Source organism: Neltuma alba, unplaced genomic scaffold, assembly GCF_004799145.2.
Source record: "Neltuma alba isolate B1F8T4 unplaced genomic scaffold, ASM479914v2 tig00011588_pilon, whole genome shotgun sequence".
Classification (NCBI taxonomy): Eukaryota; Viridiplantae; Streptophyta; class Magnoliopsida; order Fabales; family Fabaceae; genus Neltuma; species Neltuma alba.
In genome coordinates, this window is record NW_021636241.1 from 208,433 (window position 1) to 280,521 (window position 72,089).

A 72,089-nucleotide genomic window follows, 5' to 3' on the forward strand; every position below is an offset into this window, starting at 1 on the left:
TTATTAGTCTACCTAAAATCCAGTTTGAACATGACATTATCTATGATGCAACTTGTTAGAAGGGCAAACAAACAAAGTCCTCGTTCAATCAAAGAAGACAGTCTCAACTGAGAGACCACTCTAAATGCTTCACATGGATTTGGTTGGTCCATTAAGAGTCAAAAGTTTCGATGGAAACTTATATACTCTTGTGATAGTTGATGACTATTCAAGATTTACCTAGACTTTGTTTCTTTCCTCCAAAAACGAGACATTTAGTACATTCATTGTTTTTGCTAAAAAGGTCCAAAATGAGAAAGGTGTTTCTATTGTGTCAATTAGGACTGATCATGGAGGAGAATTTGAAAACGATGAATTCGTGGACTATTATGACGAACATGGGATTGACCACAACTTCTTAGCACCAAGAACTCCTCAACAGAATGGAGTTGTGGAAAGAAAGAACAGAGTGCTCACGGAGATGGCCAGAGCAATACTAAATGAAAAAAGAATCTCTCAAGTGTTCTAAGCAGAAGAACGCTGCTTAGGAAGACTTCTTACGAGCTGTACAAGGGAAGAAAGCCTAACTTAGCCTATTTGAAGGTTTTTGGAAGCAAATGTTATATCTACAACAACAACAAAGAAAATCTCGTCTAAAACTGATAAAGGTTTATTTCTGGGTTATTCTAATTGTAGTAAAGTTTACAGTGTTTTTAATAAAAGAACTTTTACTATTGAAAAATTAATTCATGTAATGTTTGCCGAAACTAAGTTGATTTTAAAATCTCTAGATGATGATGCTGAGATTGTTCAAAACTTTAAAAAAGATCATCCTTCTGTAAAAAATAATGAAAATAAAGATGATTCAATTGAAATGTTGTCTCAAAATAATTTAGATCAACCTAAGGCTTGGAGACATAACAAAGATCATCCTCTAGAACAAGTCATTGGTGAAGTTAATGAAGGGGGAAAAACCTAGAGACAAGTGTTCAATAAAGAATGTTTCTTTGCATTTATCTCAAACATTGAACCAACCAATGTGGACGAAGCTTTATATGATGAATTCTAGACAGCAGTAATGCAGGAAGAGCTGAACTAATTTGAGAGGAATCAAGTTTAGGACTTGGTACCCAGACCTAATAACTATCCAGTCATAAGCACCAAATGGGGTATTTAAGAATAAGCTCGATGAATCCACACAACTCATAAGAAACAAAGCCAAATTAGTGGCAAAAGGCTATAATCAAGAAGAAGGTATTGCTTATATGCTCCAATGGCTAGATTGGAAGTCATATGAGTACTCCTAGCCTTTGCCTGTATGAAGGATTTTAAATTGTATTAAATGGATGTCAAATGCCTCTTTAAACTTACATTATGGAAGAAGTTTTTATTAAACAATCTCTTAGTTTTGAGGACCCAAATCTTCCTGATCATGTTTATAAATTAAAAAAGGCTTTATATGGTTTGAAACAAGCACCTAGAGCTTGGTATGAACAGCTTAGTACTTTTCTAATAGAAAATGGTTTTGAGAAAGGCAAGGTTGATGCAACACTCTTTATCAAAAGGAACAAGAAAGAATTATTAAGTGTTTGAATTTATGTAGATGATATTATATTCGATGCTACTAACAAAGGTCTTGGCCAAGAGTTTGCTAAGTTAATACAAGGTGAATTTGAGATGTCAATGATGGGAGAATTGAATTTCTTCCTGGGGTTGCAAATCAAACAGAAGAAGAATGGGATATTCATATCTCAAACAAAATACCTCAAAGAACTACTGAAGAAATATGGTTTGGAGCAAGCTAAGAGCATAAATACACCTATGAGCTAGTAGACCAGACATTTCTTGAACTCATATTGCAGCTTCCCTATCTGGTCTAGCCCGGGTTGCCATGAGTTACGTCATCATCTTTTAGTGTTCCCCTAGACAATTTACTAGGGCCTCTAATGGATTCATAAAGGATCTAACCTGCTCCTCTTGTTTTGTTCTCATCTGAATATTAGTATTGAATCATCTTGATGTCTTCCTTTGCATTAAAAGAAATACAGAGATCACATGTTTACATTATATACCTTTGCATTTATTATTATTATAGCATAACAATCATAAGCGTTTCACCTTTATATCAGAATAAATAGCCAATACTTAGTACTATTGGTGCCTTAAATAAATTTCTGATTGTCCTTTAAAAAATTGAATTAATCTCTTTTCCCCTTGCTTTACCTTTATCGAGATTTCATTATTCTGTTAGCATATCGAAACATAAGCTACTATTCCTCTTACCTATTTGGCTCTACTAATGCCATCTCTTTTCGAGGAAAATCTCTTGACTTTACTCATCTTATTCAAGACTTTCAATTTAATCATTATTTTTCTAAAGGGAAGTTTGTCAATATTCCCCTATTATTCTTTACTTCTTTTCTGTGTCTACTTCCCTTGAAGTAGTCACCTTATAATGCATCAACCAAATAACTAAATATAAATCCAATCACACACAATAATCCATCATCAAATAGACACAATCCAATTCCCAGACCATAACAACAACCAATCACATTTGGTGTCATACAGCAATCAATATAGTGCAGCTATACAGAGCCAGAACCTTTACTCTGATACCAAAAAGTGTAACATCTCTAAATATTTCATTATATGTCAATTATAATGCATTTCCAAACGTTTTCGGTTGAAAAATTTCAGTTTTAAAATTTCACCTTTGATTGTGTCCGTACACTGTTCATCCAAATTTTGGCCAATTTAGAATTTATAACTAAATCTAGAAAAATCAAATGAGGTGGTTCTAATTTTTACACGAAACTTGCTAAGAGTTCTATAGAGAAAAAATATTCATTAGACTCAATTCCATCTGGAACAGCACCAGAAAATTCGACAAAGTGCACTGTTCATATGGTAAATTTTTAAATTTTCAAGATTTTAGTCAAACTTTAGAAGGGCTATTTGCACAAAAACTTTAGCCAAATTTTAGCACAAAAATCTAAATTTAATATTTTACCACTTGTTTTAAAGCTAAAAATGAGATCTATTTGCTTGTAAAATTTCATGCCCAAATTCCAATAATTGCTCATTATTTTATGTGCCACAAATTTGGCATTATCTAAGGAGATTTTATCCCCTAATTCCCTTTTCTTTAATTTTTATTTCCCTTTTTCCTTGTCCTTAACCTTGTGTCATTGTACCATTCCATATTCCAACACTAGGACATATTTACATCATAACGTTATCTAAGATTCATTACAGCTTAGCATAAAGTTCATTAAAAACATAACATAACAAAACAGTGACATCAATTCCACAATGCTCTTCTATCCCAACACCAATTCCTTGCCTTGATCCATAGTTGAGCCACTTCCTAAATGAGACATAATTTCACAGAGGAATGAGATTTCATGAAAATCTTAGTAGCACTGGAATTACAATTATTATAGAACTCCAAGACATCCTCAAGTCACATAAAATCATACTTATTCTCATGCTAGGAAAGGAACGTCAACACTTCCACATTAACATCAATCAATGCATTTGGCCAAAGCATAAATAAAGGTCGCTCAACCAACTAATATCACAACACAAGTCTCTTGATCCAAGCAAACAACATGTCACATTTAACAAGCAAGATAAACAATTAAATTATAATTCAAAGCTACCTTTTATCACTTGAACACTAGATTACTTCAAGGAATAAAACTTCTCCTTGGTTCCTCCTCACAATGCCTATTAAACTCAGTATAAACATAGACCACATTAATCACTAAACAACTTAATTACAATTCTTGAACTTTAACTTAATAATTTCTCCTTTTTTCTTTGATTTTTAACAAAGTGATTCCTCCTTTAGAATCAATAACTTCATGATTCATTCCTATACAATTTTTTTATGAGGAATCCAAATATGCAATTAGATTTTTGAAATTCAAACTCCTTCCCCATGAACTTGGTTTAGCCAAATAGGGGGTTATAACTTCCAAAAATTTCATTTTTGATTCCAATAATTTTAAACACTTCCCAACCATATATCCCTACACAAAAGCATGTTTTAAAGCAATTGAAACTATCAAATTAAGCCAAAACAATCAGCTCCTGCATGAACAGTGATTGGCCGAACAGGAACCCTAAAACCCTAACTTTGATTTTCTTCCAAAAATCAATCCATAAACCATTTAATCTTGCTTATTCCACTTGATTAAGGTTTCTATCCTTCCCTAAGCATCACATGGCTGGACCGAATTTGACAGCATTTTCCCATGATTTTTCCAAGCCAAGATCCTAATCCAATTAATGTAAAACTTAGGGATAATGATGCTTAAACATACCTTAATGTTTCCTTCATCTAAGTTGGATGATTCCTTGCCTAAAACACTTGAAATTTTCAAACAATAGGGCTGGAGCTACAGTAACAGAGTCTCCCCTTGTTTTTTCTAATTTTCCAAATTTGTTTTTTCCAGGGGGTATTTATAGAAAATTGGTCTGCCCTTCTCCCCTTGATTTGGATGCCCAAAATGACAGATAAGAGGGTGTGTTGGCAGCCATCAAGTGCAAGGGAAATTTAGATTTGAACAAGTGTCCAAGCTCTAGATTATTCCAACAATTATCCCTTAATTTTATTTTTCTTTAATTAATTTGAAACCTCCAGATCCTGCACGAAATCGGGCCCCTATTAGACTCAATGTGGGCCCCACAAAGGGTTTGCAAATAAATATTTAGATAATTTATCCATCTTCTTTTCAAATTTATTGAGGCCTTGATATGAGGGGACATACGGACCGGCTAGAATCAAGTTACGAACGAACGGTTGATCTAGGTAGGACCTTAAGAGAACCCGTCTCTTACAACCCTAGCCATGAAGACACCACAAAGTTGATCAATCCCTTGATGCTGTTGAGTATTCTCACGAGAATACAAGGATGCAAGCAAAGCTCACACTGAGAGAAATAAACTCAATTCTCATTCATCTAAATCTTAATTTCAATTACAAAAAATGTAGCCTATATACGTAACAATAGAACACTCTAGAATCAGCATCCTAAGACATAAATGCTAGGGATGATGCCTCATTAATGATTATTTGACTATAGGAGGCACCATTTATTACATAGAAATAAAAGGACATAACTTAAACTTCAAGAACAAGTCTGCTATTTAAAAATAGGAAAGTAGATCAAAACATGATCTTCTAGAACACTCCTTGACCAAAAAAACGAATTTAAATCATAATCAATTCATAATGATACCTTCTTGATCCTTCTTGAAGATTCTTGGACGTCACTTATGATCATTGTCCAAGGCACATGTTTGTCACATGGTATTTTAAGTGAATTCTTCAATCTGAACCCCACATGGGCCTTGTACATCATCTTGTTAAGCTTCTAGCAATGTGATCACCATTTTTGGACTCTTTTTAGGCTCATTAAAATGTGCTTCTTCTAAATAAATGAGCTCCAGTTCTTTTAGCTCTCTTATTAGACAATTTAGGGCCTCCTTCATAACTTTCGTCCTTGCTCTTGTCATTGGGCCTCCAATGCCTTATAGTAGATCTTTTGGAATGTCAGACTTCTTTGTTAGGCTCTTTGCCTGTGTACTTGATCACACCACGCTCCTCCATCATTCCCTCCCTACTCAAAAGGATTCGTCCTCGAATCTGCAACATCAAAGAGAGATAAATCAGCAACATTAAAAGTAGCACTAACATTACCATAGGAACTAGGCAAATCTATTTTATAAGCATTGTCATTGATCTGCTCTAAGACTTGGAAAGGACCATCTCCTCTTGGATGTAACTTAGATTTGCGTTGATCGGGAAATCTCTCCTTCGGCAGGTGTACCCAAATCCAATCTCCAGGCTCAAAGACAATCCTCTGATGACCTTTGTTAGCTTGCCTAGCATATTGCTCATTCTTTCTCTCTATGTTGGCTCTCACCTTAGCATGTAATCCCTACACAAACTCAGCCTTTTTCTTGCCATAACGATTTGCTTGCTCATTAGAAGGCAATGGTAATATATCTAAAGGAGACAGAGGATTAAAGCCATAAACAACCTCAAATGGAGAGAAGGAAGTAGAAGAGTGAACAACTCTGTTATATGCAAGCTCAATATGAGGCAGACAATTGACCCAATTCTTCAAGTTCTTTTGGATTATTGCACGCAACAAGGTAGTAAGTGTTCTATTGACTACCTCTGTTTGCCCATCAGTTTGGAGATGTGCCACAGTAGAAAACAACAACTTAGTTCTGAGCTTACTCCATAAAGTCCTCCAAAAATGGCTAAGGAACTTCACATCCCTATTACTCACAATGGTTTGGGCAATCCATGCAACCTAACAATTTCCTTGAAAAACAAGTCAGCAATATGGACTGCATCATTTGTTTTAGAACATGCAATAAAATGAGCTATTTTACTAAATCTATCAACCACAACAAAGACACTATCCTTTCCAGATTGAGACCTTGGCAAACCCAACACAAAATCCATAGAAATATCTACCCAATGTTGGGAAGGCACAGGTAAAGGGGAATACAAGCCATGAGGTTGAACCTTAGACTTTGCATGCTTACATGTGACACATTTGGTACAAAAAGAAATGACATCTTTTCTCATATGAGGCCAATAAAAGTGTTCATGCAAAATATTTAATATTTTATCAACACCAAAGTGAGCCATCAAACCATCACCATGAGTTTCTTTTACAAGCAGTTCACGCATAGAGCAATTAGGAATGCACAATTTATCTTTCTTAAAAAGAAACCCATCAGATCTATAAAAGTCATTCACCCCATGCTTTTCACAAGAAAGCCAAATTTTGAAAAAATCATAATCAGAGTCATACAGCCCTTTCAATAATTCAAATCCAAGTAATCTAGCATGAAGAGAAGTGATAAGAGAATACCTCATAGAAAGAGCATCAGTAACAACATTCTCTTTACCTTGCTTATGCTTGATCACATAAGGAAATGTCTCTATGAACTCCAACCAGCGAGCATGCCTCTTGTTAAGCTTACCTTAAGACTTTAGAAACTTCAAACTTTTATGATCAAAGTGAATAATGAACTTCTTGGGCCATAAATAATGCTGCCATGTTTCTAAAGTTCGTTTTAAAGCATAGAGTTCCTTATCATAAGTAGAGTAATTCAAAGAAGCTCCACTTAATTTCTCACTGAAGTAAGCAAGAGGCCTAGACTCTTGCATTAGAACAGCACCAATACCAATCCCAGAAACATCACATTCAACTTCAAAAACTTTATTAAAATCAGGTAAACACAAAAGTGGTGCATTGGTTAATTTCTCTTTCAAGGTATTAAATCTTGTGTTTTACCCCATTTAAATGTCACATGCTTCTTAACAAGCTCATTTAGAGGCGCAGCAATAGTTAAAAAATCTTTGACAAACCTCCTATAGAAACTTGCTAGTCCATGGAAGCTCCTGACTTCATTGGCATTCTTTGGGGTTGGCCAATCTCTTATAGCTTTCACCCTTTCCTCATCCACACGGATCCCTTGAGCACCTACAACAAAATCAAGAAACACAATAAAATCCATGCAAAAAGAGCATTTTTAAAAATTAGCATATAAGCTATTCTCCCTAAGAGTTTGAAACACCTCATGCAAGTGAATATGGTGCGAACCCACAAGAAAAAAATCCCACGAACCCACAGCCGATCTGAATATACGCACCCCAAGAACATAAACAAAGGTCTGGTGATCCACTTGAACCCTTGAACACGGGAGAACAAGGACCCGAAGTGTTGAAAGACGCCACAAGGTTGATCAAGCCTTGATAAGTCTGTTAGTTCAATGAAGAACCCTAGAGAGAACCCCTCTCAAATCAAAAATTGCAAAATGCAAGTTTTTCATTCAAATTCCAAATCTCCTCCAAAATGAGGGTTACAATATCTTATAGAGGTTAAAGGTGATTGCAAGGATATTTCTTTGATTACTAACCATCTTAATCATCCTTTGCCCTGTGTTTCTGGTGTGTTGCAGGTAGTTGATTTGATTTCCTAAAGTGCCGCCCGATGGATTCTCATTTCATTCAAGCAATGTTGAAAAACATGCTGATAGCCTAAATTTTGTTATTCCCAATGACTTTTTGTCTTTAAGATGTCTTAAACTTCTCACATTGAATTGTCCTTGTTATATGAATTTTGTTGTTCACAGGTGTTCTTATTACATTCAGATTATGGTTAAGAGGCTTTCTTATTACCTAGATTTTGTTGTTGCTTTAGGTTATTTTGCAAATGCACAAGGGATTCACATAATCATTTATATTTGGGTGCATGTAAGAAAGAGAAGATTTCTAACCGAAAGCAAGTTTCAACACCTTTCTAAATTAGAGTTTCCAAATACGGCTTTGAGTGTTCAAAATTCTTTTCAAGCTCTTGGAAAGACCCATAACTTAACTTGCACGATTACTCCACATGGTAATTATTGTATTTATATTATTTTTGAAAATTTTCATTTCTTTCCTTTTGATCCAGGTCAAGATTCGAGGATGAATCTTTTTGAAGAGGGAGGGAATGATAGCATACAATATGGAGGTCATGAAGCCCAAGTAGAACTCATCCAATTAGAGGCCCAACAAGCCCTCCAGAGTATTCAGGAAATTTATAACTCAAGAATGTTTACATGGAGGAGGACATGGATCATTCCTTGGATGATGACATGGACACGTGCGGAGCTTAATGTGACATATGGAAGGCCACCCCGAAAGCCACCATGGCATATGAGTCGTTGGGGTATAAATACTTGGACCTTGAGAAAGACAAGAACATGTGTTCTAAGAGCCCAAAAGGAGCATTTGAAGCCAATTCTTATGTTATTAAAAGGCCCAACATAATTATATGTGCCCGGAGGAGTCCATTAGAGCTATAATCTTTTAAATTGGGGCCCAAATGCATTATGCTATGGACCATGGGAATTCCGGAACATGATTCAACCACATTCAAGCCCAAATGGATGTCTTAAAGGCCCATACATGCTTATGGACGTGAATAGCAATTATGAAGATCTATTTAGAAGGTCCAAGAAGCATCAAGAAGGCGTCTTTATGTATTAGTTATGGTTTAATTTCATTTTTTTTAAGTTTCCATTTTTATTTGCATTAAATAAGGCCTTTTGGTCAAAGATTGCATAAGAATATTTTAGGTTAGTTTCCTATTTTTAGGTAGCAGCCTTTTTCTTCAAGAAAAGGTAATTTCCTATTTCCTTGAGCCTTAATAGGCGCTAACCAAGATAGTCAATCATCATTAAGGCACATTTATGGCATTTATGACCTAGGGTTTTTTATTCTAGATTGTTCTTTTGCTGCCTATATAAGGCTACGTTTTTTGTAACTGGAGATCAGATTTGAATGAATGAATTTTAGAGAATTTTATTTCTCTTGAGTGAGCTTTGCTTGCCGCCTCGTATTCTCGTGGGAATACTCGACTGTATCAAGGACTGATCATCCTTGTGGTGTCTCCATGGCTAGGGTTGTAAGAGACAGGTTCTCTTAAGGTCCTACCTTCGATCGTTCGTCTAGTTTCCTAACTTGTTTCTAGCCGATCCGTATCCGTTCCTTATATCAAATGTTGGATTTAAATGTTTTGATGATAACAAATTAAGTTTCTAAGTATCTCTAAATCTCTGTTATGTTAATCAATCAAATGTTCTATCACTAATTAATCAAACATGTGCCAGATAATTGTCAAAGTGTTTTGTGTCCATTTACTATTATGATTAATCAATCACGTGATAGATAATTTACTCTGTTTAATATCTTGGTAGAAAAATCGGTTGATCACTGGTATAATTGCTTAATAAAAGATGTTTCAGGAAATAATCGATCACTTAATTTATTATTGGTTGATCAATAAGTTGTCAGGAAAAGGGTTTAACTTCCTCACCTATAACAGAAGGATTATTGATCACTTGATCAATCAAGAGGTAATCGATAATGATTCAGATAATTAGTAAGGTTCCTTGTTTTACTCATTATCTTAAATAGTTTATAAATTATCAAATACCTTATCGATCATTGATTTATCAATAACTTGTTCAATCAAAGCCTTCTTTTGGTATTTTCTAAATCAAGCCTTTTACTGTCTTTAATCAATCAATTAATGGATCATCAACTTATCTTTGCTCATAATTGTCTAAGTCTTATTCATGATGATTTTTCAAAAAGGTTCTTTATATTGTCTTTAAGTTGGTAGCATACCAAGAGAGCATTGAATATGGAGGTCATGAAGCCCAAATAGTATTGCTTCAATTAGAAGCCCAACAAGCCCTCCAGAGTATTCAAGGGATTTATAGCTCGAGAATACTTACATGGAGGAGGAGGACATGGATCATTCCTTAGATGATGACATGGATACATACGGAGCTTAACGTGACATATGGAAAGCCGCCCCGAAAACCACCATGGTATATAAATAAGTCAAGTGGTATCAGAGCTAAGGTTTACTAGATTTTAAGTTCTATCTTTTTGGTAGAGAGCGACATACGGACCGACTAGAATTATGTAACGAATGGACGATTGATCTAGATAGGACCTTAAGAGAACCTATTTCTTACAACCCTAGCTATGAAGACACTACAAGGTTGATCAATCCCTTGATACTGTTGAGTATTCTCACAAGAATACAAGAATGCAAGCAAAACTCATACAGAGAGAAATAAACTCAATTCTCATTCATCTAAATCTTAATTTTAAATACAAAAACGTAGCCTATATACAGGCAACCATATAACACTCTAGAATCAGCATCTTAAGGCATAAATGCTAGGGATGATGCCTCATTAATGATTATTTGACTATGGGAGGCATCATTTATTACATGGAAATAAAAAGAAATAACTTAAACTTCAAGAACAAATCTGCTGCTATTTGAAAATAGGAAACTACTTAAAACAAACAGAATCCTAATTAATGTCAATAATATCACTCTTGATGCTTTTTGAATCTTCTTGGACCTTCCAAATGGACCTTCATTACTATTCACGTCCAAAAGCATAAATGGGCATTTTAGACATCCATTTGGGCTTGAATGTGGTTGAATCACGTTTTGGAATTCCTATGGTCCATAGCACAATGCATTTGGGCCCCAATTTAAAAGATTATAGCTCCAATGGACTCCTCCATGCATATATAATTGTGTTGGGTCTTCAACAACATGGAAATTGGCTTTAAATGCTCCTTCTGGTCTCTTAGAATGTGCTCTTATCTTTCTCAAAGTCCAAATGTTCATACTCCATATGTATCCATGTCATCATCTAAGGAATGATCCATGTCCTCCTCCACATAAGTATTCTCAAGCTATAAATCCCTTGAACACTCTTGAGGGCTTGTTAGGCTTCTAGCTGAAAGGGTGCTATTTGGGTTTCATGACCTCCATATTCAATGCCTCGTGGTATGCTATCATTCCCTCCCTCTTTGAAAAGATTCATCCTTGAATCTTGACCTGGATCAAAAGGGGAAAAGTTAGAATTTGCAAGAACAACTTGAAAATAATAGTTACTGAGTAGAAGAATCATGTAAGTTATGTTATGGGTCTTAGCAAGATCTTGATTCCTTGAAGTCACATGAAGATACTCTAATATTGGAAGTTGGTGAAAATTGCTTTAGGTTAGAAATCTTTTCTTTTCTCACGTGCACCCAAATATAAATGATCATGTGTATCCCCTCGTGCACCTACAAAATAACCTAAAGCAACAACAATATCCAAGTAACAAGAAAGCCTCTTAACACACAATATGCATATGATAAGAATGCCTATGAACAACAAAATTCATGTTACAATTAAAATCCAATATCTGAAGTTCAAGGCATCTTAAAGACAACAAGTCTTCAGGAATAACAAGATTTAGGTCATCAAAATGTGTTTCAATATTATTGGAATGAAATGAGAATCCATCGAATGGCTCTTTAGGAATCAAATCGACTACCTGCAATACACTAGAATCATAAGGCAAATAATGATTAAGATGGTTACTTGCAATCACTCTTAATCTCTTTTTTCTCAAAATTCTTTTCATCTTTCTTTTCACTCAAATCAACACTCTCATTTTCCCTCTCATTACCTTGACAATATTGAGATACTTCACTTGTTTCTTTACCCAAGCTCTCTTCTTTTTTCACAGTTATCCAAAACATTAGAGTTAATGTCATTTGAATTGTATGTGGAGATGACATCTTTCTCTTGATCATTCTTCTTTGAAGAGGAGCATTGTCTTTTCTTGAGTTCTTTTTCATGCTTGCTAAGTAGAGGAACCAAATCTTCAATCTCCATGAAACTGCACATTTCTGCAACACAGGCTAATCTAGGATTAAGCCCACGTATAAAACGATCCATAATGGCTTCTAAAGTCTCTTTCACACCAGCTCTAATCATAGCTAACTCCATCTCGTTGTAATAATTCTCAACATTTAAAGAGCCTTGTTTCAACTCCTGCAACCTTCTATATAAATCTCTTTTAATCTTGGAGTTGCGCTTAGACTTCAACTGGTCTACTTCAGCATTTAGTTGCTGGACTTCTTTTAGGAAAGATTTGAGATCTTCCCCAAGCTCTTTGTGGCCACACTTTTTTTTTTGGTGCTTGAAAGATTAGAAAAAGAGAGAAAATAGACCTTACCACTCTCTACTCACATGTATCACTCAATAATTTATGCCACTCGTGTTTCACTCAAATTTGGCTTTTATATTGATGTATAACACTCTTGCCTTTTACCACTCAAACTTGCCTCCTATAAGATTCTTGGTTGAAACTCAACAAAATCAAGAGACTATTAGCTTGTGGTTATCTTTACAACCATAATTGGTAAGAAACTATAACAAAAAAGAAAGGAATATGGGATGAAAGTGGGATAAAGAAAAATGTGAAAGAAAAGTATATGATGAAAAAAAATATGGATAGTGATAGGAAGGGGAAAAAGACGTATAGAAAAAGGATAGGAAAATTATATGTGTGTGGAAAGAAAGGAAAGTAGGAACAAAGTATTTAGGAAAGGTACTAACTTGAGATAGTTTTAGAAAAGTGAGTACCTTGCAAGAAAAGAACTCAAATTAGACAAGTAGTATGAAAATGAAGGAAAAGGAATAGGAAACAGAAGAAAGAAGGAAACTTGAAGAAAGAAGATAGGAAAGCAGTATGAAAAGGAAAGGAATTCAAAAATAGGAAACTAGATAAAAGAAAAGAAAGTAGAAAAAGGAAAGTAGGAGTCTTACCACGCAAGCATAAAGATTTAGGAAATTAATTGTGACTTGCAATAAAAGCTCTTTCAAATTAGGAAACTTGCCGCTTATATTGCAATCTCCAATACCTAAAACTCTTTCTCTTTTTTTTTTTTGAATTTATTTTTTCCCAGAATTCTGCAGCCTTTTTTTTTTTGTTTAAACACAACAACACTCTTTTTTTTTTCCTTTTTTTTACGATTTTTTTTCTATGCTACTCAAAAGAACAAAGCAAGTCAAATGAATAAAAAAAAAGGTGGGAAGGAAATGAAAAGGAAGAAAAAATGAAAAAAAAAGGGATGGAAATAAGGAAGAAAGGAGGAAGATAGAATGAGGAAAATGGAAATGAAAGAAAAATGGAAGCAACAGAGAAAAAAAATTAAAACACCAAAAGATGGAACTTGAAATCTAGCACACCTTAGCTTTGATGCCACTTGATATGAGGGGGATATATGAACCGGCTAGAATTAAGTAACGAACAAACAGTTAATCTAGGTAGGACTTTAAGAGAATCTGTCTCTTACAACCCTACCTATGAAGACACTGCAAGGTTGATTAATCCCTTGATACTGTCAAGTATTCTCACGAGAATACAAGGATGCAAGCAAAGCTCACACAAAGAGAAATAAACTCAATTCCCATTCATCTAAATCTTAATTTTAAGTACAAAAAACGGCTAGAATACTCTAGAATCAGCATCTTAAGATATAAATGCTAGAGATGATGCCTCATTAATGATTATTTGACTATGGGAGGCATCACTTATTACATAGAAATAAAAGAAAATAACTTAAACTTCAAGAACAAATCTGCTACTATTTAAAAATAGGAAACTAATTAAAACAAACAAAACCCTAATTAATGTCAATAATATCACTTTTGATGCTTCTTGAATCCTCTTGGACCTTCCAAATGGACCTTCATTGCTATTCATGTCCAAAAGTATAAATGGGCCTTTTAGACATCCATTTGGGCTTGAATGTGGTTGAATCACGTTCTAGAATTCCCATGGGCCATAGCACAATGCATTTGGGCTCCAATTTAAAGATTATAGCTCCAATGGACTCCTCCATGCATATATAATTGTGTTGGGCCTTCAACAACATGGAAATTGGCTTTAAATGCTCCTTCTGGTCTCTTAGAGTGTGCAAGTCCAAATGTTCATACTCCGATGACTTATATACCATGGTGGTTTTTGGGGCTACCTTCCATATGTCATGTTCAGCTCCGTATGTATCCCTGTCATCATCCAAGGAATGATCTATGTCCTCCTCCACGTAAGTATTCTCGAGCTATAAATCCCTTGAACAATCTAGAGGGCTTGTTGGGCTTCTAACTGAAGGAGCGCTATTTGGGCTTCATGACCTCCATATTCAATGCCTCCTAGTATGCTATCATAAGCTTTTCATAGCCTTCTTTAATCATAGTATTTTCCTTTTAAAAATACAAATGCATTCAAATTTGAAAGAAATAAACCTTACACAGATTTCAGAACTTCACTTGCTATAGATCACTTTGTTTCTATTTTTTCACCATTTATCGATCACTTGTTCTATTATTGTTTGATCTATAATGAACTCGATAAATGCACACATCTGTTAAGTCTACTTCTTTGTAATTAATTGATAATAGGATCGATCAAGGGGTTATCGATCAAGTAAGTTCGTCTTGCTTTCTAAATATCTTATGATTGATTCTATGTTTTTCATCTGTTGTATAAATATCAAGAATCATCATCCTTTTTGTTATTCATTTATATTTACTTGTGCTAAGAGACTTCTGTAGATTACGAAGCACAACGGATAAATTATAGGTTTAAACATACTATGTCAGAAGCATTTATTATGAACAACCTTTGTAGTTGCTGAGCACACGCAAGCGATATTCCAATGGCTAGAAGCTCTTCAATCTAACAAATAACTGAAATACTCTAACTATAAATGGCACGAAGAGCATTGAATGAAGTATTGAATTCATGAGCTACCGTCTGTTAGAATTTCCTATTGCATTCAATACTCTGTTCTCTATACCTAGTGTTTAGAATTTATACTTTGTGAGAGAGTCTAAATTTTTTTTACTCAAACTCATGAGCTACTCAAGAGTGTGGACTCTTATGGGGTTATAACCTTATGGGTAGTAAGGGGGAGTGATTGAGAGAGAAACTCAATTGCTATATTGTGGCACCAAGAGCCCATTGAATCTTGGAGAGTTAGCATGAAATTTAGAGGTGCTCTAAGGATTGAATGTAAGTCAATTGGTTTAGACCGAACTAATATAATCCCCTATGTCATTGCTCATCTGTTCATCCTAGATGAAATCATTCTTTACTTATCTCCATTGCTATATTCAGTTATTAATTTTATTAAGTCAAATTTTTATATATAACTCAATTCATTCCCTCTTGGGTGAAACTGCTACTAACATAAACACTAAACCTTGAGAAAGATAATAGCACATTCTAGGAGCCCAAAAGGAGCATTTGAAGCCAATTCTCATGCTATTAAAGGCCCAACACAATTATATATGTATAGAGGAGTCTATTGGAGCTATAATCTTTTAAATTGTGGCCCAAAATGCATTGTGTTATGGACCATATGAAACATCCTTCCTTTAACCTCTCAGAGTATGCATTTGGAAGTGTTATGGTTCAAGCGATTCATAAAACAAACCTGTAGATTGAAAATTCAACATTTTTCTCTCAGGTTATGGTTTAAATTTCAAATTTTTGGTCTGATTTTGAAAAATCATAACTAATTATAAAAAATTGTATGGAGGTGCTCCAATTTTTATTTGAAGCTCTTTTAGTACTCTTCAAGGAAAAAATATAAAAATGAACTTATCCTTGGCCAATTCATACAATTGATTATCCAAATTTCACTGCTTATTTAGTCAAATCTGGAACTTCCAGATTCTATGCCTCGACTTTGGAAAATCAAATCTCCTTATGTACGCCTTTCATTTTAAAGCTTGGTATGTGTACTATATGCCTGCCAAATTTGTGGCTTAATTCACTCAAACTAGAGCTAGAAACTGATTGCTCTAGGACCTACGTTTTATCCCTTATACAATTCTTACTTTAATTCTTTTAAGAATCCAAGCATGTGTAATTCAATTTCATGCATTCTCATTACACCCCATATTCATTCTTACATGCCACCAATGCTATATAAAACTAAATTACATAAATTGACATATTCCATAATTATTACATAACTAGAGAATTTAATTATCACAAAGTAATACTAACAATTCTCTACTTCTTTGCCTCAATCTCTAGGCTTCTCTTCATGCAACCATTGCCCATCATGCTTGACCTGTTGGTTAAAGAAGGGGTGAGATTCATGAGAATCTCAGTAGCAAACATTACCACATACATGTATAAGATGGATGCTAATGTATGGTATGTAATTTTTCATAAACTAAAGTTAACTAGTGACATGCCATCATATTTTATGCTTGGTATAAAAATGCATGGCCATGAAAACATATTAAGAACAACACTTCCAGCAACAATCATCATGTCACATCATATAGTCAACATATACAAACCAACATATAAGCATAACACATCAAGCACATAAAAGGATAAGTTCACTACCTTGCACCATAAGTTTTCTCTCGTTTTTCAACTTGCTCCCTAAGCTTCCCAACCATCTAGCTTTCAGTCAAACCACATCCAAACCTTCAACCACTGCTATAAGGGTCACATTACTCACTAGGACCAAGAACTACACAATGTGGAAGACTTATACCCTTGAACTTAATCTCTTTTCCTTAATTTATAATTTAGTGTTCTAGCTTTGTAAAAATTATTCCTTTAGGCCAATCCTACACAATTTTGCCCAAGAAATCCAAATATGAGCTTAGATTCATCAAGATCCAACTCTTTCCCTTAGTTCTAGGCCAAAACTGAAATCTGCCACCTAAATTCCAGTTTTGATTCCAATGCTTCTAACTTCATTAAGGTTGCTTGCTCAACCTTTGCCATTCTTTTTTCTTGATGTCTCATTACCTATGATATTCTTTTCTTTTCTAAAGATGAGGAATCTCATAAAAAATCATTAGCCCATTTTGCTGATATTATGGACCAATATGGCATGATACTTTCTTCTAAGAAAGGCCTTATAACCCAGGCCCAAATTGAGTTCCTTGGAGCTGTATTTCACAATGGGTTTTACTAGCCTGGTCCTCATATTGCACAAGAACTACTCAACTTTCTAGACAACAACTTGTCGATAAAGCAAATTCAATAGTTCTTGGGCATAGTTAATTATGTCCGTGACTTTTCCTAATGTGACCAGACATACAAGCCACCTGTCCAATCTTTTGAAAAAGAATACTATCCCTTAAGGAAAGTGACAAACTGATGCAATCAAAAAGCTCAAAGAGATAAGTTAGCATCCTCTACCATTGAAAATTTGAGGAGATGGACAAATAATCTTACAAACTAATGCTAGTGATCATTATTAGGGTGCAATCCTTATTGAGGAAGTTAATAGGAAAAGACATTATTGTGGATATGCAAGCGGACAATTCAAAGAATCAAAAAAGCACTACCACGCCACCTTCAAGGAGATCTTAGCTGTAAAAAAAGGAATTGAAAGTTTTAATTTTCATCTTAGTCCTTTCAACTTTATTGTTAAAATGGATAATACTTCATTTCCCTCCATGATTGAAGCTAAAAAGAAGACACTTCTGGATGCATAGTTGCCTGAGTGGAAAGACTGGTTCTCCTGCTATAAAACACATCAAAGAACACTATAATACCCTTGCAGATTACCTCTCAAGACCACCTAATGTTCAATTCCTCACACCTAGAAAATTCCTCAGTATTCTCAGTCCCATAAATCCCTTACATCCCCGACCACTCAATATATCAATTGTCTCTGAATCCTATCTAAAGATGCCTTACATAGTCAGAGCCACTATCTTTCCTCTAGGGTCACGACCTAAAACACCCATAGATGCTATCAATCTCACTAGAAGAACTTTGTTTTATTGGCTCTACCTTTTATTTGTTCACACATGAATCCATTCTTAACTCAATATTTTGACCTAGACACTCCTTACCTTGCATTCCCATTACCAGAGGAACTATTCTAGTGGAACTATTATAGCATTTCTGGGCTCTGTCAGCCATTCATACCTGTGCCATAGCCTTTCCAGCCTTAGCCAGTTACAACTACCTCTATGATTCCTAAAATCAAAATTCCTACCTTGTTACCCTTTTCCAAATGTCCACTCCTCTACCCTACTAGAGAGGAAAACTCTATAACATTCTCAATGAGCATAATGTATGGACAAAGTCATCATAAAAACAATAAAATTTTTCATGCTTCTTTACTCTTTTTGGGCATTATAAAAAAGATAATGACAGAGGTCTCTACACAGGTAACCGCCTAAATTTTCAGAACACCTCTGCTCTTTGGCCTAAGATAATGAAGCAATTAGGATAAACTTTAATTGCACTAAATGAACCAAATACTAGTGAAGACTCTACAAGTCTCCCTTTTGGACCTTATCCTCCCAATCCTCCTAGTTCACCACAACAGTTTGCTACAAGTTCATCCAATCTCACGTTACAAGAATTTCAAAAAAATATATCCTATAAGCCATCACTCCTTCAGTTCTCACAAAAGAATCCCAAGATCCAATCCTCACAAGAGAATCTCAGGATCCTTATCAACGAGAGTCATAGCCCTTCCAACTTACTCGGCCAAAAGGTCTTCAACTCCCTCAATCAAAATTACTGCCTGGTCCAGTTCTAGAAGAAGACTACATGTAACACCTTCACTTTATAGCAAATAACTAACCAATTACAAGTTTGAAAGTTTTGATCTTGAAAATTTTTATTCTCCAGTTATTATTCAGAGCAACCCTTATTTTGGCCAAATTTTCAAAAATCATAATGAATTCTAGAAAAATCAAAATTGAGTGATTCCAAGTTTTGATGGAATCTCTTTAGATTATCTTTAAGAAAAAATATTGTCTGGATGAATTGTTTTCAAATTCAAGCCCAAAATAAATTTTAAAAAGTACTGTTTATTTGGTCATTTTCTATTTTTTTTTAGTATTTTTGCCTAATTTTGGATAAGTATAACTTCTTGTACAAATATCTATTCTAGGCATATTACCACTCATTTTAAAGAGAAAAACGAGATATTTTTGCATGTAAAATTTCATGACCTAACTCACTCGATTGGTCAGAATCACGTTAGTCAAAGTTTGTCCTTCAAATGACTTTTATCCCCTAATTGCTCCACATCTTCATATTTAAGCTCCAAGTTGTCATACCAACCATTCAACCACACAATTGGCATAATAGCATACTTCGGCATATAATTGCATCAAAATATAGCATAAAATCATCCAAAAGGATTAATTTACAAATATTCAAATAATTTTCAAGAAAGGATCAAGACATATTAAGTTTCATAACATTTATCATTCCTTTATGCATTGATCACCTCCTTGTCGTTTTCTTTTGATGCTGTATGCCATAGGGTTTATTGGAACATGGGAGGGGTAAGATTCATAGGAATCTTAATAGCATAGCATCACATTTATAATGTCACACTCAAGCAAAGTATTACATGCCATATACTAGCTATCACATACTTTAAACTTCATTCACATGTCATGGAAAGGGAATAACATGCTTCTCATTCATAGCACTCAACATTATATAAGCCAAGGTATTACATGCATGGAGTTATACATCATATAACATTATAATCTCATCCACATCATGGCATAGCAACATAGCATAACATATAATAGTAAATACAATATAAGGTAACATTTAAATAGTAAATGCTAGCTACCTCTTTCAATGCTTATCCTTTTAGTCTTCAAACTCCTCACTTAGCAATTTCTCATTCTCTTTTGATGCCAAACCTATTGGTAGCACAATAGGGCATCACACATTATTATCTCATTCATCATAATTACCCTTAATCCCTTTTTACTTGATTTTTGGGTTATTATTTCTAGACCGGATTCCCTAATTCTCTTGGATAATTTCTACATAATTTTTCATATAGAATTCAAATATCTATTTAGATATATGAAAATCCAATTCCTCCCTATTGATCTTCATTTGGCCAAAACATAAGGGGAATGTTTCCAAAATTTTCACTTTTAATTTTAATGGTTCCAAGCTTTATTTCTTAGTGTTTTCCTTACACCATTTCATCATTTAAATACATTGGAAGCATCAAATTGAATTGAATCCAACTCTAACCCCTATCTCTCTTCTTGGCCAAAACACTATATAAGTTTAGGGGTTGAATTTTCTTTCCAAAACTCAAGCATAACCAATCAATTCCTATCCTTTTTAAATGTTTAATCCATGTTTCAATCTCTTGGCTATTTCTCCTCTATTTTTTAAAAAATTTAGCAGCATTTTCCCTTAAGAATATGGCCATCCAATCAACATTAAAACACCATAAAAACAACCCCACATAAAATCACAAGAAGCATAGAAAGCTTACCTTGATGATTCCTTAAGCTTGAGTGGCCCTTCTCTCTCCTAAAATCAAGAGCAATAAGGTCTCCCTTATGATCCCCTCTTTGGTCGAATTATAAGGGTGTGAGAGGGGGTATTTATAGCAATTCACTTAACTCTTTGCCCTTGAATTTCAACAAAATTACAAGGGTTAGGTGGACAAATCATAGCCCTCCAAAATTCTTCTAAAAATAATAAAAAAATAAATGAAAACAGGTGGACAAATCTTATGCCTCAAGAATATGATCTTGCCACTTGTCCACATGATGTCATGGTGATGATGTCACATGGTTATGTCATGCCAAGATTAATTAACTTAATCATGGTTAACTTCCTTAATCACCATGATTAATTCCTCTTAACCACCTTCTAGAAAACCCATTTTTTTCATTTTTAATAAAATATTTTCCCTTCCAATTGAGCCAAAAATGGCGTGACATATGGACTATTTGGGCTGGTGATATAAGGTACGGATACGGATCGGCTAGAAACAAATTAGGAAACTAGACGAACGATCAAAGGTAGGACCTTAAGAGAACCTGTCTCTTACAACCCTAGCCATGGAGACACCACAAGGATGATCAGTCCTTGATACAGTCGAGTATTCCCACGAGAATACGAGGTGGCAAGCAAAGCTCACTCAAGAGAAATAAAAATTCTCTAAAATTCATTCATTCAAATCTGATCCCCAATTACAAAAAAAACGTAGCCTTACATAGGCAGCAAAAGAACAATCTAGAATAAAAGAAACCTAGGTCATAAATGCCATAAATGTGCCTTAATGATGATTGACTATCTTGGTTGGCACCAATTAAGGCTAAAGGAAATAGGAAATTACCTTTTCTTGAAGAAAAAGGCTTCTACCTAAAAATAGGAAACTAACCTAAAATATTCTTATGCAATCTTTGACCAAAAGGCCTTATTTAATGCAAATAAAAATGGAAACTTAAAAAAACGAAATTAACCATAACTAATACATAAAGACGTCTTCTTGAATATTCTTGGACCTTCCAAATGGATCTTCATAATTACTATTCACGTCCATAAGCATGCATGGGCCTTTTAGGCATCCATTTGGGCTTGAATATATTTGAATCACGTTCTGAAACTCCCATGATCCATAACAAAATGCATTTGGGCCCCAATTTAAAAGATTATAGCTCTAATGGATTCCTCCAGGAACATATAATTGTGTTGGGCCTTTAATAACATGAGAATTGGCTTCAAATGCTCCTTTTGGGCTCTTAGAACGTGCTCTTATTTTTCTCAAGGTCCAAGTGTTCATACTCCAATGACTTATATGCCATGGTGGTTTTCGGGGTGGCCTTCCATATGTCACGTTAAGCTCCGCATGTATCCGTGTCATCATCCAAGGAATGATCCATGTCCTCCTCCATGTAAGCATTCTAGAGCTATAAATCCCTTGAACATTCTGGAGGGCTTGCTGGGTTTCTAATTGAGGGAGTGTTATTTGGGCTTCATGACCTTCATATTCAATGCCTCCTCGTATGCTATCAGCTGGAAAAATTTGCAAAAAAAAAAAAAGCACTTCCCTAAGTATCTTAACATTGCACAAAGTACTGGTATAGTGCCTGATAAATTTTTTCTGTATCCTGTCTAATTTATTGTCTCAGAAAATTCATCTTAGTATACCATTAACCTTCTCTTAGTATAGGCAAGTTTCATAATTTTTCTCAGAATTTAATTCACTTTGGAAACCTCTAAATTCCATTTCTAGTGAAACTTGCATTCTACTAATGATAATTCCACTTTAAATATTATTAAAGCTAACCTCCTTATCATTTGAAGTCAGGAACAATTTTATAAATTATAATAATCCTCTAAGAAATTTTATCATGTTGTTTTCAGAATTATTGAGGCCTTTAGATATTTTAAATAATTAACTTTGCTTACTGTTACTTAGTGTAACCAAAAATTCTTGAAAATATATAAAATTCTATATTTATTTACTTTCCTTTCAATAATTCCTCTAGGGCCTCAATACTGTTCCTTGATCCTTACTTCTATTTTACATAATTTTTTGAGAATTTTTGGCAATTTCTAGCTTGACTTTCCAATCAAATCTTTCTTCAACTGATATTTAAAAAATATCAGTTTGACCACTATCCAGCTTCAGTTCAAAACTTGTATGAACTACGTTCCCTTTACACTAACTGGCCCTTAGTCTATTTTATTTTCCTTATCTTCAGGGTTAAAATTTTCAAGATGTTACGTGAAACATCCTTCTTTAACCATCAGGGTACGCTTTGGAAGCGTTACAGTTCAAGCGATTTACGAATCAAGCCTGTAGATTGAAAATTTGCAATTAGTTCTCAGTTTACTGTTCACTAGTTAAATTCTAGATTTTTGGTCCAACTTCAAAAAATCATAACTAATTCTATAAAAATTGTATTAAGGTAGTCCAAAAAAATCTACTTGAGACTCTTTCAATTCTCTACAGAAGAAAAATATGAAACTGAATTTATCCTTGCCCAATCCATACAGTTTATTCATTAAATTTTACTGTTTATTTAGTCAAAACTGTACGTTCTAGTTTCTTTGTCTTAAATTTGACCAAACATAACTCTTTGCACACACATATCCATTTTAGTTGATCTACCCACTTGCTTTAAAGCTCAGAGTATGTACTTCAACCATACCAAATTTCATGGCTTAATTCTTACATGTGGTAGGTCAAACTGGGACTGAAAGCTGACCGCTCTAGGACCTATGTTTTATCCATTAGACAATTCTTGCTTTAATTCTTTTTATTACTTTGGTATGCATAACTTAGGTTTTCTCTTTTCCATTCATTCTTATACATTTCCAATCATGCCATAAATGTTTGAAACCAATACATCATATCATTGCCATTCATACACATAAAACACAATAGGAGAATCATACATTAACCAATAGCTTCATTCATTAACATGAATAATTCTCCACTTTCTTCTCCTTCCATCTCATACTCTCTTTTATGCAATCATTGTCCATCATACTTGACCTAAATGGTTGGTTAGGGAGGGGTGAGATTCGGGGGAATCTCAAACGTACATGGCAAGCTTGGCATTTATAACATGCTTGCAACTTAGCATCTTTATAACACAATGACACGTTTGGAAATCATCATGCATTTATCATAAAACACATAGGCCTGTGGCATATTCCAAACACATTCATAGTCACAACACGAGTTCATAAAATCATATAAATATAGAAACATGTCATACATGCAAGCAAATACCAAGCACATAAGAGTAAGGTAAAGTTTGCTACCTTATGTCTTTAAACTTTCTCTTTATTTCCCCTTACTCCCTTTGCTACCAACCATTAAGGTTGCTTGCTCAACCTTTACCATTCATCTTACTTAATGTCTCATGACCCTAAATGTATCAACGTATCATTTCCATTCATTCATTAGAGCCATCGTAATCAACAACATCTACACTGTTTTCTCTGAACTATATTAACTTCTAACTTTTGAGCTTAATTTACAATCTTTCTAAAATTAATTCTACATGCTATTCCCACACAATTTTGCATGTAGAATCTATTTCCAAGCTCAAAGTAATTAAAATCAAACTCTTATGGAGGAGTATGGTGTGATTAAGAGCATGGTAAAGGAGCCCAAACAAAGAAGTTGGTGAGAACCCACAAGAAAAAAATCCCACGAACCCACAACCAATTTGAATATACGCGCACCCCAAGAACGTAAACAAAGGTCTGGTGATCCACTTGAACCCTTGAACACGGGAGAACAAAGACCCAAAGTGTTGAAAGACGCCACAAAGTTGATCAAGCCTTGATAAGTCTGTTAGTTCAATGAAGAACCCTAGAGAGAACCCCTCTCAAATCAAAAATTGCAAAATGCAAGTTTTTCATTCAAATTCCAAATCTCCTCCAAAATGAGGGTTACAATATCTTATAGAGGATACATTCAGAAATCTGACCTAAAAAGCATTAAATGCAATCTTGAAAATCAAAATATAATAAATTCATAAGGACTTGATTTAGGTAACTTGGAAACTCAAAAGTCAAATCTGCCAATTAATTATGAATTTTCGCCCAAATGCATTTAATGAAATATAATCAGCATATCAAGCCCAAAATATGATTAATTAGGCCCAAATGAGTCTTCTCATGTGTTGTACTTGATCCAGGCTCCTTAAATTGAAGTGTCCAAGCCCAAGATATGATCAGTAGCTCCATTTTCAGCCCAAATGACATTAGTGACGTCCTCAGCATTTTAATCCAGATTTGATGCTCCAACAAATGCCATTTGCTTTGTTAAGGTGTCTTGCACTAGCCCACTCAAAGCTTCCTTAATTCTTTTAGCTTTTGCTCTTGTGATTGGTTTAGTTGGGATTTGCAATGGATCATTGGAAGTTGAGGAGTTAGCTTGCTGTATCGCATTATTCCCTCTCTCCTGAAAAGGATTCGACCTCGAATCATCACTTGCATTAAAAGGAGATAAATCAGCCACATTGAAAGTAGCACTAACATTATACTCACCAAGTAAATCAATTTTCTATGCATTGTCATTGATTCTTTCAAGCACTTGAAAGCAGTTTTCCATTCATCCCCTTCCCTCATTCTAATTTGATGGTATCCAGATTTCAAATCAATCTTAGAAAAGACAATAGAACCATGCAATTCATCAAGCATATCATCTAATCTAGGAATGGGATGGCGATACTTTACAGTGATGTTATTCACAGCTCTGCAATCAATGCACATCCTCTAAGTTCCATCTTTCTTTGGCACCAAAAGTACCGAAACAACACAAGGACTCAAGCTTTCTCTAACATATCCCCTTGCCATGAGCTCTTCCACTTGTTTTTAAAGTTCCTTTGTCTCTTCTGGATTGCTTCTATAGGCTGGCCTATTAGGAATTGCTGCTCCTGGAATGAAATCAATTTGATGCTAAATTCCTCTAATAGGTGGTAATCCAAGTGGAATCTCTTCTGGGAACACATCATCATATTCCTGCAATAAAGAACTAACAACACTTGGAAAGGAAGAGTTAATGTCATTAGTATCCAAAAAGGATTCCTTGTAAACAAGGAGAAGCAAATGTTGTTCAGCCAAAAAGGCATTCCTCACTTTACTTTCTTTTGCATAAAAACTCAATTTCTTCTTCTCTTTTCTCTCTTCATTTTTTTTCTGAAATTCTTTTTTTGAACTCTCAGCTTTCCTCTCCTTTTCACTCCCATTTCTTTTTGATGTCTCTCTCACATTTTTCTTATCACTCTCTTTTTTCATCTTAAGTTGATCCTCATACACTTGCTTTGGGGTCAATGGTACAAGAGTAATGGGTCTGTTGTTCCTTACAAAAGAATATATATTTGTAAGCCCATCTTTCTTTACCTTTCTATCAAATTCCCAAGGTCTTACCAAAAGTATATGTCCAGCATGCATAGGAACAACATCACATAATACTTCATCACAATCCTTCCCAATTGAAAAAGAAACAAGAACTTGCTTATCAACTTTAATTTCCCCACATTCATTGAACCATTGCAGCTTGTATGGTCTAGGGTGTCTAACAGTGGGCAAATTCAATTTCTCAACCATCGTAGTGCTTGCAACATTCGTAATACTCCCACCATTAATTATCAAACTACATACCTTGTTATTAATGAGGCAGTGAGTATGGAAAATATTTTCCCTTTACTCATTCAACTCATCTTCCTTTCACTTGACAATTCAAGGCTCTTCTAAGTACAAGGTATTCTCCTTCCACAGCATACTCAATCCCATCATAACTAGCATCTTCAAGTAGGGGTATGAAGTCATCACTTTCACTCTCACTTTCAGTCACAACTTCATTATTTTTCAGAATTATCACTCTCTTGTTGGGGCATTGAGAAGCAATATGACCTGTACCCAGACACTTAAAACATTTTATATCCCTATTTCTAGAAGTTTGGGAATCAAATTTACCTTTGCTCTTCGATGAAGCTTCTTCTTTGCCTTTAGTGGTCTCCTTTCAGATAGGTTTTTCTCCTTTCTTCCAATTCTGTTTGAAAGAAGAACTTGATCCAGAATGAAATTTTGAAGCACCTTTACACTTGAGTTGCTTTTCCACCTTAATAGCCATATGCACCATGTCTTCTAGCTCCACATAATGATGCAATTCCACCATGTCAGCTATATCTTTATTCAACCCACTTAAAAATCGAGCCATTGTTGCTTCTCTATCTTCTTGCACATTAGCTCTTATCATGGCCAATTCCATCTCCTTATTGTACTCCTCCACACTCTTAGGACCTTGTGTAAGGGTCTGCGACTTTTGATAAAGCTCTCTAAAATAATGGTTGGGAACAAATCTCTTCCTCATTAGAGCTTTCATTTCTCTCCAAGTTGTTACGGGCCTCTCTCCATTATTTCTCCTATTAATACCCAATTTATCCCCCCAAACAATGGCATAATCAGTGAATTCTATTGCTACCAACTTCACCTTTTTAGCTTCAGAATAATTATGACACTCAAAGATCATTTCTATTTTCTTTTCCCACTCTAAATAGGCTTTAGGATCATTTCTACCTTGGAATGATGGTATCTTCATTTTGATGCTCCCAAGGTTCCCATCTACTCTATCTCTCTCCCTTGGGTTATTTCTCCCATGTCTTCTCCCATATCTATCCCCTCTATGCCTATTCCTTATCAGTTTAACTTCAGATTCATACTCAAATTCATCCTCACTACCATCGACTTTATTATTTTCATATTCAAAGTCATCCATAGAAACCTCCCTTCGCCTTCCATGCCTTCGAGGATTAAGTCGAGCTCTTTGCAGATTTGCAATCCTTTCATCTTGTATATCCATTCTATCCCTTATCTCTCTATAAACCACATTTATCCGTTGAAAACGTTGCTGCATTGCCCTAAGGGTGTCTTCAATATTCATTGGATTTCCACCACCACTGGATGTCCCATCTGCATTAGAGATTGTGACTTCAAGGAAAAATAATTATGTTAGTGAAGTAAAGCTTCTCACAAATTTCCTCACGTGTTTCCCTCAAGAATGACACTCAACACTCGCGTTTCACTCAAACTTGGTGATAGCATACCAAGAAGTATTCAATATGGAGGTCTTGAAGCCCAAGAAATGCTCATCCAATTAGAGGCCCAACCAGCCCTCCAAAGTGCTCAAAGGATTTATAGCTTCAGAATACTTACATGGAGGATGATATGGATTATTGCTTGGACAATTACATGGACAAATGCGGAGCTTGACGTGACATATGGAAGGCCACCCCAAAAGCCACCATGGTATGTGAGTCATTAGAGTGTAAACACTTGGACCTTAAGAAAGACAAGAACGTGTTCTAAGAGCCTAAAAGGAGATTTGAAGCCAATTCCTATGTAATTAAAGGCCCAACACAATTATATGTACCTGGAAGAGTCCATTAGAGCTATAATCTTTTAAACTGGGACCCAAATGCAATGTGTTATGGATCAAAGGAGTTCCAGAACGTGATTCAACCATATTCAAGCCCAAATGAGTGTCTAAAAGGCCCATACATGCTTATGGACGTGAATAGAAATTATGAAGACCCATTTGGAAGGTCCAAGAAGATTCAAGAAGCATCAAGAGTGATCTTATATAATATTAAATAGGATTTTATTTGTTTTAATTAGTTTCCTATTTTACAGTTTCCTATTTTATATTGATTGCTTCTTGAAGGCAAAGACTTACTTATTTTGTATTGCATTAATGAGTAGAGAGTCAAATAATATCCTTCTCATTAATGAAGGGGTCCTCCTGCTAGGTAGTGTGTGATCTAGATTATTCTATCTTGACTAGCAAGTTAGAGTATTCTAGAAAGTATTCTGATTTTCCTAATTTTGTTGTATTTTCGCATCTATTTTTTATGCATTTTATTTACTTAGTGTTTTAGGCTCTAAAAACCTATATTGGGCTTTTAGGGCTTAGGTTATCAATTAGGGTTTTCAAGAGTCTTAATCTATAAATAATTCAGTATGTACTCTTTTCAGAGGGGAGATGATTTTGAATAATTAATAAAATGAGAATTTTATTCCTCTTTGTGTGAACCTTGCTTGCATCCTCGTATTCTCGTGAGAATACTCGACAGTATCAAGGGAGTGATCAACCTTGTGGTGTCTTCATGGCTAGGATTGTAAGAGACAGGTTTTCTTAAGGTCCTACCTTGATCATCCGTTCTATTCCTTGTGTTTGGGGTTATAAGAGGCAGGTTCTCTTGGGGTCTCATTCCATTCTTATAGTTGATTCTAGCCGATCCGTTCGTTACCCCCCCTCATATCACTTGGCTTTTAAATTGAGGTATGTCACTCTTGCCTTTTTCCACTCTGAAATCCCTCTTGAGGCTCTTTAAAAAACTAAGCAATTTAAACAAAGCAATCACAATATGCAGAATCAGCCAACACTTAGGAACTTTGAGAAATCAAGAGTATTGAATATAGACTTCCAAGAAAAATTAGAAATTCAATTGACACAAATATTGTAAAAGCCAAAACAGAATTTGGATATGAAGGTGATTTGCTCAAAACACTTCCAGCACTATAATTTTTTTTGTTTTTTTTTTCTGTTCCTTTTTTTTTGGGTACTTTTTTTTTTCCTTGTCTTTCAACTTTTTGTTTTGTTTTTTGTTTTCACTAAATAATGCAAAGAAAATCACGAAAATACCATAAACTAAACAGAACAAGCAATCTGAACCCAGAAATTCCAGAAAATGTGTCTTTTTCAAATGGGTATAACATGCCCTAGGAAAGTCAGATTTAGATGAAACCAAAACGAGAAGAAAGAAGGGATTCCGAACTATAAAAATGACCTATTAAACATCACAAAACTCAACAGAAAAGTGAATGAACAAGGACGACAATTTTGGTGACGGACAGAAACGCAGAAGACAAATAGACACAAGAAAAGGCACCAAATGAAGAACGAAAATGAAGGTAAACTAACAGAAAAATATGACCTGAGTTTAGATCCAAGGCTCTGATACCAAGATGGTGAGAACCCACAAGAAAAAAATCCCACAAACCCACAACCAATCTGAATATATGCACCCCAAAAACGTAAACAAAGGTCTGGTGATCCACTTGAACCCTTAAACACGGGAGAACAAAGACCCGAAGTGTTGAAAGACGCACAAGGTTGATCAAGCCTTGATAAGTCTGTTAGTTCAATGAAGAACCCTAGAGAGAACCCCTCTCAAATCAAAAATTGCAAAATGCAAGTTTTTCATTCAAATTCCAAATCTCCTCCAAAATGAGGGTTATAATATCTTATAGAGGATACATTCAGAAATCTGACCTAAAAAGCATTAAATGCAATCTAGAAAATCAAAATATAATAAATTCATAAGGACTTGATTTAGGTAACTTGGAAACTCAAAAGTCAAATCTGTCAATTAATTATGAATTTTCGCTCAAATGCATTTAATGAAATATAATCAGCATATCAAGCCCAAAATATGATTAATTAGGCCCAAATGAGTCTTCTCATGTGTTGTACTTGATCCAGGCTCCTTAAATTGAAGTGTCCAAGCCCAAGATATGATCAGTAGCTCCATTTTCAGGCTAAATGACATTAGTGACGTCCTCAGCATTTTTTTCCAGATTTGATGCTCCAACAAATGCCATTTGCTTTGTCAAGGTGTCTTGCACTATCCCACTCAAAGCTTCTTTAATTCTTTTAGCTCTTGCTCTTGTGATTGGTCCAGTTGGGATTTGCAATGGATCATTGGAAGTTGAGGAGTTAGCTTGCTGTATCGCATCAGAAGTCCAACATTCTGAAAGATCCATTACAAGGCATTAGAGGCCCAATAACAAGAGTAAGGACTAAAGCTATGAAGGAGGCCCTAAATTGTCTAATACGAAAGCTAAAAGAGTTGAAGCCCATTTATTTGGAAGAAGCACATTTTAATAAGCCTAAAAGGAGTCCAAAAATGGTGATCACATTGCTAGAAGCCCAACAAGATGATGTACAAGGCCCTTGTGGAGTTCAGATTGAAGAATTCACTTAAAATACCATGTGACAAGCATGTGCCTTTTGGACAAAGATCATAAGTGACGTCCAAGAATCTTCAAGAAGGATCAAGAAGGCATCATTATGAATTGATTATGATTTAAATTCGTTTTTTTTGTCAAGGAGTGTTCTAGAAGATCATGTTTTTATCTACTTTCCTATTTTTAAATAGCAGACTTGTTCTTGAAGTTTAAGTTATTTTTTTTTATTTCTATGTAATAAATGGTGCCTCCCATAGTCAAAATAATCATTAATGAGGCGTCATCCTTAGCATTTATGTCTTAGGATGCTGATTCTATAGTGTTCTATTATTGCCTATATAGGCTGTGTTTTTTGTAATTGAATTCAGACTTCGATAAATGAGAATTGAGTTTATTTCTCTTTGTGTGAGCTTTGCTTGCATCCTTGTATTCTTGTGAGAATACTCGACAGTATCAAGGGATTGATCAACCTTGTGGTGTCTTCATGGCTAGGGTTGTAAGAGACAGGTTCTCTTAAGGTCCTACCCTGATCAACCATCCGTTCGTTACTTGATTCTAGCTGGTCCGTACATCCCCCCTATATCAAACTCCTTCCCCATGAACCAGCCTTGACCAAATAGTATGCTTTTAGGGTACAAAATTTTCATTTCCAATTCCAATGCTTCCAAACTCGTTTTCTCACCTTTATCCCATACAATTTTTCATTTTAAACACATTGAAAGTATCAAAATTATTAAAATCCAATCCTAGCCCTAAGAACTAGCTCTGGTTGAAATGTTGCTCAAGTTACATAATCATGAAATTCAACCAATTTCAATATAAAGCCACTTGATTCTTGTTTCTTTTAAGCCTTTAAACATTATTCTAACATCAATTTCATCTTCCCCTATCCTTAATAACTTTGTGCAGCATGCCCCCTAGGGTAGTGAAAACTACATTAAAATCATTAAAATCCATAACCAAGCCCAACAACAAGGGTAGTGAAAACTACATTAAAACCATAAACATATTTTAGAGCTTGATCTTGTATGGGACACTTTGCCTTTCTCTCTCTAGGATCTATTTTACAAGAGTTTCCCCATAAGTTCCATGGCTTGCACGAAATGGGGAAGGGGATGGGGATATGTATAGAAAACAAAATTGAATATTAGCCATGGATCTTAAAAATATGTGGGATCTTGACTGTTCATTTTGCCTTTTCATCTTGTGGTGACAAGTGTCCTATAACATCATACTTACATAATCTTGATGACATCATGCTTGCATCATCAAGCCATATGTCTTCAATCCAACCATACACACGTCTTTTTACTAGAAATTTCCAATATTATCCAATTTTGAATTGTATTTAATTAATTTCTTTGAGTAGGTAGCAAGTCACGAAATTGGGCTCTCTTTTAGGCTCAATGTGGGTCTCACACATGGTTTGGGATGGCTCAAAAAGTTAGCCCACAAACCAAATCACAATCACAAATCATTCCGACTCTTTTTCGGTTACTATTCACTTGTAACATTTTGTAATTTTTCTAGGCTTCAAAAATTCATTTCTCTCCATGATAAATCCCATTTTCATATAATAATATGATGTAAATATTTTTATAATTTTTCTCCATCTCTAGATAATTATTTTGAATTTTTCCCGATTAGGCCTTTATCGGTAAAATTGCAGGAAATAAATTCTCTAAAATTAATTCCTGTATTTCCAAGGGCTGAAACCAATTTTACAAATTCATTCCCACATTTAGATAATTTATCCATATTTTTTCCAAGTTTATTGAAGTCTTTAGCTATTTTAAATAATTATTTTCCTCTAATTTTTCTACTATTTTCCAAAAAACCTCCGTTTTCAGAAAATTCCGTAATAAGCTATTTTATACTATTTTCATCTTTTGAGCCTCAATTGAGATGCTAAAACCTCTAATTTATACCTTACCATTTTTTTAGGAAAATTTCTAGAATTTTCGGGCATAATTTTCATTTTTACCCTTACTAGCATAAAACTTTACAAAATTACAATTTTGCCCTTGGTTTGGCCTAACTTGAAATTCACCTCAATGGGGCCTCCGACATAACCTTTGGCCTATATATTTTTTTTCTTGTTCTTGGGCCTCGAGACTTCATCCAAGCATCTAACTTCCTCTTTTCTTAGTCCTAGAAAATTTTTTCTTTGTAATTTAGTCCCTGAAAATCCCTCTGTCCTTCTAGGAAATTTCTAGGACCTCTGTCAAAAGGGGTCTAGTAGCCTTCCAGGCTAATTCCAGTAGTTCTAAGCTCAAAATTTGGGATGTGACATTATGCTACAAAACTGATGAAGGTAAAAAAGTAACTATTCAAAATGCATTGGTTATGATGAAGATTACACCGATCTCACTAATGAGGAATTTAGGCACTTTTAGGATTGGTCTTATCTATTTGAAATCTACTTTATGTCTTACTTTAAATACAAGTGTAATGTGTGCTGCCCATTGTCACTTTAGCTTTATCAGCTTTTGCTTTTGTTAAGAATTTCTGCTTTTATAGGATTGTATTATTGAGTCTGTAATAATTCAGGTTTATGGTCTAGTCAGTCCAAGAATCTATATAAGGACGCCTTTGGTTTTCTGAGGAGGCATCAAATATTGTAACATTGAGTATTGAATGAAAAAATGTTTTCTCTAACATATCTCTAAACTCTCTCTATCTCTATCTAAGAGCTTGTTCTATCTATCTCAAAAATTCAAGTATGCTCTATACTTGCCTCTTATAAGGACCTTATGTATCAGAAAGAATCTGACCATGATCCTATGAGATGATCTGTTTTGATTTAAAAGTCTTTAGTTTGAAATTTTACAGGTTAAAGTCCTAATATGGTTTGTGTGAGGCCGAGAGAGCTAATTGTTAAGACTTTGATACATGGTAATACCTGTAATTCTCTCGACTGAGTCTCAAAGGTTTAAGGAGACTCACCCTCGTGGCTCAAAAAATATTTTCAATAATAGGCTAATAAAGTATATAATTTTGAACAATTTATTTTTAGTCCCTTAAATTTAACATCATTATCCTCACTATCAGAAAATACTGACTAACAATTTCAAAATATAACTCAACATTTAATTGCTGACATATTAATTTTTAATTTAAAATAGGTAAATTAAAAAATATTTAAAATAAAAGTTGATTAAGGATACCATCAAACTTAATTACTTCCTCTAACCGAAATTTCTAACATGATTCTATAGGATTCACTCTTCATTTTTTTAATTAAAATAATAAATGAAAAAATATTCTAAATGGTGACATTTTAATTTTTTTATTATCAACTTTTTAAATTATGATATTGAATCTAATATAAAGGTTAACAATAACTCTAATTCTTAAGATAATTATAATTTTTGAAATGTTTAGATATAATTTTTTAAAAATTAATTAGGTAAAATTTTAAAGAAAATTGTTTATTTTATAATTATTAATAATATTAAACCATATAAATTGTTGATGAAAGTAAGATTTCATGTTAAAAATATTTTTGCTAGTTATTTCAATAAGTGCGCTTCCTAAAATAATTTTAACTATTTTTAATTTATAGATTGTAAATTAACAATTAATATGCATTTAAATAATAATTCGTTATTTTAAAATTGCTAAGTCATTAGTTTTCATTAATAAAAGTTCAATGATATTAAGTTTAAAAGATAAAAATATAATTTTTAAATTTAAAAAACCAGACTCATATTTAATGTAAATTCAAAGGATCAAAAGGTCTAAAATTTAAGTGACACGGAGGAAAAATATCTCCCACAGGTCAAAAAGCTTTATCCAAACCAAAAGAATCCAAGAAAGAGTGATAGAAAAAGCGAGTCTCTCTCGTCCATATGACCACAAGAACAAGCTCCGATCCATAATCAAAGATGGTGGTTTCCTCAATATCTCTGAGCTGCTTTTCGCCATGCTTATCCAGCAAGGTTTGTTTGCAATATCAAACAATTTCAGACCATTTTATAATTGAATGTAAATATCATTCTGCATTATTATGTTCCAGTTGAACTACCTGTCCGGTTCGAATGAACCGCCTCGCAATTCTGCGATTTCATCTTTCCGCAATGCAGTCGCTGCCGAAACAGAGACAACCTCCGACGACGATGGACAAAGTAATAAACCAATGAGACTGAAAATGGAGTTTCTGGAACTTTGTCCCTAGATTTTTGGATTGATTTATTATGTTGATGAAACAGATTGGTATTTCATCATGAGTCCAAATTCACATTCCAACAATTCTCTCTCTTTCTGAAATGGTGTGGATTTTGGTAGAAATTTTTGCTGGGTCTCGCTTAGATTAATTTTTAATAAGCGACTTTTCTTTTTGGCAAGATAATAAGCGACTTTTTTGGGAGAACGGATTATAGAGCCCTCATTATTTTAATTTGATTTGTACCCAATAAATTTGTTAACGTTAGATTATTTGACTTAAACATTTTTAAATGAAAATATAGCAGAAAGATGAGTTCAGATTAAGAAAGAAATAGAGTGAAAAAAAAATAATATACACACATTACACACATATAAACTACAAAAAGAGAATCCCGTTCAGGATTTCACCTATACATTACCGCTGTAAAGGAATAACGCCTACAAAAAATTGAAATTAGAAGTTCACTTAATAAAAATAAGATCTTCAGTTAGATTTTATATATCATTTTGAAGTTGTAGGGCACTTACAGAGAAGGCCTCTATTATTGGGACTTGGAACACTGACTGCAACTGTTCTCCCTGCAAATCCACTCAAAGCTGAAGGTATTTATTTACTTTCTTCTTGTTTTTAGATACACGAATTTCTTGCACATTAAAAAATTTAAGTTAGATTGTTTAAATCAAATTTAGACAGTTCATATTACATCAGTCTTTTTTTTTTTTTTCCAATTTGAACGAAAATATAAATCGTTTAGACCTAGTCTAAATGATTCCAATAAAATGTGTACCATGCACATCTGTAAAATCTCATTAAACATATAATTCTGCAGAAATACCAGCGAAGTACAGAGAATTTGTGGACTTTATAGATGGGTATTCTTATATATATCCTCAAGACTGGAAGGTACAAGAAATCATGTTAATTAAATCAATTTATCTCACAAAAATCATATTTGAAATGCACACGATTATAAATCTCTCTTAACAGACTATTAGTGTGAATGATCTCATTCTTTGATTCCTAGGACTTTGACTTCAGAGGGCACGATTCTGCATTTAAAGACAGGTATTTGCAATTGCAAAATGTGAGGGTGAGATTCATACCAACTCAGAAGAAAGATATCCATGATTTAGGTCCAATGGAAGAGGTAATATAATGATTATCAAGTCAAAATTACTGCAAGTCATGCAAATTTGAGAAATGAGTTTATAGCTGCAAAGATTACCTTATGAAGCCATCACAATGAAGTTAGAGAGAGATGCAAAGATAAGAGTAGGTCTCACTTCTGTGGGATTTATGATCCTATTTGGTACGAAGCATTGAAAATAAAAAGTAAGGATTATGATTCGGTTTGAGAAAAATCATTAAAGAGTTTTTAGTATGAGTAATTTCTTGTTACATGAAATTAGACAATCTCATTCCCATAGTATTATCTAGTTCCACATATATGGATTTGTTCAATCCCAAGTAACAAGTAATTACTCATACTAAACACTCTTTTAACATATTTTTTCAATCACAAACACAATCCTTATCCCTTATTTTTAACTTTTCATACCAAACGAGACCATATATATATAGAAATGAGACTTATTACTTTATTATTATCTTTTTCTAACTTTCTCTTTTCGAAGTATTCTAGAGAATCAAAATAATTGGGGGGGGGGGGGGAATCATTCCTTTTAATGCTTGTGATTTGGTACCTCACAAATGTGTACAATAACCGTGAAGCAGGTTGTAACCAATTTGGTGAAGCATGTATATGCTGCCCCCAACCAAAGGCCAACAGTATATGACATGCAAGAGGTTCTCTTCTCATTGGTTTCTTTTCTCAATTATCTGCGTCCCCCCCCCCCCCCCCAAAACAAAAAAGAATGGTGAAATCTCGATGATTAGAAGTTATTACAATGCAGAGAACTGTAGATGGGAAAAATTACTACACTTTGAATACGTTCTCACATCGCCAAATTACTCAAGTGCCTCGTTTGCAACAATAGGCATAGGAAATGGTGAGTAACCTTATCTTCTCAACCTCTACTCCATGAAGGTTATAACTATTGAAATTGATGAAAATGAATTCAGTTTTTATACATAGGTAGTTTACTCCAATGGAATTAGGACAAATGGATTTTTCTATAAATTATTTACTGTATAACTAATTTCATTATTAATATTCTTATTTTCAAGTCTAGAATCCACATGTTCTGATTTGATTTGTCTCATCTCAAGTATATAAATGAAGTCTTTTCTATGATGTTGCCTTCGTAGTAGCATAAATTAGAATATAAATAGTGTATATGATGAGTGCCAGCAAGGTGAATATTGTTTTTGTGAAATGATCGATGGTGTTGATGAATGGCCAACACTATACAGGAAGGTATTACACCTTAATTGTTGGAGCCCTTGAAAGGCGCTGGAGAAGGGTAAGAGATAAGCTTAAAGTGGTTGCAGATTCCTTCAAGATATTAGACATCTGAAATTATATCAGGGTTTTCCCTGGTGCATGTTCTAATTTGTTTATAGATTGAATTTAAAATTTATGTAGCACAATATGAACCTTTTTGTCTATCATAGAATGGGAAGATTTTCAAGTTGACCTAGTAATCTGAATTGACAGATTCAAATTTGATTCTAGGTAAAAATTAATAATACCCATTTCTATTTTTAGAAACCAATAATGATGTTTTTGTTGATGTCCTCGTCATTTTCTTCTTGGGGGCATTGTATGGACATTATGCCGGCTTTGATGGCTTTGTTTTTATGGAAAGGTTCCAAAAAATTTACGCCCTACATTAGATCAAATAAAAGTGGATGAATATAAACAATACTTAACATAATTTGTCAACATACAATAATCAGAGAGCATGACCACTCGCATAGCTCAACTCTTCGCATCAACCAACTTTTCAGTACAATACTAACCTGGTTAAGCATACAGAAACAAAGGACATATAGTGCAGAAACTCAAAAGTAGCTCTGAACCATTTAACCACTTTTTTTAATATTTATAATAAACAGAAGAGAGCAAGAAGAAAATCCTACATGAAGTAGCCAGAAGAAGCATAGTATCCCTTACACTGAAAACAAAAACGCAATCTCGAAAGGCAGCAAAAGACAACTAAGAACGAGCTGCTACCATCCATACATTGATGATAAAAATTGCTTCCGTGAAATTCACAACATATTCCAAGACAAATCAATAGTTAAAAAAAACCAAATTCCATCTTTATGCTTCTCCTTTTTCTTTAATTCCCTCGAATGTGTGGTATATACGTGCACTTCTATTTACGTAGAGTTCTGTAAATATTTTTTTTTTAACAAAAAAATGTGATGGGCGGACCCCAGCCATACGAGAATGCATGCAAGGGTCCCACTACTTATGCAGGATGCAACACGTGTTATCATTCATACAGTTGAGTCATTACAAATCAAAAAGATTGAAAGAGAATCAAAATAATTGAAACCTATGTTTGACTCGGAAAAAAGACACTTGGATTTATGCAGAAAAAGGAATACCTCGGCTTCTAAGATATCACTATTTATATACAAATGTTACAACTCTTCCCACTAAATTTTCCTACAAATTTCACAAATGGAAATATAAAAATTACAGTAACAAATAATAAGTTCAACATCCACGCTAGTCAGGAGTGAAACAGAAGTTCAACGAAGGAAACCAAAACTCACATTTCAGTAGGGATTAGTACTGATTCCACCCTGCCTTCTTGAAGAACAAAATAATATACCAAGGAGACAAAGACTGCCCAGTCTAAATTGCTTGCCTCCAAAAGAATATGCATCCAACCCAAATCCTCAAGGCCAAACTAGACTCCAAAATCCTATCTTCAAATTATACAAGTCTATCATTGCTAATATTTCTTCCCTAGCTTGCCAAACGCCCACAGCAGCTCCAGATGTCCCAAATTTTTTGCCGCTCACAAGCTCCCCACCTGACCTTCTACAAGATATCCACTGAATCACATTCAGTCATTCAAACTCAAAAATATCAAGAAACTGTTCTTTTGACCATACTCAAATACTCCCTAAACAAGTCGATGCTGACGCAGTGCCTTTCCAAAGTGAGGTTGCATCAATCGGACATACAGGCCATTTTTTGCCACCAATGAATCATGGGTTCCTTCCTCTACTATCCGTCCTCCATTGAGCACTACAATGTTATCAACGTGCCTCATCATTGCAGCTCTATGTGCTATTAGAATGGTGGTCTTGTTTCCCATTATAAGAGTGTCTAGAGCTTCTTGCACCACTCGGCTTGACTCCGATTCAATTGATGAACTGGCTTCATCCAACAACAAAATGGGTGCATTCTTTAGCACTACTCTTGCTATCGCAATTCTCTGTTTCTGTCCAGGCGTCAAGTCAACACCTCTCATTCCAACATGAGTATCATAACCATGGGGCAAGCTGCTTATGAAATGATGAGCATTTGCTATTCTTGCGGCCTCTTTCATCTCAGCTTCACTGGCATTATGCCTTGCATATATGATATTTTCCCTTATGGTAGTTGAAAAAATAATAGGTTCCTGCTGTACTAAACCAAGGTGGCTCCTTAACCATCTCATATTATACAGCTTTAAATCCCTCCCATCTAGTAAAACTTGACCAGCCACTGGATCATAAAATCTCTCAATCAAAGATATTATAGTGCTCTTTCCCGACCCTGAAACTCCAACAATTGCAACTGTTTGGCCCCCATTGACTTTGAGACTGAAATTACTCAATACTAAAACTTCAGGACGAGAAGGATAACAAAAATCAACATTTTTCAACTCAATGCTTCCATATACATTGGGTGGCTTCAATGCTGAGTTATCATCAGGGTCAATTTTAGGTACACGATCTATAATTTCAAACACTGAAATGAGAGACTTACGCCGTTTAAGTATGTAAGGAGCCAACCCAAAAGGCTCCACAAGCGCAAATGTTGCAAATGAGAAAACCATATATTCCTTAAGCGCAGTAGGTGGATCCATATAACTGTTATTTATGCATATGGCAGTGTACCAAAGCAAAAGGGCATTACAGGCAAAAAGTAGAAACTGTGAAAAGCCAAATGCAAAACCAATGGCCACCCCATGCAAAAAGCTCTGCTTAAATATTTTCTTCAGCTGTAGCCTATAGAGCTCCATTACCTTATTGCCAGCACAAAATGCTACAACAGTGTATATATTTCTAACTGCATCTTCAAGAACCAAAGAGGCCTTTCTGTGCATTTCTTGTATACCCCTTGAAAATCCAGCAAGCCACAATTTCTGCAATGTTAAAGAAGGTTCCCTTAAATAAGTACTAGTGAAGTAAACGAAGATAAAGTGAATGACATAAATGGCCGCACAAATTATAAAAGAAGACATAGTGAATGACATAAATGGCCAGACAAATTATACACCACCAAGGTTTTCAAAACCCTGCCATATTATACGCATAATGACAAAAATATTTTCATCATTAGCATGTGTAAATGATCACAACAGTGCTCTGATTCAGTATAATACAGGATGCTAACTTGATTTTTGTTTAAGAGTGGAAGACACGTAAAATTATTAGTAGTTCTTTTCCAATCATTTCCATTCTAATAAATATTGATATGTATCATATAAACCTAGATATGTCTGGGTTTTTGTGTCATTTTTTACAGAAACGAAATGTCTATTACAAAAAAAGGTTGTCGACACATAATTCAGGTTATGTTGTGAAAAAAAAACGAGGGTCCCATTTTGTAGCCAGAAAAAAGGCCTAGGGAAAGGGGCTTCTCCTTTGGACTGCTTGGTAGCCGGAAAATTGTCACCTATGGAAGCCTCTTCCTCCTATAGAAGGCCTCTTCCCTCAAAAAATTGAAGGAAGCCTTCTTGCCTCTAAGGTTTACCCATTCAACTCTCCTCAAAGCTTGGTGTCCTCTGAATCATCATTCGCCTCTACTCCACCTTCGCTGCTTTCTATTTTTATTTTTTTAAGAGTCTGGCTCATTTATATGATTTATGTCAATTGAGTTTCCAATGGCCAAAAAAAAGGTCAATTGAGTTTCCATGAATCTGTGATGGCATATTTGAGGTTTTTCTTGGCCAACAGATGGTATATTTGAGTTTGACAGCCTGATTTTGTCATCTTATCTTATTTTTTGAAATATATTCTTTCGACAAAGGAAACCTCACATGGGAGAATGAGAAAGGAAGAACCAATGAACACGTTGTTTCAGAAATACAATCATACCCTTCAGAACAAGCACATATAATTCATTCTTTACCCATACCATAGAAGTTTCATAAACTATGACATTCAATAACACTTAATTTTGCAAGAGAGACAAAGGTCCATAAACTCATGTGACAAGAAAATTACGTGGAAACTTAACCAAACTATCAGCAAAATTGATATTATTGAAAAAACAGAAAAGCAGGTGCAAACCTGGGCAATTGCAGAAACACAGAGAATGGGAAGTGTTGCTAATGCCACAAGTGCTAATCGCCAGTGCAGCAATGCGCCAATAAGTACAGCAACAACAACTGCAGCACTGTCCTGTATAAATATGGAAAGACGGTTGCTAAAAGCAGCTCGTACAAATGTAGCATCATTGGCCAAACGCATGGATAAATTGTCGGCACTGTTTTCCTCTTCATCAAACCAACCAACTTCATTACGTAGCATGGCTGCCATATTATGGGAATAAGTTAGGCACTGCCCCGAATCCTGCAGCTTGAATTTAAAATAAAAAACAAACGGTACAGCAAAAGGAGTTACTCACCTGAGAACATCATTCTCCTAACTCTTTCTGTCATTTTCTCCCCCATAATACCAAAGTAGAAATGTTGTAAGAAGTTGGCAACAACTGTCACAATGCCCATGCAGGCAATAATCAAGCACCACTTATCTACCTCCTTCTGGAGGTGATGAACTTGATCAATTCTATAGTAAGCTGTCACCACCAGGCCAATAACATATGCAAGAAGAGGATTGAAAGAACCAAAGATGGCAGCACCTATGCTTCCTAATACAGCATAAAGCCACTCTGCAAAACTAAGTTTAGCAAGTCTCCAAAATGATGGAGGTTTTCGATGCTTTGAATCTTTTGCATCTCTCAGTTTCAATGAAACATCATCAGAATCACTATGGGGTCTACTAAAAGTCTGGGAATGGGAACGTTCATTCTTGGGGTCAGATGTTAAAAGAGGTGAAACAGGGGATTCTGGGTCAGAACCATTAGATTTTTGTCGATGCACGGACTGAACATCAATTTTGGGCAACTCCGGCAGCCTCATTTCGAAACTGTCCTGCCTTCTAATTGAAGGCTCCTTGTCTACCGCATCCATAGACTGACCATTTTCTAGCATCTTTTCTGCTGGTGGGCTCCGAGCATTTGGTGATTCCTGTGAGTTATAGATGCCATCTGAAGACCGAAATACATTAGAAGCTCTCTGAAGCGAAGGTGACTTCATCATTTTTGGGGATGATGGTTCTTTAAAGCTGTGACTTGACGGTGAATCCTTCTCAATATGGAAAGCTGCAGTCTCTTTGTAGTTTCGAGCAGGCATCCTACACATTGAAAAATGAAACGGTAAGTAATTCTCTACATAACAGGACCAAAGTTGTCCACACAACCAAAATACATTAAATATTAAATAATAACTTATGCAGTAGGTAGACATTCTGATGAATTTAAGAATGTTCATGTTCTAGCATTTGTCAAGGACCATGTCAACTTAAAAGCTCAAGCTGTTGTGCAAGAACCAGTACTGCTGTATTGTAGTCTCTAACATTTCACACAAGTCATTTGGGCTTTAGTGTGGACATAGCAGAGGCCCAACATGCCTTTTCCTCAAAAAGAATAAGATTAACAGTTTTTATGATCATTTCAAACAAGATTAAAACTCGTAACTATTATGGATGATTATTTAACAAGTTCCTGTGGCTTTTGATATTCAATAATTCTTATTTAAAGAAACTCATTATATTCTTGCAATTAAAGGACAGCCAATCGACAGATTGGTGATAGCAAGAAACCTCTTGGGAAGTTTTGCTGCCTCTTCACATCGAAGGAGCTCAGCATATAAGCCATCCAAGGTCAATAACTCATCATGAGTACCCATTTCAACGAGTTGACCTTCCTCCATAACAGCTATGTAATCAGCATTCCTTATAAGACTAAGTCTTCGAGCGATTATTATTGTTGAACGCCCCAACATTAGAAGATCCAAAGCCTCCTGAACAGCCCTTTCAGCCTCAAAGTCAAGTCCACCAGTTACCTCATCAAGCAGAAGAATGGATGGATTTAAAAGCACAGCTCTGGCAATAGAAAGCTTTATCTTCTGTTCTTCTGTCAAGGCTAAGCCAGCCCTTCCAACCTGAAAAATAAGCCCCATGCAGATATCAAATGCACGAGTGATTGCCATAGGAAAGGGAGTAAAATACAAGCACACAACTAAGCAAGAACTATAGTCTCCATAAAGTCACGTCAATCAAGCTTCACCTGTGTGTCATAACCTTTCAATAATGAGCTGATGAAAGTATGTGCATGGGCTGTCTTGGCAGCCTCTTCAATTTGATCCATAGTGGCATCCCGACCATAAGCAATGTTGTCTCTTATACTCAAGCTGAGCAAAGCAGGCTCCTGTGTGACCAGTCCTATTTGGCTCCTTAGCCATTCCAGTTTCAGATTCTTAATGTTCTCACCATCTAAAAGAACCTCCCCTGGACCAGATATTGGAAAATCAATTTAAATCAGTAAATAACCCATAGAAGGCTTTAAAATATCAATAATATTACATTATACACGGAGAAAAATCACCTAATGTGGGATCATAGAACCGCTCCATGAGTGGAATTATACTGCTTTTTCCAGATCCATTTCTGCCAACAAGTGCCACGGCTTTCTTAGCAGGAACAGTTAGATAAAAGCCACTTAATATAGGGATTTCCGGACGAGATAGATAGCTAAAATAAACATTCCTAAACTCAATATTCCCTTGCACAGAATCTGGGGCAGTTCCATCATGATTAACAGATGAGGATGACCTGCTTATCATCTCATACAACCTATAAGCAGCTATACGTCCTTGATCAAATGAGTAGAAGTTTGTTGCTGCCTGATTCAAACCCCTGAGTCAAAGTAGCAGAAATAATAAGTAAAATGGTAGACAGAAAAAAGATAATTTAAAAGTTGAAAAGATTCTCACAGGCCGCTTAAAATTACAGCAAAGAGAGCCGTGATGATTTCACCACCATGAGCTTTGTCATGCATGACCAAGAACCTTCCTACCCAGAGTTGTAATGCACACGAGCATATTGCAAGCCCATAAGTAAATCCAAGACCAAGCCCTTGAACAAGACTTATTAAGATACCATATCTAAGAGTAGCTTGAAGTGATGTCGCATATGAATACTTAGCCAATGTTTCATTTGTAAATGCATACAACGTCCTGATATAAGAAACCGCCTGCATCACAAGGAATAAACTGCCTGAAAAATGCTTGCCCAAAAATGCTTCATTATATAGTTAGAACTTCACTCTTCCTTCCATTGTATTAAGAGAACAAAAGATAACGAAACAAACAATAATAAAACCCCAGTACTGCCCATCTTGCTAGTAAAATGAAGCAATAAGAGCTATCATATTTTGTTCCTTCCATGGTTTAAAGTTTTTATCACAAAGTAAACCCCAAAAGTATTCCACGCATAAGCGGCCAAATAATAATTTAAGGAGTTTGGTTACTTTGGTAAACAAACGAAAGCAAGGAACAAAATTAAAAAAAAAAAAAAGATTTTAGTTATGTACAATCTGAGACTCTTCATGATTCATCCATAACCTTCTACAGAAAAAAGCTGGAAAGATTTTTAAAACACTCTCTTTTGCACAAACCATTCAAGGCATTAGAACAATGTTTAGTCCTCTCATTTGGAGACCAAAGAAGATAATATACCCCCCCAACCAGAGCCAATTAATAGAGAAGCCATATGAGCATTACGTAAATATATATAAGCAAAACAAAACAGACACACACCACATTATTCTGAGTTCCCCACCAAGTCTGATTTTTGTCCAGCGTTCAAGGAAAAAGGGTTCAATTTGACACCACCAATTAAGACATTTTGAAGACATTTCTCCTCATCAGGGGGCCAAATTATCAATCTTTGAAACAACTGTTTGTGAGGGGGGGGGGAGATAGAGAATGCTGCTTAGAGATATACTACTGATGACTTAGGGCTCGAGTTTCATGAAGTTATAGAAGATTGACAGTTGTTTAACTTGAAATATCGGTGATGGCAGACTATATATGTTGTGCATCAAGCATGTTACATAAATAAGCAACATGACCCTTGAGATTGGCAACTTCACTAGGAGTTAGAAAGGTATTGATGCTCCAGCCGGAAGACTCTTATTAGACCCCTCTTCAGTATAATCATCACATCCAATCAAAAGAAAACAAGATAAAAACATATTTTTGAAGTCAAAAATGAAAACCTCAAACTTCGAATAATAAACAAGTGCTTGTGGGGAAAAAATGAGACGGTCAAATTTCCTTTGGTCATTAGCACACGTCCTGAAAAATATACCCAAAAAATAAAAAGAAAAAAGCTCCAAACAGGCCACTGGGCTCCAAGTTATCACACTCTTGAGCTCTACTCTCTGTGTTTCCTTCTTCCAACCTTCTGTATTTTACATTTCCATTTCATGGAAATGGAATCTATTCTGATATTCAAATGATAATAAACACTGTTACAGTATGGTCTAAGAGCCTCAAGACACTGAAAATAAAGACAAAAGACCAACGCACGGACATTCCCGAGCTGTTCGAGAGGCTAGACTCTCCCAATTGTCCTTACTCACTGATTGTTGAAGCCCTCACTAAACCCATCATTACATTATATATCTCACCCTCAGCCCCTTCTCTCTCTACTAAATCTCACAGCCCACAAATCAGTGATGCTCTTGGCCTACAGCTAGAATTCTCAATAGTTAAGTATATAGGTCAGAAAACCTCAACAGAACCGGGAAGAATAACATCTTCGCATATCACTACAGTAGGGTACATGCGCTTGGTCAGAAGGCACTAGTGATAAATACAAATTGTAGAATGTCCCTTGTCAAAGCCTAGCGAGCTTACAACATCAAATAGATCTTCATTTGACTTTTTTCATCAGACTATCGCAAGAAAATACAAGTGAATTTATCATTACCTCTTGAACAAAATCCTAAAGCATGAAGTCCATGAATCTTTTTCACTTGTATACCTTTTTCCTCTAAGTCTAGTCAATTTAATGTGAAACTTCTACCACACTACTTGTTTGAACTGAACAATTGCCTCCCCCACCCCCTTTTTTCAAGTGTCACTCTGTCACGAAGATATACTCACCCTTTTTCCCATTATAAAGACATGCCACTAGCCTGCTCCTTTGCTTTGCATGCGTGTGCCTTCCAAGCTCCACATATATACCTTTCTACTGAGCCCACCACTCAGTGTGCATAAACTATGCATTTATCCACTTGGATTATTGTGTTCCAATAGAACCAAAGGTTCTAATACCATGTACAAATTTCTGGTTCAAATTTTTCCACTAAATTTATTTTATTAAATAGAATTCTTATGTTTGTAAGTGATAAAAAGGAAGTAAACTTCTATTTCACCAAAAAATGGATAATCTCATCTCATTCAAATCAGAACCCTAATCAACAACAACAACCAAAAAAAAAAAAATCAGATGAGGTGATCATACACACGTAGAAACACCATGTAAAAATAACTAAAAGAAAAAACAATTCAGCATTAATTTAACAACCAAAAAAAAAAAAAATCAGATAAGCTGATAATATACACATAGAAGCACCATGTAAAAATAACTAAAAGAAAATTCATGCATTAATTTAACACCAGATAATTTCAACGACAATGAGAAAATGGTGGGTAAGATGAAATTCAGGCAAGAAAGCCCACTGGTTTTTCAGTTTTCCATATTCAACTGTGTTAGAGAATTAGCATTATATTTCATATCTTGTGAAATTTTAATGTGCTAAGATATAGAATTAGTAAATTCTGACTTTGTGGGAACTTCTAATTTTCCGGACTTATGGTTTTTTAGACGCGGGATGAGAAGGCTAAGAGGGTTAGGAAGGTCATTAAAGCAATATTGGGTGAATCGAAAACATTTTGGACCTAGAGATAGAGAATCTTGGTGCTGGAATGAGAGCATGAAGGAGGAGGTGAACACAGACAAAAGAGATTGCTTCAAAGCCTTACATTTATCCATCAAAGCCAAAAACTGAGAAAGGTACCAAACAGTTAAAAAGGAAATTAGAAAGCAGTGAGTGAAACAAAATGTAAAGCTTGAGTTTTACAGAGATTTGGGGACAAAAAATAGGGAACAAAATATACTCAATTGCTGAGAATGGGGAAAAAAATCAAGGGATTTTGAAGGAAGAAGATGAAATAAGCATTCTGGTTACAAATAAAAATATTTAAAAAAAAAAATGGGAGCGCTACTTCTACAGGCTTTGCAGTTATGGATTGATAATAGTGATATGGAGGATTTAACGACCCACAAGTGCGAACGAGAAGGGAATTCCCAATTGATTAATTTGAGGTTAGCTGAAATAACCGCTCCATTTATTTGTACTTCTGAAACTAGAAAGGAGGCCAATGGTGTTCCCTACTCAACGTATAACTACCAGAAAGCACATAATTTGAACACCCCAAATTACATAATCTGGAAGGAAGGGAAAGAAATAAATGAATCCACAAGAACTGGAAAGATGAAAACACACCATGAAAGTCACACCACTTGACAAGTTAATTTTTTACTTCTTCAAACATCAAGCATTATTTGAAACTTTATACGGATTAGACCATTAAAAGAAATAAATCATGTTTGGAAGATGCAGAAGAAAAGAATATGCAAATGGCATCCAAGCCATTCACAACCACACAACAGGAAAAAGAAGTATTATTTGTTCAATGTAAAACACGAAACAAAAAACAGGAATAACCTGTTCAGCAATGCTAGCAGCTTCAGCATATGCATCTTGAATATTCTCTGCCAGCCTATGGAGGAATATATTTGATATCCCTCCAGCAGCAACAATAAATGGACCTGTGGCTAATGTTATCAATGCAATCTGCCAACAGTTGATAAATCCAATGACAAGTCCACTGAAGAACGTAGCCATATTGTGAATATAATTTCCGACCTGTATTTATAAGCCAATAAACATGTTATATGAGACATGGCTGAAAAACCTGGAAATCTTCTGGGAAGAATATAAGTTTTTAATGTTCTGAATATTTACACAAAATCAGAGCAAGACATACTTTCTCACTAAGTGCAGACTGAATGAGCAGAACATCACTTAACACTTGGCTCACAATATCTCCATTATTCCCATATGTATCAAAAAAACTCATATCCTGGTTAAGCAATACTTGAACATATTTTGATCTGATAACTGCAGTCTGCCGTTCTCCGGTCAAAATCCAACATGAAACCTCTGTAAAACAGAAAAACAACATTAATATTGCAGAAATTAGTAACTGTCTCTCTATGAAAACACACTGTGTTAAGTGAATTAAGCAGTAATCAGTTTCAGTAAACATGTTAGTTTACCTATCCAACCAGCAGCAAAAACACCCGCCGCAATATAAACGATGGTTAAAGCAAGCTGAAGAAGAAACAATGAGAGTAAATAACCATATTCAGATTCACAGTTCAAATGGCTTGTAGGAAATAGAAGAAACTTCTTAGCTGACATTGATTTAAATACTCCTCCAGTCCTTAATGTAGGACCTAATTGGGAAATTGATGTGAGTCCCATGTGTAAAACCTATTTTACATGTTTATCAATTTTTTCCCAAATTAACCCTATTAACATCCCCCCAACAATAATCAAGTAGGAGAGGGAAGGAGAAAATTAAGAAATATGCCTAGGATGTTTTAGAAAAAACATGCCATATTAACCAATTTAACTAATATCCTTAATTTACTCCAATTAGTTAACTAGGTCCTACATTAAGGACCAAAGGAGTATAATGAAAACAGTAGTATAAACTAATCACTTGCATATCTACCAACTAATCACATCTTATGCTCTATCTAAAAATGTACAGATTCATAAAATACACAACTTAAATTGGAAAACTCTCTAAGCCTCAATTTTCTCTCCTTAAAAAACTAAACCCAAAGCATTAAAATTGACATAGTCATAATATAGTTGATTCAAAGATAACAAAAATATTATGCCCATTTTTTAACAGAAAACTAGTTACATGCAATAACTAGCGCATTAAATATGATCCTATCCTTTGGTATATATCAAATGAACTAGTAATTCCCCCAGTTGGGTTTGTTTCAGATGGCCAATAGACAAAGCAAAAGAATGGTAAAATTAGAAAAGACAAAGTCAACAAATCTCCAAGAAAAATGAAACGACCGACATTCCTCAGCAGGAATTTAGAAGGTTATGCACTGCTAAAGAAAGAAGTTACGTCATTAGGCAATAATGGACCATCCAAGCGGCTTTTCTACAAGAGTCCATCCAGGAATTTTAAGTAAATGGTATGGAATCAGGCTCAAATATTGAGGTCTTTGTATGGTGCATTTTTCTTCAAGCTTCTACATGCACACAAGAATTCAATTCAAAAGTCTCTCTACAAGAACTCCACCAATAATGACTACTCAGATAGCAAAGCACCAAGTCCGAAAGAGACACATAACGTCACCACTTATCCTCAATTTGTTCATACCTCTTTTGCCGGAAAAGCCTGATCTTCTGTGCTTTACAGTTTAGCAAATTTATGTATCCGTTTCGATTCACACGAAAGTGAAAGTTCTTGTCAATGTATATAGTTTCAGACCCAATAAAAGGATATCATCCCGAATCTCTGTATAATTAGCAGTATGACGTTGATTTATTTTTCAGTTTAGGTGTACTCCAATAGTCATCTGAGTCATTTTAACGAGGAAACACTCAGGTTCAAAATCAATTGATTTACAAAGTTAATATTTGATACTGCCAGTGTATAGCAGTAATCCCTGAGATTCAATTCGATGGACTTGCAAAATCAATTTTTGATACTCAAGTGTATAGCAGTAGTTTAAAATCAATTTCAGGCAGCAGTTTTAAAAAGTTGCAGACATATGCATTACAGGGAACATGAGTATGATAATCGCACTAATGCTCCAATGTTGACACTGTCAAATTCTAACCTTTATGAATAAAAAGTTTAGCAGGAAAGATGCCCTGAGTTAACAGATTTCATAATCATAATATAAAGTTAATTTCAACTTTCAATACTCAAAAGTCTGTAAAAAAAGTGTTTCTCTTATTTCATCTGAGTATGATCACTAGCAGGATATCAAATATTAATTTTAGAATACAGAAGATCATTTACATTGAGAAACTTCTAAAAACTTTGGCTTGAGGGAAGATGGGCCTAGTTTACCAAAGCCATCACTACAACCAATCCAATCAGCCCAAACCGAACAGACCCCCAGCAGATCTGCTTCAGCTGTCTTGTATTATCATAATATAATATAATTCAGCTCAATGCAAGTTTAGGGGCCAATATTGTGTTGGTTAGGGTTGGCCAGATAGCACCAACCTGACCAAGCTGAACTGGATATCCTTAGTTGTCATATCGTACTATCAATTATAAATACAAGTTGTACATGCCAATGTTTTCTTAACACTTATCTCACACTAGATGATTATGAAGACACAGAATTAGGGCATCACTTCCATTACTCAAGTAGTTGATTAATGGATGACTAACTCTTGAGGTCTCGTTAATCAAGGATAATTTCATTTAAAACAGAATAATAGATCAAAACACCTTAATCTTAAAACAATTAATATATCCCACCATAAGGCAAAAGACAAGGAGTAGATGTATAGTATCAGTGTAACCAAAATTTAAAGAAAAACCGGTGAAGAAATAACTCAAGCTACACAGTATCAATTCAATACAATAAATGAACTAAGAGCACCACCTATCACTGTGACCAATTTCAAAAGCAACTAAGTCCATAACTAAATCAACAGAACTAGAATAATTATCTTCTTGAAAACCTAATTGTCCAATCACCCATGGACAAAATTAACATTCAGAGAACTTTGCAAGAAATATCTAATCACTATTAGAATGACAGATCTTTAAAGTGTCTGTACTTCATAGTTAACAAGTGTTCCTTTTGTTATTTCAGGCATTAGGGAACTTATAAAAAAGGAATAGGTGTCCAAGAGCGAGACAAAACATCAGATTACACATTTTGATAAACGCAGATTAAATCCAAAGATTACACATTTAAATCAAGAACTAAAAGCCTACATGCTTTGCTTACGGGTTTGATCATCTCCGCCCAGTCTACTTACAACTAAGCTCGTCCAAAATATCAGGAAAGGAATAAATGTTCACGCTTAATAACGTCTCAAAGTAAACACACAAAAAAAAAAAAAAAAAAGGCTCGTCTTAAAAAAATGAATCAAAACCAAAAACTAGGGTTTTGTTCAGAAATTGAGAGCTAACCTCCTTGAACTTGTTGAATTGCTCCTCCGACGGACCTTGCGAAGGATCCATCCTCAAGACATTAATGATCTTCGCAAAGTAGTGTAAGTAAACTACGAGGGCCGTACCATGAGCAGCTGCTGCCAGGGAGCCGACGACCATCAGAATCCAATCGAGCCGGTCGGCGCAAGCGAAGAGCCTGGAGAAGGGCACCGCAGAAGGCGGTGGCTCAACCTCCTCGGGCTCTTCGATCTCCTCCTCCACTTCAACCGGGTGGGAGGCGGAGGTCTCGGCTCCGGGGTCTAAGTAAGGCGACGGCGACTCTGGCGGCTCAGATACCTCCGACACCGGCGTTAGCGGCTGTATATGCGGTGGGGACCATCCGAACAGCCCCCTAGATATCATCATCTTTTGATCGCACCAGCTCGCAACTCCAACTCAAAGAAACCAAAACCTCTCTCCGAACACCCCTTTCCCACACTAAAATCAAGATCCACCCAATTCAAAGCCCAAATTTCCCAACTGGTTTGTTCTCTTTCTCTTCGAATTATAACCTGCTACTTTCTCAAACTCCCACTTCCGACCATAACGAACAACCAAGAGAGAAAGAGAAAGACGCGGTCGTCCCCCTCCTCCTCGTAAAAGGTGGTGGCGGGTGGCGATGACTGAGTCAAAGATGGCGTACGGAGATGGAAGATATTAGTGTTCCCCAAAGTAGAACGCGAAACATCAGAACCACCGTCTCCTCCACCTTCTGCTTCTTCTCGTTCTCTTTCTCCCCCTGAGTTCTGTATTTGGACAGCTAATTCGCCTTGGTTTTTGTTAGGTTTAACGGTCAAACGCCGGCGATACGTTTGAAGATGTTTATTTGACAAGAGTTTACTATTGTTTTTTATTATTATTATTATTATTAATTAATTCTGGATTTCCGGTACTTTCATTTCTTAAATTAATAATGTTATGCTTTCTGAAGGATACACAGTGAATGTGTGCTGTAAACGGCTTGTACAGTAAAGCTAAAGAAAAATAAGAAAGACGAGGACGACGAGGGTTATTTGGTAAATTCGTGCATAATGATTTGTTGGTAAATGTGTGAACAGCTAGATAATTTATTTGGGCCCAAAAAATACGGAAAAAGACAGGAAAAATTCCTTTAAATATATAAAAACCCAGATAAGTGCAAGTGAAAAGCAATATTCCATATCAGACTTGAGATACTGATCTGGCATTTGTAAATGTTGATTAAAGACATAATTGCCCCCGATAAATGCACAAAAAGAAAGACAATACAGAAGAAGCTTGTGACGAGGAGCTTGTGGGAATGAAAATCAGTGGAAGCTATTGAAGAAAGGCAAGGTAAGTTTAATTTTAAAGCCATTAATACTGTCTGAAGTTTAGCTTCTTCCTCCTCTCCTGATGGTCATTATTTCAGCGGGTTGTGTATATGGGTGAGTGGGTTTTAGGTGGGTTGAGAGGTGAAGGTGTTGAGTTATTATTTTTTAGTGTTGCAAAGAACTTCATTGACAGGTATTGGTCTTTCATTTTGTAGGTCTACATTGACAGAAAGTGTTAAGTAAATTACTTCGTTGCTGTCCGATATAAGGTTAGATTTTTTATTGTTTGAGTGTGGCAGAAGGCATTAGCATAGGTGGCAAGCATGAGCATGAATAGTGAGGAGATGATGAAGTATGTAGTTAACATATAAGGCAGAGTTGTGAAAAACTAATGTGTTGTTGGTAAGGGAGGAAGTGGGGTTCTGTTATAGATAGTGACAAAAGTGAATAATGTATACTGTTTATTGTGTTTTTGCAGATTCAAGCATGGCAGAAGACATTAGCTTCGGTGGCCCAACCTCTTTGAAGGAACTTTCGTGTTATTTTCATGTTAGAGGGATATTTGTAGTTAACGAAGAAGGTGTAGTTCAATATGGCGGGGGTAATGTGAGGCTAAGTAGCATAAAAGAAGGCATTACAGTTGAAGATTTAAGGGGGAAGATATCATTATGGTTTGGAATTGATGGTAATAGTTGTGAGATGAAATGTAGAGTAAGTTTTGATGAGAAGACATTGATAGATTTAGTTGATGATGGTGAGATTGGGAACTTTTTTCAGTATAATGAGAGGCATGGCCATCTATACGTAGCATGTAAAGAGAAAGAAAGTGGTGCTGATATACTAGAAGATCTAAAAATATAAGTGATATTTAACAGCCTATAGAAGTTGTCATTTGTTATGTTATTGTTGTTAGTTTGGTTAATGAAGTTGTCTTTGTACATGCAGAGTTGACAGATTATTGGGCTTGTCACAACAAAGGTCTGACTCATTCAGCAGTATGGAAACTGAATATGAACCAGTGGAGTATGAAGATATGGTTGGGGCCTTAATGTATGAAGTTAGAGGCAGGTGTAGCAACATAACATATGAAGTATAGTATGTACCAACACCATATCTTGAGATGAATTGTTCAAAATGGAGGGAATTGATTTCAGGACGATTGCAAAATTTTGCAGATGTAGAATAGTTAAAAAAGGCAGTGCACAAATATATCATATCACATAATTTTGAGTTCAAGTATGTGAAGAGTAAGGACAAGATGTCAGTGAGATGCAAGGTTGAAGGTTGGCCATAGAAGATATGTGCAAATGCAGTGGGAAAGAAGACTCCTTTCCTACATGTGACCACATTTGTAAATGAACATGTGTATAGTGCACAAGACAATCTCCAAGTTAGCCATGGTGGAAAAGCTAGTTTGACATCAGCAATTATAATTGGTGAGGTAAGGAATCGCATTGACAAACAGCCTACTGAAATAATGACAACATTGAAAAGAGATTATGGGGTGAATCTAACATATAAGCAAGCATATAGACCTAAGAAAAAAGCAATGGAGGAAATACAAGGCAGACTTGAGCAATCTTACATGCTACTACCTTGGATTTGTCAAAAACTAAAGGAAAGTGATGAAAAAACTGTTGTTGAATGAGCAGCTATTGGGAATAACATATTTGAGCGAGTTTTCATAGCTTATGGGTGTTGTATAGAGGGTTTTTTAACTAGTGCTGGGTATATACTGTATATAGATGAAACTCACCTAAGTAAACCGTATAAGGGAACATTACTGTCAGCATTAGCTTATAATGCGGACAATGAATTATTACCATTTGCAATTGCCATTGTGAAGGGGGAAACATATGAGGATTGGTCATGGTTTCTGCATATGATTAAAAATATCATTGGCTCTATACAGTTAACAATAGTTTCAGATCGTCACAATTCAATCATAGCAGCTGTCTGAGTAATATTTGGAAGTGAGAGGCATAAATATTGCTATAGGCATGTGAAGGAGAACTTTAGTGCAGAACTGGTTAAATCAAATAGAGGCAAGAGGAAGACAAGTAAGTCCATGAAGGAAGATGGGTTGTAATTGCTTGATAATATCACATATGCAAGGCTTGATGGTGAGTTCAATAAGGCAATGGACCGCTTGTATTGTTTCTATCCATAGTTATTTTAGTAGCTTAATACTCATGGAGATGTGGAAAAATGGGCTTTGAGTAAGTTTCCATATCAACGGTGGGACAATATAACTACAAACCTTGTTGAATCATTTAATGCCTGGTTGGTGAAGGAGAGGAGGCACAACGTTGCACAACTTATCCATGTACACCGTGAGAAGGTAGGCAAAAAAATGCATGCAGCTAGTATGACAATAGGTAGGTGGAGAAATAGAGTAGGAGCAAATATTGATGAACAAGTAAAGAAAAATGTCATCCTTGCTGAACATATGTTGCCTAAACCATATGGTGGGGGCAAGGTTGTTGTCCACACATCCCATGGAGCCTTGCATGTTGATCTTAGTGCATGTACATGTAGTTGTAGAGCTTGGCAAATGTCGGGGATCCTGTGTCCACATGCTTGCATAGCCATAGAGTCTATGCATAGAAATGTCTATGACTTTGTTGAAAATTGCTACAAGATCACATCCCAAGAAAAGATTTACTCTCGTTGCCTAATATCAATTGTCACCATTGACAGGCCTAACCCAAATAAGTACATGCTAGAAAATATTTCAGAGCAAATTTTTCTGTTCTCACCTCGGACTAGTCGACCTGCTAGAAGGCCAGGAGCCAACAGACGTGAATCATAATTCCAAAACAAGAAGATATACCACTGTGCAAATTGTGGTGAATTTGGTCATACACAGAGGACCTGCAAAAACCCAAACCTAGCATGAAAATGGCAGTAAATGTTAGAACAAGCTCCATTTTTAGTTATTTTGACCCCTTTGTAATTTTTTGTGCAAAAGGTTTAATGTAAATGATGCACAGCATGCAGAGGTTGTAATTAATATGTACTGTATGCAGGGGTTGCAAACTTTTTGATAACAAGCAAACATTAAGTGCAAGTATGACCTTAATTTTGACTTGTCAATTAATACAGAAAATGTTGTTACTCACAGTGGAAATCTGGTTTGTAGTTAATGGTTAGAATAACGTTGTTAATAGTTATCATTTTGTTGTCAATGTCAATGTTAAATAGTGAATGATATTGTGCAACCACTCTTCTACACTCCTTCAGATTATTGCCCTGTAATGAATGAAGATGTTTTATTAACTTGACCTTTATATTATTATCATTTACTTTAGTAACGTCTAATTTTAGTGGCTAATTCCCTAGAACTCAACTTTGCAGCTTAGGTTTAGTCATCATATATGAAGGTATTGTCATTCTATACGATTGTCTTGTCAACATGCTTCTAATGTTGCTTGATTCCCCTGATCAGTTGTTATTCCCTTGATTCCCTTGATTCCCCTGAACGCAAGTTCCACTATTAGTGTCATCAATTCATATGATGACGTTGTCATTATAGTTTAAAGTGTTGTGCATGTGCATACCGCTGGAACAACATCCTAGTGTCCTGATAAGTTTCCCCTGAACCCAACATCCAGTTTCCATGTTGTTAATTAATTTGATCATGTTGTCATTATATAGAGAAGTATTGTCATCTTGTATAACGATGGGGAACATCTGATTTGCCCAACTTTCCTAACTTTGTTGCACCTAAATCCAACTTGCAGCTTTACGTGTCGTTAACTGTTATGATAGTGTTGTCACTATATTTGAAATTATTGTCACTTCAGCTACCTAGGTTTCTCCATTGCTCCCCCTGAACTCGACTTCCACTTTCGGTGTCAACTCATATAATGGTGTCATCACTTCATGTGTAAGTGTTGTTTACTTGTATGATGGTGTTATCATTATATATGAAAATGTTGTCAACGTGTATGATGGTGTCATCACTTCATGTGTAAGTGTAGCTTACTTGTATGATGATATTGTCATTATATATGAAAATGTTATCAACGTGCATCATAAGGAGGACATCTGATTACCCTATTTTTCTACATAATAAAGGGTATCCCCAGAAGCAAACTTTCCAGTTTTAGTGTTGTGAACATATTTGAAGGTGTTGTCATTCTCTTCGTAAGTGTTGTCAATGCGTAACTCTTGTTAATTGCATCTGATTTACCCAGGTTTCTTTTTTGATTGGCTAAAACACAAATTACTAGTTTACGTGTAGTAAACCTGTTTGAAGGAGTTGTACCTCTTAATGAAAGTGATGTCAACGTCCCTAGTAAGGGTCAACATTTCAAAGTAATTAGAACATGTAATGAACTTTCCTAATAGCACGTTGCCAATATATACGGAAATGGTATTAAACCATTTATAACAGTTGTTAACATGGTTCATACATTGTCAGAACTTGAATTTCCTACAATATAAGTGGTGTTTCTAAAGTGCAAGCGGACACCAAACATAGCAGCACCGGTTGGCAAACAGTTTATTTCCATATAAAACAAGTGGTTCATATATAATATAACGCTTAAAACCAACCACTAACAACCATGTTTACTACTTGGACAAATGCTACTGCTTTATGGTCTTCTTTTCTTCTTGAAACAGCTTCAAAGCTTCAGCCCTCTTACCATTTCCATCATGGCTAACCAGCCACCACAAGACATTGCGTCTGAATGCAATGACTTGTTCATTTGTGAAATCCAAAGCCACATTCGAGGACCATTTGCTTAACCATATCAAAACATGTACACCACAGTCTCTCCTGAACAGAAAGAGTCATTCATAAATTGTTAGTCCATTGAAAACAATGTATGTTCAAAGTCAATGCCACTCACAAGTTGGTTTGTTGTGGAATGGGAGGCATAATTATGTCTGCCTTTGGCTTCTTCCCAATGAGCTCTGGTTTGACCAATTCAATTATATCATAAAAACGATCTCTCTAAACATAAACACATGACCATAGTAAGTAACAAATTTATATAAGTAACAAATTAATATAATAATAACATCATTGTTAAGGTTCTTTTATTCAGTTTTTACGCATGCATTGTGAGTAGCTCCCTTTAGATCTTCCAGAAATCCCTTTTCTTTGCCTTTCTTCTGCTTACTACCATTGCCCTTTATCAAATCAAGCACATAAAAATTCAATGTCTTCGACTGGAGGACATAACAGAACCAGTGGTCAGCCACAAGAGCAAGCCCAAATATCAAATCACAATCTCCTATTTTGTACCCAACATCCTCAGGTAATATTTGTTTTTTATGCTCAGAAGCCCTCCAACTAACGGGACATGACACCATTTTTAGCTGCAATTTAAGCATGTGTTAAAAACAGGAAATAACCCCATTGTAATGAAATAAGTTATTCATCTAACCATGAAGTAGGCATCAAACAGGTGTCTTTTTACATTTTCTTTCTTCTTCATATCACCCATCAAAGTCTTATATACAAGCGACATCAGCTTCGTGTTTATTCTCTGGATTCTACCTGATGAAAGTAGTTCTTCCCAAGTGAGTACTTCATCATGCATATCAACTATTGGCTTGAAACAGGAAAAAAATTCAATCAACTTTAGTATACTATGCAAAATATTGTTGTCAATTCATATAAGTCATGAGTGAAAACATAATGAACAGTTGTCATTTTATAATAACTTACTAGTCACCCTGATCCCATGGAGGCATCCTAGATATGATTTTAAAAAATTTGTCCTTGTCATCCAAAGTCCTCTTTCTCTTATGCATTTCCTTCGTCTAAATCCATGGAGATCTAACCGTGGGTTTAATCACCCTCTTTAATCTTTGAAGTTGTTGTCCCTCCTCTACTCCTTCCCTACCCACATCACAAATTACTTGTCCTTCATTGGTAGCCTCATCATCATCACCTTCTCCTCCTCCTTTACTGGCAAATTTATCCTTGTCACCTTCTCCTCTTTCTTCTTCTTCACTAGCAGATTTATCATCCTCAGCTTCTTCTACTCCTTCTTCTTCACTGCTACATTTATCATTGTCTCCCTCTCCTCCTCCTCCTTCTTCTTCTCTAGATTTACCCTCTTTTCCTCCTTCTATGGGAGACTCATCATTATTCCTACCTACATTATCCTCAAATTCTTCATCAATGTGAAAATTATCATTGCCTCTTCCAACTCCTTCTTCCACCTCAATTGGCTCCTTACTTCCCTCTTGGATGCTTTTTTTGTGTGCCTCTTTTGTAAGCTGAACCTTCAGCAACTCTTCCATAATTACAATGAGTAGTCTTTTATTGCTCTTATATTCAATAATAGTCACCAATCGCCCATAAAGATTGTTTAGCTCCTGCAACAAATACCATCAAATTTAGCATAATCCACATACTAAACAACTAAAAACACTAGACAAGGTAACACATACTAGGTCTAGATAAGGAACTCTTACTCCGTCCTCTTGGCCCACTTTCACATCTCTTTGTCTCCCTCCAAACAACAACCCTACATTGCTCTCCATCTCTATCTTAACAACTTCTTTAACTCTCTCCTCATTTCAATACACAATAGCATTTGCAGCATTATGCACATCATTTTCTTTCAGCCTGAAGTGCTCAAAAAATATATCTGCAACGTGAAATAAATAAGATTATACAATTATCAATTAAATCAAACATTGACAAATTACATTACATTACATACCAACAGTAAGTACACACAGCTGCTCACATTAGAGTCCCTACCACTTCTGAATGTTTTAACATAAGCCTTCAACTCTTTCGCTAAGTCCTTCATAATAAATTTAGCCCAATCATAATGCTCAAACCCATTCATAGTGCAAGCCATCAGCTTCAGTAACCAGTCACTTACTTTATCCCTTGAATTTGGACATAGAAAGGTTCCCAGGGTGTACAACATAAACAAAAACTCAAATTTATCATCATGTTGTCCAAATTTTATGTCATTTTAATATCTTGGCAAATGACACTTTATAGTAGGTCCCTCTTCAATTGTTGATATTTAGGATCATTTTCATCTACTTTGGCCTTCACTACTTTCCCAATGTCAGGTACATCAAGCAATATTTTTAACATCTTCTTGCTTGAATTCCTTTGATATGCCCCTAATTCTGAATTCATGTGTTGCTGGATCATATGAACGACGAAAAGCCACTAGTAGGTCACGTAGGAGTCTCTCACATGTTACATGTAGCAACTTTGAGAACCCTATCTTCTCTACTCTCTTCCTTAAACTTGCATTATCATTTACAAAGTCCACTAATGACCTGAAATGGGGCAGAAAACATCAGGTTTGGAATGGAATTTTGTTCTTTCTTGTTTTCTTCCTCTCAGGCCTTGATTCCCTAGCCTTGTCATTGTACCTCTTTCTTTCCTCCTCACACAACTCTTTCCATGCCTTTGACACTTCCTAATTTTGTTCGTCAAAACGCTTTGACCTCTTTCCCCCTAATTTCTCATAAAACTCCTTCCTAAACAACATAAATCCATTATGTACTGATTTTGATGAATCTCCTTCCAAGACCATCTTCACTCTTCTGCATATAAACAGTCACTAATGCTCAATGAGGTGAGATATTCACTATACAATCACTGTCAATCGCAATAAAAACATTCAAAATATCATCTTCATTTGCTTCTAGTACTTAAATGTTGTCATTCACTATGCATTGTTGTCAATTGCTACACCTATGTAATAACTTCCACTTATAGATGTTGTCAACCTCAAACACAAATTAGCCAAAAATGATCATGCAAAAAGTAGTAACAAAATATATTATTGCCTCACCTCATTTAGTACAGTGAGGCTTAATCTTTAATTAACAATAAAATCATTCAAAAAATCATCTTAAATAGCCACTCGTACTCAAATGTTGTCATTTACTATGCATTCATTGTCAATCGCAATAAAAATTCAAAAAATCATCTTAGATAGTCACTCGTACTCAAGTGTTGTCATTCACTATGCATTCGTTGTTAATCATTCCAAAATTTGTCTTAAGTAGTCACTAGTACTCAAATGTTGTCATTCACTATGCAATCATTGTCAATCGCAATAAAAACATTTAAAAATTCATCTTAAGCAGTCACTAGTGCTCAAATGTTGTCATTCACTATGCAATCATTGTCAATCGCTATACCTATGTAATAAACTCCACTAACAGATGTTCTCACCATCAAACACCAATTGGCCAAAATGATCATGCAAAAATTATTGACAAAATAAATCGTTCCCTCTCCTCACTCAGTACAATGAGGCTTAATCTTTCGTTAACAAACAAATCATTCACAAAATCATCTTAAATCAACTTACCTTCGTGTGATTGCCTGTTAGTTCAACCCACTAACTTTATTACTCTCCAAAATCTCTAATCTCTAATGTAATCTATTGCCCCATGAAACCACCATGCAAATAAAATAAATAATCAACTTACCAGACCCTAGTAATGGCAACAATCTTCCCCTCACACTGACAGTGCTCCTTTGATAGCGCTTGCTCCACTAACAGCTATGATGTTTCCCTGAAGGCGACGCTGCTTCCTCTCACCCTCACGACGGCCAACGGCAGTCCTCACAGCTACGATGTTCCTTCCCCTCACTATGACTGGTGATTGTGGCGCAAAGATGTGGGCACAAGAAGTTTCACAACAGCACAACACGAATAACCTCTCCCGCGTTCTGTTATTTTTTTTCTCAGGGGCAATTCTGTCTTTGGATAACATTTGCAAATGCCAGATCAATACCCTAGGTCTAATATAGAATATTGCTTTTCACATGCACTTATCTGGGTTTTTACATATTTAAGGGTATTTTCCTATCTTTTTCCCTAAAAAATAGCTGGATAATTTAGAACTTTTAGGCTACTTCTGTCTCAAGAGGTGAGCAACAAGTATTGATCCAAGTGGAAGGGATTTCATATTTTAGGTTTGATTCTTAAGGCGGTGTGTATGAATAGAACATTGTTGGGAAGAGTCTTCATTACAGCACTTGACAATATCCCAAGAGATTAGTCTCTTATCGCTCGGATGGGAGGATACTCTAGGTAACTAGAAAAAAAAATGTCAAGACGTGTCAAATAGACATATGGTGCTTATTAGTGTTTTCCATTTATTTTAAAATTCTTTTTTAGGTAAAATATTGGAAATTTCTTAACATTGTTTACGAATATTAAGACATCGAATTAATTCTATAGATAATAAATATAATTTTTAGGAAGACAATATTATAAAGTTTTAAGGAAAAATTACATTAAAAGATCCTTGAAATAAGCACTTGAATAAAGAAACTTGCTTGAGCAGACTAAGTCTTAAATTGCAATTATGAAATTAAGCTTAAAATACCAAAAAAACCCTTCTTATTTTCTTTATTATGTCTCATCTTTTGTTTCTGTTCCACCATTGCACTGCACAACATGAGTTATGTCTGCCACCTGTGAAGAACAAACAACTTAGATGTTATGCTGGCTCACATGAATTTGTTATTAAATAGACTAAAAGCTCCTTGGCACATCAAAATTCAATTAGAATTTGGGATTTTTTTTATTCTATGGTTATATGTCACTTGTACACTAGTAAACATGTGGACCATTTAAAGAGCGTGGTTCTACTTCTTGACTGGACCCTTCATAATCTAGTCTAGTCTAGTATAGTGTTTACAATTTTTTTCAAGATTTTTTTGTACCAATTTTTGCCAAGACTGAAACAAATAAAAATGAAAAGGGCAATAAATAAATATAATTGTCCGTCATGAGACGAACTCATATAGACAAATCTTTCTCTTAATAGGTAAACCTGAGTTATATTTAAAAACATATAATAAGTGCATTTATCTAATAAATGATAAGATTAATTTCAGATATGATGATAAAGGACTTGGGAATTATAATAATAAAATTGTTGAACACTAAATTGATTTGAAGAGTTATTGATTCTAATTAAAGAGTTGTTATTTCAAATGAAAGAATTGTTATTTCATAATAAGCAGTTGTTATTTAAAGAAAGTTAACTTGTTAGATAACAAGTTTGTGACTAGTAATGAAAAGGGTATGTTGTTAATGACAAGATGAATGTTGAGATTTAACAAGTTCAATAATGAAAATATCAAGTTTGTTGAAATTACAAGTCCCAAGTTTGAACTAACAAGCTGAGCAAATGGATTGATCCCTTTTAGGTACCGGAAAGAGCAAGTTTGTTGAAATAACAAGTTGTTAAATAGCTAGGAATAACATCTTAACTATAAGAATTTGACAAATTTATAATTATAAATAATAAGTTTGTTAAGTAGTTGGGATGGACAAGTTAATTATGAGGATCTCACAAGTTTATAACTAGAAATAATAAGTTTATAATAAGAAATAACAAGTTGTTGAGTAGCAAGTTGGCTTTGAGGATTTCACAAGTTTATAATTAAAAATAACAAGTTTATCATAAGAAATAACAAGTTGTTAAATAGTTGGGAATAACAAGTTGATTATGAGGATTTGATGAGTTTATAATTAAAAATAATAAGTTTATAATAGGAAATAATGCTAATTTATGCTAAAACTTAAATTATTGCGAATAGCTTTTCAACATTTATTATTTATCATACTAGACTTGCCATTGGCAACTAAGTTGTAAAAATAATGCTAATTTCTACTAAAACTTAAATTATTATAAATAGCTTTTCAACACTTGTTATTTTTCATACTAGATTTGTTATTGACAATTAAATTGTGGAAATAATATCAATTTCTACTAAAACGTAAGTTAATGTGAATAGTATTTTTCAACACTTATTATTTTTCATACTAGACTTGTTATTGGTAACTAAATTGTAGAAATAATGTTAATTTTTGCCAAAACTAAATTGACATTGTTCTCATAATTTAGTTGCCAATAACAAGTGTTCAAAAGCTATTAACATTAAGTTCATTTACTGTAGGAATTGATATCATATGCAGATAGTCTATGGTTACAACACTTGCATAAAAAATAATAACAATGTTATCACCAATAACCAAAAAAAAAAAAATTAGTATGTGTTTACCATAATTTTTTTTCAAGTAATATCAAATGCTTCACAATGAGATATACACAAATTAGACTCATAGCATTTCCAAATTCTTAATAACATTTAATAATGCTGATTTATCATTATAAAAATTTGCCCTTGTTAGATTTAAGACTTTGATCACCGGATCGATCAAATGGTTAATTGATCAGTTGTCAAATAATTGCTATCTATATTTTAGTTATTTAGCATTGAACTTGATCGATAATGTATTAGATAAATCAAACTTTATGAGTTGATCGATCAATTGATTAGTCATTGATAACACTGTTTAATGTAGAAGATTGCAGCAAATTATTGATCAATTGATTGATAATCTAGTATTTGATCAACTATCAGAAAAGGCCAAAAAACCTTGGTAAAGTATATCAAAGCTTTTATTGATCACCTGATTGATCAAGCTTTTATCGATGTGAACTCAAATAAATGGTAAAGTCTTTCCACTTATTTTCTATATTGAACAGTTCACTTGTTATCGATCACTTTATTAATCAGACCTTTATCGATAACTTGTTCGAACATTGTATGATAATTCACTTCTGGTTAATCAATCATGTGTTCTATCAAAGTATTCATTCAAGGTCTTTAATCAATCAATTCATTGATCAATTGTTTATCGATCAAATGATCAATCATTAACACCTTCATTGCACTTATCTCATCAAGTATCATTTGAGCTATTTTCAAATCACTTGTTCGATCATTCATTAGTTGATATAATGATCAATCATCATGACCTTTGCATCTTCTTTTCATATCACATGATTGATCAAATTCTTTCTCTGATCTTTTCTGAAAACAACTTTCAACAATCATTTATCGATCATTTAATCGATTAATCATTAATCGATCATTTGATCGATCTCTGTCTATTCTATGACTTCACTGTGAAAACTTTCTTTAAAACCATTTTTCGATCATTTGTTCTATCAATCATTTTGCATTTTTCTCATATTTAGCTTTATCGATAATATGATCGATCAAATGTTTTTTGATCATCTATTCGATCATTGCATCACAACAGCTTTTCACGATGATCCTTAAGACCTATTATCTTTTTTATCTTTAAGCTTTTTTCAGCCTTCCTTTAACACTTAATTCTCTATTGAAAAAGATATGAAGGCAAACAAAACTTGAAAGAGATTAACCTTGCATACTTCATTTAGAGCTCACTATTCCATGTTTCATTGTTTATCAATCATTTGTTCGATCATCCTATGCTCCATAATCTATTTGATAAAGCTATAATCTTTCTTCTGATATTTAATCAATAACTTGATCGATCAAAGTCTTATCAAGTATGACTTCGATCAAGTAAGTTCAGTTTATTTTTTAAGTATCTGGTGATTGATTATGTGCTTTTCAACTTATTGTATCAATATCAAAGATTATCACTTATTCTGTTACTCTTATTAATTTCCTTGAAGAAGAAGACTTACTTGTGTCAAGAAATTTATGCAAATTAAGAAGCTCAACAGTTAGTTAGTAGCCTTTAACCTACTGTGTCAGAAGCATTAATGGCGAACTACAGTTGTAATTGTCCAACAGCCAGAAGCTCTTTAGTCCAATGGATAATTAAACTTCTCTAACTATAAAAGGTGTGAAGGGCATTGAATGAAGCATAGAATACGCGAGCTACTGTCTGTTGAAAAATTTACTGTTACATTCAATACCTTGTTTTACCGAACTTCAGTGTTTAACATTCATATACTTTGTAAGAGAGCTTGATACACTTTACATTACTCATTTTTTGAGAGTAACTCAAGAGTATGGATTCTTGAGGGGATTGTAACCTTACAGGTGGTAAAAGGGAGTGATTGAGTGATTCAATTACTGTGCTGAGGCACCAAGAGCCCGCTTAATCTTGGAGATATAGTAGAAATCTCAGAGGCGTTTTGAGGAGTAGAAGTAGGTCAAGTGGTTAAGACCGAACCAATATAAAACCCCGTGTCTCCATTTTTCAGTGAAACCTTCCAAATTCTTTTCCTCCGTTTTATTTGTTTGGTTGTTTTATTATGTCAAATTTTTATACTTCATCATCCAATTCACCCCTTGTCACATCCTGAAAAATTTCACCTGAACATAGGGAATTAAAAATTTGGATGAGGACCAATATAGAAACTAAGTGGAGAGACAAAACAATTTTTGATGTGAAACCTCGATAAGGTTTGGGTTGGCATTTTCGTAATTATCGGTCTACGAGAGGCAAAACGGGAAAATTTAAGAAAACTTCTAGAAAATTTCTGAAAAATAAGAAAAGTATAAATTGGAAGTTTTGGAAAATTGGTTGATGCCCGAAAGGTGAAATTACGGTGAAAGCGAATTATTACGGAATTTTTCATAAATAAAGGTTTTTCAGAAAAATATTAGAAAATCGAAGAAAAACAATTATTTTAAGTAGTTGGAGGCCTCAATAAATTTGAAACAAAATGAATAAATTATCTAAATATTTATTTGAATTTATAAAATTGATTTTACACCTTGGAAGGTCAAGAATAAATTTTAGGGAATTTATTTTCCTGTAGTGATATCGGTAAAGGCCTAATCAGAGAAAATTCAAAATAAATACCTAGAGGTGGTGAAAAATTCTGAAAATTTCTAGATCATGTTCTAATATTAAAAGGTGAATTATCATGATGAAAAATAAATTTTTGGAAGTCTAGAAAAATTATGAAATGTTAATAGTGAATAGTAACTGATAAAGTTTCAAATTGGTTTGAGATAGTGATTTGGTTTGTGGGCTAGCTTTTTGGACCAGCCCAAACCATTTGTGGGGCCCACATTGAGCCTAATAAGGACCCAATTTCACGCACTATTTGGAGGCTTGGACACTTGTTCAAATCTGAACTTCCCTTACACTTGATGGCTGCCAACACACCATATTATCTGTCATTTTGGGCATCCAAATCAGGGGGAGAAGGACAGATCAATTTTTCTATAAATACCCCCTTGGAAATACAAATAAATGTTGAAAAATTGGAAAAAAAAAGGGGAGATTCTGTCACTGTAGCTCTGGCCCTATTTGTTCAAAAATGTCAAGAGTTTTAGGCAAGGAATTATCCAACTTACACCAAAAAAATGTTAAGGTATGTTTAAGCATCATTATCCCAAAGTTTTACATTAATTAGATTAGCATTTTGGCTTGAAAAAATCATGGGAAAATGCTGCCAAATTCGGTCCAACCATGTGATGCTTAGGGAAGGATAGAAACCTTAATAATCAAGTGGAATAAGCAAGATTAAATAGTGTATGGATTGATTTTTGGAAGAAAATCAAAGTTAGGGTTTTGGGTTCCTATTCAACCAAGCACTGTTCATGCAGGAGCTTATTGTTTTGGCTTAATTTGATGGTTTCAATGGCTTTAAAACATGTTTTTGTGTAGGGATATATGGTTGGAAAGTGTTTAAAATTGTTGGAATTAAAAATGAAATTTTTAGAAGTTATAACCCCCTATTCGGCCAAACCCAGTTCATGGGGAAGCAGTTTGAATTTCAAAAATCTAATTACATATTTGGATTCCTTATAAAAAATTGTGTAGGAATGAGTCATGAGGTTATTGATTCTAAAGGAGGAATCACTTTGTTAAAAATCAAAGAAAATGGGGGAAATTATTAAGTTGAAGTTCAAGAATTGTCATTAAGTTGTTTGGTGATTAATTTGGCCTATGTTTATACTTGGTTTAATAGGCATTGTGAGGAGGAACCAAGGAGAAGCTTTGTTCCTTGAAATAACCTAGTGATCAAGTGATAAAAAGTAGCTTTGTATTATAATTTGATTGTTTATCTTGCTTATTAAATGTGACTTGTTGTTTGCTTAGATCAAGAGACTTGTGCTGTGATATTGGTTGGTTGAATGACCTTTATTTATGCTTTGGCTAAATGCATTGATTGTGTTAATGTGGAAGTGTTGATGTTCCTTTCCTAGCGTGAGAATAAGTATGATTTTATGTGACTTGAGGATGTCTTGGACTTCTATAATATGTCACATGGTAACTTGCTTGATTTGCATAATAATTGTAATTCCAATGCTACTGAGATTTACATGAAATCTTATTTAGGAAGTGGCTCAACTATGGATCAAGACAAGGAATTGGTGTTGGGATAGAAGAGCATTGTGGAATTGATGTCACTATGTTATGTTTTGTTTTTAATGAACTTTATGCTAAGTTGTAATGACTTTTGGATAACGTTATGATGTAAATTATGTTGTCATAATATGCCCTAATGTTGGAATATGGAATGGTACAATGACACAAGGTTAAGGACAAGGAAAAAGGGAAATAAAAATTAAAGAAAAGGGAATTAGGGGATAAAATCTCCCTAAATAATACCAAACTTGTGGCACATAAAATAATAAGCAATTATTAGAATTTAGGCATGAATTTTTACAGAAAAATAGATCTCATTTTTAGCTTTAAAACAAATGATAAACATTAAATTTGGAGCTTTGTGCTAAGAGTTACGCCCTTCCAAAGTTGGGCTAAAATCCTGGAAATTCAAAATTTTACCATATGAACAGTATACATTGTCAAATTTTCTGATGCTGTTCTAGATGGAATTAAGTCTAATGAATATTTTTTTCTCGATATAACTCTTAGCAAGCTTTGTGTGAAAATTGAAACCACCTCATTTTGATTTTTCTAGATTTAGTTATGAATTTTCAAAGTTGGCTCAAATTCGGATGAATGGTGTACAGACAGAATTAAAGGTGAAATTTTGAAACTGAAAATTTTCACCCAGAAACGTTTGGAAATGCATTATAATTGATGTATAATGGAATATTTAAAGGAGGTGTTGCACTTTTTAGTATCAAAGCAAAGGTTCTGGCTCTGTATAGTTGCATTGTATTGATTGTTGTATGACACCACATGTGATTGGTTGTTGTTATGGTCTGGGAATTGGATCGTGTCTGTTTGATGATGGATTATTGTATGTGATTAGATTTATATTTAGTTATTTGGTTGATGCATTATAAGGAAAGTGTAGAAATCAAAGATGATGGGTTGCCCGAATGGGATCCCATGAAGATTGAAAGGCTAAGGTGAGTACTTCAGGGGAAGTAGACATAGAAAAGAAGTAAAGAATAATAGGGGAATATTGACAAACTTCCCTTTAGATAAATAATGATTAAATTGAAGGTCTTGAATAAGATAAGCAAAGTCAAGAGATTTTCCCTGAAAAGAGATGGCATTAGTAGAGCCAAACAGGTAAGAGGAATAGTAGCTTATGTTTTGATATGCTAACAGAATAATGAGATCTCGATAGAGGTAAAGCAAGGGGAAAAGAAATTAATTCAAATTTTTAAAGGACAGTCAGAAATTTATTTAAGTCACCAATAGTACCAAGTATTGGTTATTTATTCTGATATAAAGGTGAAACCCTTATGATTGCTATGCTATGATAATAATAAATGGAAAGGTATATAATGTAAACATGTGATCTCTATATTTCTTTTAATGCAGAGGAAGACATCAAGATGTACAGATTCAATACTAATGTTTAGATGAGAACACAACAAGAGGAACAGGCTAGATCCTCTATGAATCACTAAAGGGCCTAGTAAATTATCTAGGGGAACAGCAAAAGATTATGGCGCAACTTATGGCAGCTCGGGCTAGACAGGATAGGGAAGCTGCAATAGCAGCAGGACTCCCTAAAATGCTGATGCAATTCCAAATCCCTTCATTAGGACAAGCTAGAATAATTACGAAACAGGATGGAAGGTAGTTGTGGATTTCAAAATTCTAAGGATACAATCCTCCTATTTTTGAAGGAAGCACTGATATGCAGATTGTGGAGGAATGGATTAGGAATTTGGAGATAGCTTTTCAAAACATGAATTGTCCTGATGGATAAAGAGTACTACTGATTGCTTTGTTACTAAAAGGAGATGCTGCATGATGGTGGGAGGACTTGAAAGCAACTTTACAGGCAAGGAATATCCCAATTACTTGGGAAGTATTTAAGGAACAATTTTACGCAAGGTATGTTCCCCAAGCTGAAAGAGATAAAAAGGAAATGGAATCCCTAGCCTTTGAGAACGCAAAGCCCCTATGCAACTAATGAATTTCAGTATGATAGTAGAAGTCTGCAAAGTGCTGGAAAATGGCCAAAATTAGCAAGCCATGATGGGAAACACCCTTGGAAATATGAAATTCAAACCAGGAAGTACTTCTAAAAGGAAGAGAGTTAGGAACAGCAGGCGAACTAGAAGAAGCCATAAACAAATGAGGTTTGATTTACCAAGAGGGACAAAAGGGTGTAACTTATATGGAAAGTAGCATGGGAGCAAGCCTTGCTTAGCAAGGTCAAATGTTTGCTATAAGTGTGGTGAAATAGGGCACTATATAAAGCACTGTCGTCGAACAACAAATGCCTTGATACTCCATGATGAAGAAAGAACTCCTGCCCTTCCATAACATGAGATCCAAGAGCCGCCTCATCTAACTAGAGGTATGAATTAAGTATGGGTATTCCTTGGATACAGTCTTTAAATTAAAAAAAATGAATTATTTATTCATATTACCCAGTATTGGGTAATAAGAACTGAGTATTGAGGTATTGCAGGAGTTCAGTATTCCTAATATGTTATCTTTATCAATATGTGCCTGCACTTTACTTTATGTTGCATGCTAAATAAGTTTGATAGACAAGGAATTAGTGGTGAAATTGTATTTTATGAATGCCCATATGAGGTTTGAGATTGGTTTTGATAGAATTTAAAACTTATTTATACAATATCTAAGGAAAGCCAAAATAAACTATTTAGAGATCGACTCTTGACCTGAGAAAGGTTAGAAAAATAACTTGTGAAGGATAAACAGAACTAGTAACTAGAGATAGATTCTCAAAATCATAGACTAGTAGTGAAAACTCGGTCAAGCCTACTTCAAAGTAAGTCTTACTAATTGTTCGAGTGGACGAGTAGCACGTGCATAATTGGATGAATAACATGGGTATGGTGAAAGTAGGAATATGCAATGTGATGAGGTAAATAAGATAATGCAAGCATTTTGGCATGAGAACTCTCCGATGTAGGCAAAGACAGAAGTGAAGATAGAAAAAATACTGTTAATAAGGAAATATTTGAAGAAATTCCCAGAGGAGATTAATGAACCTCCATCAGAACAAAGAAAGCAGAGGCTGTGAGTGAGAGGATACTGAAAAGGGGCTTGATTTTCAAAGACTTCTCTCTGCACGACTCCTAATAGAATGACTAAGATAAGGTAGGCCCGAAGAAGGTAGGAGCCTGTACCCTAATAAGAAAATAGGGTGACAATTCAAACCTCGAGTAATTGTTGTAACCTCAAAAAAGGCAAGGTAATATGACAAAATGTTTGAAGTTTGTTAAACCCCTGACTAGTGGTAAAATTCCTAAGGAATAGTAAGCCAAGAGGGATAGAAATTGAACAATGTTAAGTGAAGAACAGATAATGAGCTAGATGCCTGACTGGATATGACACAACAAGGTAGTTAAATTATTGTTATGTAATATGACTAATGTGTAATAATTAATAGCTAACCATGGAGACAGATGACCAAAAGGGTAAATAAGTTAAAAAGGTTGTGTCAAACAAGATCCCTTTTGAAGATAGAATTGGATAGAAATAGGTGAGCGTATGATGGTTAATGGTCACTCTGGAAACTGACAAGTAATGAAAGACGAATAAGTTATCGATGGGGCCTAAAGCCAGAAGATGCTTAAATAGTTAATAATGTTAGGAATCATATAGTACCCCTTGGTATCCTTAGAACAATTAAGAGTATATTACCATGGAACCTAGGCTAATGTGAAATTTAAGAGACAAAGTTCCCAGTAAGGAATGCCACTACTTATAGAACCACATAATTTTAAGGGAGAGGCTCCCTCTTAATAGGGATAAAGAATCCAGGAGTGTACCCTAGCGGGAATTGAGCACAAGGAAGGTATTGGCTATGAAGTGCCTCTCCAAAAGTAGGTATGATCCTCCATCACAGAAGTTATATTCCACTCACAAGGGCAAATTATTCTCAGTAAGGATTGCAGTAATCGCCCAAGTGGAGTTGATAGTGATATATCCTCCATCAGGGGTACTGGAAATGGTGAACAGTGAATTACTTTGGTAAGAACAATGCATCCATCCATAAGGGCTGGTTCTCTAAGGAGGATAGCAAAATCTGCTAAACCAAAGTGCGGAGTGAATCTTACCCTGAGGGGAGTGAAACTGGCAAAGTGTATTGGAAAGGTATTATAAGGCAAGTATGTACGACTCCTCAAACTTAAAAGGGTACCGTAGCATCATGATAGATAATAAGAACGTGATAATATAAACCCTCTCT

At 34.9% G+C, this 72,089-nt stretch overlaps 2 protein-coding genes across 2 annotated transcripts; one reads left to right on the forward strand and one right to left on the reverse strand.

Moving 5' to 3' along the window:
* Window positions 1-34,522: 34,522 nt before the first annotated feature.
* On the forward strand, window positions 34,523-37,551 carry LOC114715392 (photosynthetic NDH subunit of lumenal location 1, chloroplastic-like). Its single transcript, XM_028900230.1, is given in 9 exon segments — window positions 34,523-34,649; window positions 34,727-34,835; window positions 35,395-35,478; window positions 35,706-35,779; window positions 35,901-36,023; window positions 36,611-36,682; window positions 36,790-36,814; window positions 36,817-36,885; window positions 37,250-37,551. Coding segments are annotated over 9 exon segments (714 nt in total). The 5' UTR covers window positions 34,523-34,595; the 3' UTR covers window positions 37,354-37,551.
* Window positions 37,552-38,239: 688 nt separating this feature from the next.
* LOC114715385 (ABC transporter B family member 6) lies at window positions 38,240-52,174 on the reverse strand. Its single transcript, XM_028900224.1, has 11 exons — window positions 51,403-52,174; window positions 48,485-48,539; window positions 48,193-48,368; window positions 47,871-48,071; window positions 44,065-44,324; window positions 43,677-43,987; window positions 43,359-43,579; window positions 42,893-43,233; window positions 41,637-42,424; window positions 41,300-41,541; window positions 38,240-40,149 (listed from the first exon to the last, which is right to left on the reverse strand). The coding sequence occupies exons 1-11, from the start codon at window positions 51,787-51,789 to the stop codon at window positions 38,920-38,922; spliced, it is 4,212 nt and encodes a 1,403-aa protein (XP_028756057.1). The 5' UTR covers window positions 51,790-52,174; the 3' UTR covers window positions 38,240-38,919.
* Between the last annotated feature and the right edge of the window lie 19,915 nt (window positions 52,175-72,089).

Coding starts and splice junctions, on each gene's coding strand:
- LOC114715385 (XM_028900224.1), bottom strand. CDS start 51,789: ATGATGATATCTAGGGGGCTGTTCGGATGGTCCCCACCGCATATACAG. Junction 48,369..48,484: donor TTTTGCTGCTGGTTGGATAG/GTAAACTAACAT, acceptor TCTGTTTTACAG/AGGTTTCATGTTGGATTTTG. Junction 41,542..41,636: donor TAGGAGAATGATGTTCTCAG/GTGAGTAACTCC, acceptor ATAATATGGCAG/CCATGCTACGTAATGAAGTT.